Source organism: Peromyscus maniculatus, chromosome 19 (genome assembly GCF_049852395.1).
Source record: "Peromyscus maniculatus bairdii isolate BWxNUB_F1_BW_parent chromosome 19, HU_Pman_BW_mat_3.1, whole genome shotgun sequence".
NCBI lineage: Eukaryota > Metazoa > Chordata > Mammalia > Rodentia > Cricetidae > Peromyscus > Peromyscus maniculatus.
This window is the reverse complement of record NC_134870.1, coordinates 43425719-43497807: the sequence shown is the minus strand read 5'-3', so window position 1 is coordinate 43497807 and position 72089 is coordinate 43425719. Positions and strand designations below refer to the sequence as shown.

General features: G+C 39.1%; 1 protein-coding gene and 1 long non-coding RNA gene across 4 annotated transcripts in view; both read right to left on the bottom strand.

Annotated features, from left to right (window-relative positions):
• Positions 1-19060: 19060 nt before the first annotated feature.
• Srfbp1 (serum response factor binding protein 1) lies at positions 19061-45390 on the bottom strand. Of its 2 annotated transcripts, XM_042263845.2 has the most exons (9): positions 45270-45390; positions 36449-36537; positions 35430-35502; positions 27965-28036; positions 23084-23165; positions 21715-22429; positions 20555-20592; positions 19969-20079; positions 19648-19869 (listed from the first exon to the last, which is right to left on the bottom strand). In XM_042263845.2, the coding sequence occupies exons 1-9, from the start codon at positions 45333-45335 to the stop codon at positions 19796-19798; spliced, it is 1320 nt and encodes a 439-aa protein (XP_042119779.1). In that variant the 5' UTR covers positions 45336-45390; the 3' UTR covers positions 19648-19795. The 2 variants fall into 2 exon arrangements, with proteins under 2 accessions (XP_006987536.1, XP_042119779.1); XM_006987474.4 differs by having other exon boundaries at positions 19061-20079.
• Positions 45391-54717: 9327 nt separating this feature from the next.
• The window catches only part of LOC121824107 (uncharacterized), a 20254-nt gene continuing 2882 nt past the window's right edge, over positions 54718-72089 (bottom strand). Inside the window, exons 1-4 of one of the 2 annotated variants that reach the window (XR_013045913.1) lie at positions 71764-72089; positions 63017-63092; positions 58471-58534; positions 54718-55364 (exon numbers count right to left, since the gene is read on the bottom strand). The exon at positions 71764-72089 is cut by the window's right edge and continues 2882 nt beyond it. This is a non-coding gene — a long non-coding RNA (uncharacterized LOC121824107). The remainder of the gene's footprint in view (positions 55365-58470; positions 58535-63016; positions 63093-71763) is intronic. The other variant, XR_013045914.1, reaches the window with a different exon arrangement.

The following is a 72089-nucleotide window of genomic DNA, read 5'->3' as shown; positions in this document are numbered from 1 at the left end:
TCTGCATTAAACATGCCTTGCAGTCCACAGTTGGGTGTGAGGTAGCCACAAGGATATGGTGTGGTTTCTTAACCAATTTAGGCAGCTTGCTCTCCCAAGGATGGCAAACTAACTAAGGTATATCAAAGGCCCAAGCTGGCCAGAGATGCCTTTTAGTCCACAGGGAGTTACTGTTATTCTTTGGATTTTGAGAAGGCTTGCCGGCAGCTAGACTCTTATGCTCTTATTCTGTCCAACTCCCTCACAGTTTCCTCAGAGGAATACTTCTAAGGGAGGCATGGAAAAAGTACACATTCTCCTTTTCTCTCTCCTCACATACGGAGTTGCACAATGTAGCCACAGGAAATCCCATGGGCCTTTCTTTCTCAATGTCCTGGAAGCTACTGTCCAGTGGGAGTGTTTTGACCTCAAGCACTCCTGTCTTTTGAACTTGCTTAAAAAAAATCCAAGACTTAGATTTGTCCCACGAGAATATTCTGGATCTTCATTCAAAATCAATACTTTCATCTTGGCTCTACTGAAATCATTTTAGATGGTTATGGTCAACAAATAACTCCTCCTTCACTGGAATAGCCATTCTGCCTAAGTGCCTCATAGTCTCTTCGCTGAATTACACACCACTATTCTGGGGTAATTCTAAAAAAACGAAGTCATGTGCCCTTCTAGTATAAGAAGCCTGCTTTTGTCAAATAAAGTCTCACATAAGAGAGCAAAGCCTAACATTTTGAATAGCTAGCTAAAGGGGAGTGTGTTACATTCATGACAGATCAGATGTACAGTAAATATTAAATATCTAAGTGTCTTTATCACAGTCTATACAGGTAGACTGTATTACTGTATTACTGTATCACTGTATTACTGTCTTCTTACAACTATGCCGAGGAAATTAATCAGGAAATTTCTGATTACTGAAAGGTTCCAAGAGGCTAAGTCACTGCTCAGGTTCCGAAAATAGCACAAGATAAATATATAAGTTAATATACATCCAATGGGTTAACTAGATACAAGATCCAAAATACTTTGCTATGTTCATAAACCCTAGTTAAAACTTTCTTCCATGTTGTAGATTAACCTCAGCAATAGCTTGCATTACTTTCTATCTGAGTATTTCAAATATAAAAGAAACAAGAAGGAACAGTGTAATGTCTCCATCAGCACTCAAGTCAATATTAGCAGATGTTCATCAGATCACAGAGTTCCTACTATTCCTTACTTCTCAAATCTCTTACTCATTCTATTATTTTAAAATAATTCTATAATTTTATCCAATTCTTTAGTGCATGGTTTTCCATGGTTAAGAAGCTTTAAAAACACCACATTATCATTTCACCTAAAAAAAATTTAACACTTACCTAATACTATCAAATACCTAGTACACACACACACACACACACACACACACACACACACACACACACACAATTTCTTTCCTTGCCCTTTAAAACTATTACTTTAACATGTAAAGACATTTTGTTTGAATTGAAATTAAACTATGCCCACACATCAAAATTGTATGTTACATAATTACATATATTCTCCATTTCTTATATTTTCTTGCTAATAGTACCTGGGGAGATGGATAATGTTGTCTTATAGAACTCTCTGTTATATATTTTGATAATCTCATCCTGTGGTGCTCTTGAATGCAACCATCACTTCTTTATAGTTGCTTTCAAAGAGAGATCTAGAGGCTTCAACATAGTAAAGATTTGAGCTAAGAGTAGGAAGACTTGGTTAGGGACCCCCTTCTCTTCAGAACTGTATCATACAAAGACATCCGATGTATATGATGATTTCTCTGATGTTTGGACTACTTGGTTAGGGACACCCTCCTCTTCAGAACTGTATCATCTAAAGATGCCTGCTATATCTGGCTCTTTCTGTGATGGGAGGACTAGTGGGTCCATGAAAGAAGTCTGATCCTTCCGTTATAAAATTCCATATCAGGTTTTCACCTACTCATTTGGCTAGTTATTAATGACCACTGTTATATTTATTATCATAATTAGTGCTGTTTTAAAGGGCTAAAAGTGTTTCATAATGGCATATTTGCTTTTTTAATGTGAACAGAACTATTTATTCCTTTGATTAGCATAATTCATTAAATGAAATAATATTTGAAATGTAAACCTGATAATAAACTACTTTTCCCTTTGAGTAATTTGAGAGCATTTTGGAAGCTCATGAAAGACCTTCAAGGTGCTGTGTTCCTTCCTAAGAAAAGAAAAACATTGTTTTTGGAGCTGTTTTTCTCCTGAGTATGTGTATTTTTCCCCCACGACAGTCAACTGTAATTTTAACCTTCCACAAATGATCTGTTGATTTGAAATATCATGGGAAGATTTTGACCTAGAACATTTTAAGGTTGGTTACTGGAAAGGCAGGAAGGCTGAAGATGTTTGGCAAGATGGTTGTCTTACATGTTTTACATAGCATTCTTCTTCCTCAAATCTTTTATTTTAAATTTGGTGTCTGTTTCCTGTGAACCAATTTTCAAGCATTTTGAATACTGTCCAATGTCTTCTTTCATCTAGCCACACCCGCCCACTTCACTGGGCTTTCACTCATGCTCTCCATCAGCCAAAGTAGACAAGTGCTTACTTCCCCTGGACCTGCTACCTCCCCAGGAGTAAAGCACCTGCCTCTTAGAGGAGCACCCACCCCCACACCGTCTCTAAGAGCTTGTTTCTTTTGTACACATCCCCATGTACATGACTTTTCTTAGACTTACAGCTGATTTCCTGCCTAATACCTTATCTCTCTAGTTTTTAAAATAAATGAACATCTTAATCTTATTTTGGTATATATGTAATATACATATATATACATATATATATATATATATATATATATATATATATATACACACGCACATATATATATGCATCCCCACATAGAACTAAAAAATATTTTACTAATTATTTTCATGCAATATATTTTGACCCTACTCTTACCTTTCTCCCAACTCTTCCCAGATCCTCCCACCCAACTTTATGCGCTCGCTCTCGCTCGCTCTCGCTCGCTCTCTCTCTCTCTCTCTCTCTCTCTCTCCTCTTAAAAAAGAAAGAAAGAAAAAGAAAAAAGAAATAAGAAAAACAACAATAACAGAACAACAACAAAACCCCACAAAAAAATGGAAAAATCAAAACAGACAAACTACAAAAAAGATCAATAAGACCAGATAAGAGCACTGGCTGTTCTTTCTGAGGTCCTGAGTTCAATTCCCAGCAACCACGTGGTGGCTCACAACCATCCATAATGACATCTGGTGCCCTCTTCTGGCCTGCAGGTGTACACGCAGGCAGAACTTTGTATACATAATAAATAAATCTTAAAAAAAAAAACAACCCACCAAAACAAAACCAAAAGCACTCCCATAAGGATGGGAGCCCATTCTGTGCTGGGCATTGAGTCTGCCCTGGAGACCCACAGAGGTGAATAGAGGTTAAAATTAAAGAGCAAACAAATGAATTTCTTCAGAATTCATCGTGCTGTATGTGGAATTCCATTTGCAGTGGTGTCAGGGCCAGGTCCTAGTACTTGCTTTTGTTTTCTGGGTGTTTTACATCATTTTTCTCTCTTGTTCATACTTAACTCATCATTTTTCCACCCTCAAATGATAATTATTCAAGAACATGGATTCAGAGGCTGGAGAGATATTTCAGCACATTCGTGTACTTCCAGAGGATCAGAGTTCTATTCCCAGCACCCATAATCAGGAGGCTCACAACTGCCAGTGACTTCAGCTCTAGGGGATCTGATCCCTCTTCTGGGTCCATGGGCACCCACACATATGTGACATATAGTCATGTAGTACATAAAGTACATGTGATGTATAGTACACATAATTGAAAATCAACATAAATTTCTAAAAAGGACTATGAATAAAAGAAGATCTTTGAAAATCCTTATTCCTTAAGTGGCCAAACAAGTTACTGTAATCACACTTTGGGCTTTTCTCTTTTCCCTTTACTACCTTCAAAAGGACAAATAGAACTAGATCTTGGAGGAAGGGAATAGAGAAGTAGAGACAGAGAGAAGGGAAGAGAGAAAAAGAGGAGAGCATAAAGGAGAAGGAAAGAGGAAAGAAACACGAAGAGGTAGAGGTAGAAAGAGAAATGAAGGGAGGGAGGCAGAAAGGAAGGGGGGGTAGCCTGTCAGTCAACAGTCCTGAGGCGGGTTAAAGGAACAAGGGCAGCTTGTATGATGACAAAGACATAAATCAAAGTGAAATTAAACCAGTGAGAAGTGGAGTGTGGTAGACTTCATGTTAATTTTAGGTCCTCCTTTCTGGCTTTCTATCATTACCGTATGTATTTCTTCTAAGTGTACTGGCTTGAACTTTCTGAACATTGAAGTTAAGGGAAAATGGTAATGATAGCTACCCTAGGTATATTTTGAACTTCTAATATTAAGTACAGTAATAGATGGCACTTTAAGATACTTATTTTTATTTTAGGAAATCATTCCTTTCCTATAGTTTTAGATGCTTTGTTTGGAAACTGACTTTAATATCTCACATTTTTATTTTGACCAGAAAAGATTTGATTTGGTCAAAAATTGATTTTCAACCAATTTTTCTAAAGTACCCTCTGGTTAATGCTGAGCAAGTGTGTCTGTAAAAAATGTCATCTACTGCATTTGTCATTTTCTTATTGTAACAGGGCCCCAGACCTTAGTAGACCTCCAGACTTTAGCACAATTGACTCCATGATGAAAGTACCATTTGGACCATAAAACTCAGCATATAGACAGCACTATCTGCCAAAACAAAACCAAAGACCGAATCCACCAATTCCAGAGTTCTGGGAAAGTCTCTAAGTGTACTAACCTTGCTTGAAGCTTCTGTAGTTCTGCTTCTGGCTAACTGTTCTTATTAACTGAAGTATGTCAACCAGGATATGTTTTTTGGGCCTAAAAGCTCATCTTGAGAAAGTTTCCAGGCTACACTGGGATACCACACACACAATATGGTTGCAGGCTGGCTAATAAAGACTTTCTATTGGCTTAAATCTGTGTGTGAGCAGTCTTCTGTGGTGGATATTCATCAACATTATGGATATTCCTAAATGATTTGACTCTTCTCACAATCTTTGTTAATTTATTTTGTCAAAATTACTGTGGATTTAGAAAAACAGAACTACTATGGTCTAAATGTATAGCCCCAGTGCCTCTCATCCATTCATACACTGCAATCCTAGCTTCCAATGTTGTGAGGGTATGGGGATGTGATTAGATTATGGGGGCAGAACCCCTACAATGGGATTAGTGCACTTTTAGAGAACTAAAATTTTAGAGTGTCTCTCCCACCATGTAAAGACTTCACAAGGAGGCATTGCACATACCCTCAGCCTCCAGACTTTGAATCTTCTGTGCGTCTTGACTTTGGAGTCCCCAGCTTTCCCATGCTGTGAGAATATGTCTTATTATTTATATGCCATATGATACATTTTGTCATGGTTACTTAGACAAAAATTAGACAACAATAGCAAAATATGGTTATTAGTAACACAGGCTAGCCAAAGTCACATCTTAGCTTCATCACTTACAGGGTATGCTTTCTTCAGTAAGCATACCAAAGACTCAGATGACAGAACAGAATATAAAGTCTTTGAGCCTGCATAGAGCTGAAATGTCACATGAAAGGTAGGAAAAGTTGATTTTGCTATTTCTTTATAGCTCATGGCTGGAGTCAAATGCATAATTCAAGGCACATAAGTATACTGATTATGTTGGCTACTCTTATGTTAACTTAACACAAGCTAGAGTTACCTGAAAGGAGGGTATTTCAATTGAGAAAATAGGATCTGTTGTAAGAGCTTTTTGGCCCAGCCCACTGTGGATGGTGCCAATCATCAGCTGGTGGTCCTGAGTTTTATAAGAAAGCAGGCTGAGCAAGTCATGATGAGCAAGCCAATAAGCAGCACTCCTCGGTGGACTCTGCATCAGCATCAGCCTCCAGGTTACTGCCCTGTTTGAGTTCCTGGCCTGCCTTTCTTCAATGATGGACATCGATGTGGAAGTGTAAGCTGAATAAACCATTTCCTCCCCAACTTGTTTTTAGTCATAGTAATAGTAAACTTAACTACAATACCAGTATACTGATACTTAGATTAATCAATATCAAGACAAAAACTCTAGGAGAATAGTATTGACAAATTATTATGGAAGAAAGGGATTGAAGAGGAAGAAAAACTATATTAATTTCATCATTATTTAGCAAAGGCACTAAGGAGATACTGTCTAGAGAAGACCTTGATAGACACAAGCTAAAGACAAAGTCAGGCCTTCTCTTGCTTCTGTGAAGGTGATGGAAACTCATCACACTCACACCTCTATGTATTGTCTCTATCCATTTTGTGCTGTAATGCAGCATTAAGCAACTCCCAGAGACCTTTTTGTAGCAGGAAAGTTTCTCGGGTCCCGTCTGGCCCCCACAGACCTGCAGCCACTTATAAAATAATCACTCAGAAGCTTATATTAATTATAACTGCTTGGCCATTAGCTCAGGCTTATTACTGATTATCTCTTACACTTAAATTAATCTATAATCCTTATCTATGTTTAGCCACGAGGCTTGGTAAATTTTCTCAGTTCTGCCTTGACATCTTGCTTCCTCTGTGTCTGGCTGGTGACTCCTGACTCTGCCCTTCCTCTTCCCAGAATTCTCCTTGTCTGCTCACCCCACCATACTTCCTGCCTGGCTACTGGTCAATCAGTGTTTTATTAAATCAATATACAAAAGCATTATCCTACAGCACCCTCTCTTTTGGAATGGCTAGAACACTTACAGTCTCATCTCTCAAAGAAAGTCTGATGATCTTTGTTCTAAGCGACTGAGTATTAGTGTAGCATGTAAAGTCACAATTATAAACATAGTCTCTGTTAAGTGGCAAAATTACTTAATATTATGAGAAAATCTCCTGGAGATACAAAGGTTCCTAGTAGAAAGAATTACAATGCAACTGATGGAATATTTCTCTATGGAAAGAAAGGAAATCAGGGGAAAGGCATTTTCATAGTGATGAATAAGAATATTGTATGCAATATTAAAATATTGGCTATGTTCTGAGAGATCAAAATAAAAGGACTTAACACTAACAGTTTCTCGTTATGTTTAAAGCCTGAGCAATAGGGAAACTATAGAATAACAGTTGGATACAAAGAATAATTGATGGAAATTTAGCAGTTATGTGAGTCTATAGTAGTATCAACTGCATAAAGCAATAATGATAGTCTAATTTGCAGATAAAAATTTTAAAAATATTGCACATAGGAGAAAATGTGGTAAGAGATTTCTGAGGCAAATGTATTGATGGGTAGGTGTTCAGACTTACTGAACACCTGAATTTGGATTTTAAGATAACGCATATCTTAAAACTTAAAGACTCATCTCCAAAAGCAATTATGATGTAAAAGCAAAGGAACACAGAAAGACATGTAAAAAAACAATTATAAAAAGAGTATGAAATACTAGCTTAGTATATAAGTATATAAGTATAGAGTACTAGCTTAGAAATCACAATGAATCACAACTTATGATACATAGCTAAAAGGGTCTACAAAGAAAAGAATGAATATCTCACTTCAGAAAACTGTTGAATAATTAATCTAGAAAAAATGTAAAGGATATAGATAAAAAATAAGAATCAAGAACTTGAGACAAGATGGGCCATAGGCATAGAGGAAAAGCTACTATTACTAGTCTCCTAGAGGAACATAGCAACAAGATGATGCCTAATGACATATTGCTGTACCCATAGATCAAAGCATCACTCAGCCCTCATCCGAGGAGCTGTTTCTTGCAGTAAAACAGAGACTCACTACTGAACAATGTCCAAAGAGTGAGAGACTTTGGATCACTCAGCCCATCATATACCTCCCTTCAGATCTCAAGAATCTGTTCAGAAGAGAAGGCTGAAAAAATTTAAGAGCCATAGATAATGAACGACTCCCAGGAAACAGCATCTTCCGGACACAACAGGGCTGACGCACACTGGAATGCACAGAGACTGCTGACAGCATGCACAAGACCTACTCAGGTTCAAACGAGATGGAATCCCAGCACTGGGAAGGGGAGGTGGACACAAAGCTCCGCCTTAACCAAGAAGATATTTGAAACTGATGTTTACTGGGAAAGGGAAAATCAGTTTTCTTCAATGGAGTGTCACGGGGTATATCAACCACACTCCAGAGCAGGCCTCAGGCCCAGGAGAAACTGGCCTCCATAAAATGAACTCCATGTATGTTGGGTGTCTTTTATTTAGTTTGGGTGTTGTTTGTTTGGTTAATTGTTAGTTTGTTTTGATATTTTTTGAGAGAGAGAAAGAACATGAAGTTGATAGGTAGGGAGATGGGGAGGGCTTCGAGGAAGGGGAAAGATTATGATGAAAATACATTGTACAAACATTTTGTATAGCCAACAAGTACAAAAATTGTGTTTGAAAACAAATAAGAAATAAGTTAAGAAGTTGTATAGATTAAATTTTTCATTGCTTACATTTAGATAAGAAATAAAATACACACAATTGAAGAAGTGGTTATATTTAAAAAAAACAAAAATTGATTGTATATAAAAGTCTAAACATAATAGAGAAAAAATATACAGAGTGGTCCAAATGTAAAGAAAATTAGATTTCATCAGTCTTTCTACAAAATCTTAAAAAATTATATGTATTTATAGATAATTATATATTTAATAAAACTTGGATCAGGCAATGGAAAGCATTTTTAAAATTAGAATGGATCTTGTAAGATTATTAGTATTTTAGATTTTAAAAAAACAATAGTAATAGATTAGTAAATATTAAAATCTGAGAGTTGTTAAGGTAGGTGGGACAACTATCCATCTATAGAAGTTTATAGCTTGTATGTTCATCAACCAGTTCAAAACTAAAAAATTAAAATTCATTTATAACATAACAAAATCAATTTTCTTGAGGAAAAAAAAAGACCTCAGGAGTCAACAGTGATTCATGGTAAGCAAAGGGTTACTTCTTTCACCATAAAAATTCCTACAGACTGACTAACAACAGAAAAGATCAAGAACACAAAATAAATGACCCAAACCACACAGTGTACAGAAATGAGGACAAATGGTCACCCTGACTGCTTCCATTTGATTGACAGCACACTTCAAATGGTTTCGGGATGTGGGTCAGCCATCATGCTACCTTCTTTCTGTTATTGTACCGTGTGCTCCCTGCAGGACTAAACATTCCCCCTGTAACCCCTCACGTCATCACTTTCTCATTTTTATTTCCCACTGCTGTTATCTAGATCTAGATAATCCGATCCACCTTCTCTCTCAGCTGGTTATTTTAACAGCTCCTAATTCATAGCTACAGCTATTCAATCCCAACTGACTGATAGGATGAAAACACTTGTCAAAAAGAAAAAAAAAAAGCAAGTGTTTAACTGAGTACCTATCACATACACCAAACTCTGTTGAAAGGCAGGATATAGCAAAAAAGGAAACATATTCCTGGTACTCACAAAGTTTCTGCTCTGGAGGGAAGTGTTGGAAATCCTATAAACTTACACAAGCAGGTGATGAGTGGTACAGGAATAACCAATGAGCAGTTGAACAGAGAGGCCTGGAAGCCTGAGGGAGCCATAGCTACCAAGTGCAGAACATTAATTCCATTACTGAAGAAAGTAAATTCTAGGCATATTGATCACGAGATGACAGTGCTTGAGATTTTAAAAGTTAACGGGCTTGTGCTCGCTAGTTTTCTGTCAGATTGACACAGGCTAGAGTCTTTTGGGAGAGGGAACCTCCATTGAGACTATAACCTTACCAGACTGGCCTGTGGGCAAGCCTGCAGTGTGTTTCCTTGATTGATGATTGATGTGGGAGGGTGCAGCTCACTCTAGGCAGTGCTGCCCCCAAACAGGGGGTCTAGGATGCAATGAGCAAGCCATGGGGTAGAAGCCAGTGAGCAGCATTCCTCCATGGTTTTCACTTCAGTTCTTGGCTCCAGGTTCTTGCCTTGATGTCTCTGGATGATGGTCTGCAAGCTGTAAGATGAAATACACCACACCCCAACCCCAACTTGTTTGGCCATGGTATTTTATCACAGCAATAGAAACCCCAAGACAGGACTTGACTACCTTTCCTTTATTATAGGTGGCATCTGTGAAAAAATAAAAACAAACAAAAAATATCAGCTGTACCTCCTTTACCTCACTCACACTTTGGAGGTGACCTAAGTTGGTTGTTTGCTAGCATGTGTGAGGACTGTGAACTTCCGTCAATGACAGAGGGAGCTAAATTCGCTGTGAAATATTCATACCATGTTTGGTTTAAAAATAAACACAAATAACCCGCATCCCTTCATTGACCCTCTCTTTTGGCTGTCTTCACTGAAAAACATCCTTTTAATTTTATTCTGAAAACAACATGGAGAACGACTTTCTTTCAAAACAAGTTTACTCATGAAGAGAAACACATGTTCTAAGGACAAACAACATTCCAGTGTCCAGCTTAAGGCTACTAGATTTCTGCAGGATGACATCATATTCCAGCTACTGAACGTGTCTTCACACATATTTTTTCTTCCTCAATTCTATTATTTTTCAAAGAAGGCTTAGTTTTTATGCAATTAACTAGAGAACATATTTGAAATGCAGTTACTCCCCAGGTCATTAATAATGTGTAAGAATAAGAGTTATATGTCAGTGTAATTTTTAAAATAAAACTTGATAAATAGATTTTAAAATTTACTCATAAAAGGCATAACTACAATTGTGCATGTACAAAGACTTAGGTATGGCAGTTTAATTGTCTTTGCAAACTTGAATGGAAAATCCCTATGAGAGCACATATGACTGTGTCTAGGAGGGTATTTCCAGAGAGGTGTAAATGGGGAGGGAAGAACCACCCTGAACGTGGGCAGGTCTGCCCGTGGATGCAGCTGTGGATGAAATAAAAAGAGCGAAGTCAATGGAGGGCTGTGGGCCACCCTCTCCTGTCTGCAGACTGCAAAGCCATCAGCACCTCAGCTCCTGCTTCCATGGCTCCCCCTCCATGATGGATTGCTCCTTCAGTCCATGCACCACAATAAACCCTTCCTTCTTGAAGGTGCCTTCCTCAGACATTGCATCACAGTGACGAGTAACTAATATAATGGGTAAGTCTGGATACAGGTTTTCTAAATAAAACATAAAACTGTGATTACCTCAGTGTCATATTTCATGGGATAAAGAGACGATATCATGCGTGTGGACACACACACAGACACAGAGACCAACTCAGAATATTACCACATATGTGATGATACTTCAAATTAGTAATGAAAGAATGACCCAATTGCTGAACAATAGCATTAAAACAACATTCACATTTGAAACAAGTTCTAACTCACAATGAACATGGGTTAGACTGTAACTACAGTGACAGATATTCCCAGTGACTTACCACCCACTTCTTTCCTGCTCATGTGAATGAAGTTCAATAGGCAGCTGGATATGACTGGATATGGTTGGGGGGGGGGGGGGAACCTTTTCCATGTCACCATTGAGAGACCCTGGCAAATAGAACTTCACCACCTTTAAACTCTGTTTTGCAAGATTGCCCATGTTAGCAGTATCTAATGGATACAGGAAAGACTTCCTCTAACGTTCTGTGAGACAGGTAAAAGAGACATCATCCTTTTTGCCCATATTCCACTGGAATTCCATATTCCTTCAAGGAAGCTGGTAGGGAAATGCAATTTAACCAGGTGCCAAAATGGGGTGAAAAGTCAATGAACATTTAATCAATGGACACTCATATTCTACTATATTATCTCTTGTTATTAAATACCCTACCATACCTTGAATATAATGAATCCTTCCTTCCTCATGGGAGCCAATTCCAAATCCCACCCTGTTACTGCACTTGCTCTAAGGGGGAGCTCTGTGAGTCATGAGTGATTCTACCCTGGAGATGGTTCCTTGAAGTACAGTGACTCTTGCCCAAAGAACACAACTTACAGAAACCTCTCTACTGCCACTAGCCCTAACATACCACAGTGACCACAGAGAGGGGTTTTAAAAAGCAGGAACTGCCATCTAGTAAAGATAATAAGGGAGATGGAGACGGCTCGCATCTGAGGTAATCGTACCCCTTGAATGGGCATTTTGAAGTTCTCTGCTCTGAAATGAGGGCATTTCCTTGACTTCAGTTTGCTTTTTAGAAAAGAACTACCTCTCTGCTGCTCTTCATAGTCCTCTGGGGATACTTTCGGCTGTGACACTCAGGCTCTTGGGGGTTCTCCTTCGTTCATTACCATCATAGGTCACACTTGCAATCTATGACGAGGACTGTACCCTTCCTTGAGGACTACACAATCTTTGGTCACACACTTCTTCCTTAAACAACTACAGTGGTACAGACATACTCATCACAACAATTCAAAAGCTGCTAAAGTTGACTCTTAAAATGTTTCTGGAATTACAAACAATTAAGTACAGAGATAGGTGTTTGATTATTTCTCCAAGTAGTATCTTCCCAAGGTTCTTTCCTAATTCCAGCTCTGAAGTCTGCTATTTTCCCCCTTTGTTTCCATATTTCAAGGCTGACTTATTTAGGAGATAATACTATACCTTTCCTTATGTTTATACCGGAGAACGAAGTCTCAACTTAACTTGCTGTTTGGAACTAAAACTATTGAGTTTTCCTTCCTTCCTGTGCCTGTTTTATCTGCAAACTAGCAAACTGTTAATATAGCTCAGTTCTGTCTCTTTTAAAATACATTGCTGTGATAAAAAATCAAACAAAACAACATTCACTAAACATCCTATGTTCCTACCTCCACCCTGAGACTAGTGGTTAGTAGCCATGCGGTCCAATGTCTAAGTAATCACAAATGACCTCTTTAACAATTGTTGTACAGCACGAATCTCCCATTCTTCACACCTGAATAGTAAATCTCATCTTGACTGTGCTATGTATGATAAGGATGCTCCCCATCCTCCTCACATGAATACCTTACTTCCAGCACTAAATTCTGCACCAGAATAGGCTACATGCACTATCTTTTAATTGAATTTCTCTTTAGCTTAACACAATAGTATTTGAACACTCAAGTCTGGATGACTTACTTAGAAAAAAGCCCCTCTTTCAGAGGACAGTTGCTCCTTAAAGATGGTGGTGGTGGTGGTGGGGGAGATCCAATCATGGGATCAAAGAAAATAAAGAAGTTTTGTGGGCAAGAACTGAAGGTGTTAACACGATTTTCTTCCTCAGTCTGCTTATGACATATAATTCTTAAGTTACATGACTCAAACTTAATTTAAGAGAGGTTAGTTAGCAGCAAGGAGGCTGAGGCAGGTGAATTTCTATGCTTTTGAGGATAGTTTAGACTTCAGAGACCCAGTCTCAAACAAAACAAACACAACCCAATATAAACAAATGAAATTCTCTCTATCTATCCCCCCCCACATGCGCAACACAAGCATGCACACACACAGAGAGAATGAACTAAGAAATGCAGATTAGTTGAGTACTATTATAATTAGTTTGATTAAGTAGCTTGCTAACCTTCCAGAATGCAGAGGGATAAATTCCAGATGGATTAGGAGTACACATTTCAACATGAAGCTATTAAAGTACTAGAGGAATAGCAGGGTTATTTGGGGATATCATAAACTTTACATGGCATGAGAATTTTCATGGCTGAGTGGAGGAATGAGATGCTGGATCAGAACCAAGTAATTTTTATTACTCACAGTAAAAACAAGACACTCAGCATGAATATAATGCCTATGCCAGCTCCCCGGGGGATTTCAGTCCTCGAGTACCCCAAGTCTCAATGTTTCACTAGAAAGACTTGAAGGACTCAGGAAAAGCTGTTGTACCTGTTGAATGTTTTGTGATTTATCATCATCATCATCATCGTCATCATCTTCATTACAATGATAGGATACGTTTTAAAATTAGCACAGAGAAAAGGGGCATGGCTTGACATTCAAAGACAGGTGCAGGCTTCCAGGCATCTTTTCTCAGTGGAGCCATGGCCACACATTCCGTGTAATGACATCCCAAGTATGAAATGTTAGTCTGAGAAGTTCATCTGATCCCAGTGATGAGGGCTTTCTTCTCTCCTTTCTTCCTTTCTCCTTTTTCTCATTCTCTTCTCCTCTTCTCTCCCCCCCTCTCTCTCCTCCCTCCCTCCCTCCCTCCCTCCCTCCCTCCCTCCCTCCCTCCCTCCCTCCCTCCCTCCCTCCCTTCTAAATAGGGATTCTGTCACATAGGTGCACATTGCCAGCCTGACTAACCTCAGCAATTCATGCTTCAGCCTTCTAGAGAAAAACATAAATTTTTTTTCTAGCAGTAACTCATTGATCACATTGTCAATTTGTAATACAAATTTAATCTCCTAGGAAGCAGACAAGAGAGATCCAAAATAGAGGTTTTTCTCAGGTTGTGCTTCCTTCTCCTTATAATGATAGACAATGCAAGCATGCTCACCTGACCCTTGGTGTCTTAGGTTTTTATTGGGTCAGTTTTACACGCTCCCTGCCCCCTCCCCCCCAACTCAGACATTTTCATGACTGACCTTTGCTATTTAGCCTGTTTCTCCAGGGTACACAGATACTCGTAAATCATTTTGCTAAACACACTATCTGATCAAGTAAGTATTCGATGGCCCAAGTTCTTACATATACAAACAATTCTTTTCAGGCAGGAATGTTAGTTCAGAGCTTGCTTCCCAAAAGAACCAGTCTGGAAGATAGGCAAATCTTGGGAATGTGCAAAGTTTGGGTAACCCGAGCCTAATGGTGACCTTTCCTATACGCCTATATTGTCCAAAGTCCTGCAGAGGAAACACAATGAACCATTGTAGACTCTTGTACATGCAGCGGATTGTACTAGAGGATGGGAACATTTTGTGCTAGGGAGATATTGTCCATCCCTCATGATTGGTCAGCATAAATGCAGCTTGAGAAATGAACATGGTGAAAAGTTAAGTGGTCCTGGCATTCTTAGTACGCTGAACAAGCTGGTGGGGATGCTCAAGGCTTATGACAGATTTTTTTTCCCCCACACTGGGTAGGTTCTCTTAAGCAAGGCTTAAAGCAGACAGGAAGGTTGTAGTGACTTAGGAACTTGATTACATATAACAAGTTATGTTATGTCTATAACATAAATGAGGTGGTAGCAATGAAACTCGGACATGGAACCTGAGATTAGAAAAATATGAATGGGTACATTAAAAAATGAACTTTCCTTGACTCCATCAGAGAAGTGAGGTAGGTGGTGGGAGAAACAGATCTAGTGAAGTACAGCCATCTCCTAGGAGCCTCAGGCTATGATCTGGCTTGCTTCTAACAGATGTAGAAGATGGGGTTGCTCTAGAGCAGTGATAACCTGTGGGCCACGACCCCCTGGCAAACCTCTATCTCCAAAAATATTTATATTATGATTCATACCACTAGAACAATTAGTTATGAAGTAACCGAAGAGATAAGAAACAATCTCTAGACTGAATTTCAATTGAACCAATTTGTTCATGGATACTTACTCTATAAAGCACCGTACTGGTTGACAGGAAAAAGTTTCAACATGGGCAATGAAACTGACTTGGTAATACTTCTTTCCAAATTATGTGGAACTTCGTCTAGATGAAGTGCCCTGCATGACAAACTCCTTTCATGTTCTGGCCTTTTGTCTTATGACCTGGTGTTTTGACTAAGTAGGCCAAGAGGAGACATAAAATGGAAACTGGAGTATTTTGTGGCTAACCCGAGCATGTTGAAAACCAAGGAGGCTGGATGAACTATGCATCGCAAAACTGGTACCGAATGGTGGGTAGACTAGCTGCCCATCATTTCCAAAAGACTGTTTGGTGGTTATTATCTACTACACCAAAGCACGGAATGTGATATACAGGGACAGATAACTGATCCAAGAGGTTTCATTCAGTCAGCATGTTCTCACAGTTCACCCAAGCCAAGGTAACCTCATTTTTCTTTATGGCCGATTAATATCTCATTGCATGTAAGGATCACCTTTTGTTTGTTTAGATATTTCGGTTGTGTAGCTATTATTTGCACTATGAATGTTCATGTTTAAGTTTTGATGTGGATGTTTTCCTAATCTTTGGGAAATACAGCTGACTGTGAACTCTGGTTACATAAAAATCCCATTTTTTGTTTGTTTTTTAATGTGTATATAATGCATGAATGTGTGAATGAGACTGTGTGTGTCCAGTGAGATCAGAAGTGGGTGTCAGATCCCTTGGAGCTGGAGTTAGAGGTCTTTGGCAGGACGCCAAGCTTCTCTTGGGTGCTGGGATTTCTGGTCCCCATAATCACACAGCAAGTGCTCTTAACTTTTGAGCCTTCTCTTAAGCCCCTCGGTCTTTTATTCCCTATTCTTCAAACTGCATAATCTCAATTGACATAGGAACCCTTCTTAACTTAACTTGGTAATTGCACTTTCTAACTTCAGAATTTTCTGAGTTAGCTTAACCTCATTTTCAATCTTCCTACTTCAGTCCTGAGTGCTACAACACAGGCATGCACATAATACCTTTCTCTATAATTCCTAATTCATTATCTGTAGTTTTAGGCTAGACTATGCTTTCTCTTGTCTTTTTAAAGTGTCCTATAGGTAGGAATATATTTAATTTAGCTTACTCAGGGTCTTTGTTAAGTTCAACATCTGCCCTTCCTCAATTTCTGCTTATTGCCGCTTCCTGCCTCCTGGTGTACTGGACCACACCTTATGTATATCTCATTTTGTTGAAAACTTGACACAATAAAATACTTGTAAATCAGTCCCCTATGCCTGTTTAAGGCTGGTGATAGTTTCTGAATTATTCTTGTGGAGTTGAGTTCCACTGTATTTGCTGTATAAGGCCACTGCGGTCTGCTTCATGTAGCTTAGTGTTGTGCTAACTTGATATATTCCCTTAAACGCCTGAAGCAATACTTGTTGAACATCTGCCCAGACATGCTTTCATCACTTACCCACAGGGGTGTGATCTCCCCTGGTGAGAGTTGAGAGTGGTCCAGCCTGGTCCTGAGTAGGCACTCAGAATCCACACTTGTACATTATCTGACTCTTAGAAAATGTCAGAAACTTTTAAAGCCTCAACGAGCAGACATTACCTTCTTCAGATTTCCCTCTAGGCTTTGGTTAGTGTACTATTTACCTCAACAGATTTTTACTCTCTAAGGCAGCCTTAATGTCAAACTGACAGTATTTCTGAAGAGCTAGTTTAGGGGATAATGTTATCAAGCTAAGCAAGCTCTCACTTCCACCAAACAAAGGCAAGTAGGTGACTTCCAGAAAAACCATCCAGTTAGGTAATTCTTAGGAATGGCCCTGTCGATGTGCAAGCTCATTTCCAGTGGCTACCAGGCTGGTAGTCACTGATATAATGGGTTTTGTCAAGGCTACCATGCGTCTATAGTAGGGATGGGCAAATTAAGTTGTGACAACCATCACTGTCTTATCAAGACTTGGTAGTTTCTAACACAAACATTCCCCAGATTACCGCAAGCCCGATTAACTCCCGAGTTCAGAGAAAGTTGGTTGCAGGAGTTTGGACAGGAGCTTTAAGTTTTAAGACCATATGCCTGCACGTTAGAGAAAAAGAACCACACCAGCACTAAGTGGCTGACTTTGCTTTCTGCACGGGGGCCAACTAATACTGAGACCACTCTTGGGGCAAGATATTACAGAATATAGGTATGTCTCCCCACTGAACAGTCCGAGGTATGATAATGTCAAGAGAACTTGTGAGGCTAAACATTGATGAGGAAGGATCTAGAAAGATCTGCAGATGGGTTCCCTCAAGGATCTGGTAGGTCAGTCTATGCAATGTATAGGAGCTCACACAGGCCCAGGCAGTTTGTGATCCTAACAACAGGAAGACTTGAAATCAGGCTGTGGTACTGGAACAATATTATAGTAAGGTGATAAGAGCTTACATAAACCAGGGTTTTTCAACTTTTGAATCATAATATTTTAGGCTAAAAAAAAGAATTTTTACTGTTAGACAGAATTCAGCAGTGTGTCTAGACTATACCTGATAGCTGTAGTACCTTTCATGGAATAACCTCAACATCTCCAGATAGTAAGAGCAGTCATCAGTAACTGAGAAGTCCTACCCTACACCAGCAGCTGGTCTATCTGGAGTCACTGCAGCAAAGCAGGAGGAAACCAGGGTCTAAGATAATTCACTGCCACTGTAAAGTCTCCATGTAACAAACTAGCAGTAAATGTAAAGTTGGCTTCTAACTCTTAGGTGGACCATCTCTGACTCCTAGCTGGGGAAACACTCAGGCAGACTAGCAAATCTGTTAAAAGCACTCCCAACTTTAGTTTGAGTAAGTCTGAGGTACACACAAACATTTTTCTTTCAGTGTGTGTGTGCATGCGCACGTGCACACACACACATGGAATGATGTACAGACTGAAGCAAAAAACCCCCACATCTACACCAAAATCTGAATTCCACTGTTCTAGCTACTCACATTCCTAAGCTTGTAAAACAGAACCTGGACTTGGTAGCTTGGTTTGCAGGCTAAGTGGAAGGCCTTACCTTCTTCTAATAGCACTAAGCTGAAGGCAACATGGAATTCAGTAAGCGTTCTTTAACCAATGACCTTTCATGTCTTCCACAGTAGTAAAAGGGCACATGATTAAAGACCTTACAAAAAGTCCTCTTCCTTTAGAGTACTGTAGGAAGTAGACAGACGGTTCTCTAGGAGTCACAGCTCCTCTACTCAGCCAGTCCAATCCCACCTTCTTCTAGAATCTATCCTTCAAGTTAACCATTGAGGACTCTTTACAAACATTTCAATGCAAGGTGTGGTGGAACACCTGCCTTCCCAGCACTGGGGAAAGTAAAATCCAAGGCTAGCCTGAGCCACACAGCAAGTTCCTCAGTGAGAGCGCATGCAGAAGACCTAGGATGCATAGGTTCAATTCCCAGTACTGTGCCCCCCAAAAGCAACATATGGCTAAAATAACTAGACATCATGCATTTCTTTTCTTTATCACCAACATTTTGTATCTAGTACTTGCTCTTTGTTAACACAAAGTGGACAGAAGAAACTAGGATTCTAGATAACCATTCTTCATTTAATGGAAATACTTATTGCAGGGATATGCAGAACTCATTTTGATTACTATACATAAACAAGTTGCTTAAACACTACACATATAAGGTCATAAGTAACTACAAGTTTGAAAAATTAGTATTTAATTTATATTATCGCTATAACCACAATAAAAATTACCATTTGTTTTGCTTATAAAAATAACTTCTAACAAATACATCTATTTTTGAGTAGTCATGATTCATTTTTCCACTATTATTTTAAATCTTTACATTTTTTGACATTATTGTGTGAGTGTGTGCATACACACGCATGTGCCACACTGTGCACGTGCAGAGAACAATTGTTTTGAGTTGGTTCTGTCATTCCACCATGGGAACCTCAGGGGTCAGAATCAGGTCTGGAGGCTTTGCAGGAAGTGAGCCATCTCATCAGCCCTGTTTTTGCCTCATTTTCAAGGCAACAGGCAAAGTTGAACTAGTGAAATATATTTCATAATCATGGATGGCAATCTCTAAATTATCTTATAGAAGAAATAATTTGGAGCAAGCACTCTTAAGAAACAAATTCAGAGATCTGTAAAAGATTATGTAAACATATCCCAAAATCACACAAAAAAAGAAAAACAAGCAATATATTTTATAACTCTTTCAAAGAGACTTATTTAAATAATAGGTTAGTTAAAAAATAAAAATAACAAAACTTTTGACAGAAAGCTCAGGAAAGCAGTAAGCAATCAATCATCAAATGTGATTTTCTTCCCCTGAAAGACAGTGATTTTGGACTGCTGCTCTTTCCGCCTCCTGCTAGCTTCCCATGAAGGATGCAGAGGAGCTGGCTCCTGCTGCTTCCTACTCTCAAACCGTCTTCCTGCACTCTTTGTAAACTGACTCCTGATTGGAGGTTCACCTTCCCATGAAGGATGCAGAGGAGCTGGCTCCTGCTGCTTCCCACTCTCAAACCGTCTTCCTGCACTCTTTGTAAACTGACTCTTGATTGGAAGTTCATCTTCTGGAAAATCTGGGAAGAGAAAGCAAAAATTACAACTACATATCCCCCGAACAGGACAGATCTCATCTCTTTACACCAATTACTAAAGAAGAATCTCATTTTACTTAGACAAAATATGTCATAATTTAAAGCTGACACCCAACAGAAAACAGCTTCAGGGTAAAAACTTCCACAAGGAGTTATTTTGGAGCTAATCTTGAAAGCTTACTTTCTTACTGAGTCTATCTTTCTTACAGTAACATCAACAGAGTAAGCAGTTCTGCTAACAATGGGAGACAAAACAAGCCAAAAGGAACCCATTAGGAAAATGGATTATTGTAATTTAACCACTTTAAAAAGAAGAAAGAAATGATCTTGAAAATGCTACGGCACTGCATTTCCACGGTTTGGGTACAATTCAGTAATACTATTAGAAGACGACAATTTCCATCCTCTCACTGTGGCAAAGTATTGCTTGTCAGTCTGAGCAGTCATCAGTACATACCTGGAGCTTTATTCTTTGGGGCCTGTTCTCTGGAATCCCTAAAAAGGAAAGAAAGAAAGAAAAAGACAACAGCATTAGGAGCTATAAGACAAATAAAATCTTCTGTTGATGGAGTAGATGATAAAGCTCATCCTCAGGATGCATTGCATCCACCTGATCACTCCACCAACAGCCAAACACACACACACACACACACACACACACACACACACACACACACACACACACACACACACACACACACACCTTCCTTTCCACTCACACAGGGACTTCTGCTAAAATAGAAATAATCCATTTTCACTGTCTTGCTCTTGGACACTGTCTACATAAAAAAACTTCAAACATTTTCTCAAGGGGAGAATGATTTACACATAATGAAAATTAATGCCTACATTTTTGGTGCAGAACCACGAAAAATCTAGAAACCTTTTGGGTACGACTAAGTTAGACAGGTAAATATTTTAATTACTCTCAAGGTTTTAAAGTTGTTTCAAGTTCTTTTCTATGCCAGATTTAGAAAAAATATTTACATTGTATTCTTTGATTAAAGAGTACCTCTGACCAATAAGTACACAGGAAAAAAGGGTCATTATTGACAGTCACAGCCTCTACATAAAACTGCATCAGTATTCTCTACCAGATAAAAATGATTAATGAAATGAAACTTTACAGCAGACCAGCTATGAAAAGTAGCTATCAGCAGAGACGAAGAGCAGTATCCCAAAATCAATCGGTCTGGAGAAAGGCAGCCTCATGCACTGAAACATGGAAGGAGCCATGTCTGGAATGGTAGTAGGTTATCACAAATGTATCAGAAAATTTTGTTCATCAAGACAGATGTGAAACTTTTTAAAGCTTTTCATAAAAAACAATCTAAATTTTGGAACCCTGATAAGAGAAAGAACAAACCCTAAACTACCCAGCTGTGTCACTTGGCTGGAATGGACTTCTTCTCGTGAAGCTGGGCAGTGTGTCACTACGGTGTGTGTATGTCCACATGCTCCCCATTATGAAGGCGGAGAGAGAGCACCAGGCAAAACCCAGCAGGGCTGACACAAAGCAGGTTGATGAGGAGTTTCTCTCATACTGTGAAGATACGCAACCACTTCATACAGTAAACAAATGAACTAAATCAGTTCAGAATAAAAACATGGCCTTACCTTCTGGAGCTTTTAGGTCCAGATAAAGAGTGAAAAAACACGGATTCTAACTTCCTGGCTTCTGGAATCAGCTTGTGCTGATCATTTCTTACACCCCAATTGGTTTCAAGCGTATGTGTTTTAGGTGACATCTTTGGGAGGGGCCTCTGGTCCTTCGCCGAGGACCGGACACTACCATCCTTCTTTCGTGTCCGTTTCACTTTTCCGATGAAGAAGTCATCGCCGCTGTCGCTGTCCTCGGACATGGAAGACTGTTTGTAGAACCTCTCCTCAGTGCTGTCGTCGAAGTACTCCTTGTCCTCCTCACTCAACTCCTCCTCACTGTCACTGTTCCCGCCACGGGGGCCCTCACTCTCTCTCTGTGTGCTTTTGGTTGAGACTTTCTGGTTTGAGTCAGCAGGTGCCTTCTGGGGTGCAGAGGTAACCACAGCACCCTTTCCTGAAGGCATCCCTGGAGAACATGGAGTGGCCACTGCTTTGGGTCCATCTTCTCTCTTGGCCATTTTTTCTTTGGAATCACTTCCTGCTTTCTTTGCTACCGTTTTGGCATCTTTTCCTCTCTGCTCACTGACAACAGTTCTCTCACGATGCTGTAACTGCCTTGCATCATCGGTTGAACCCAGAGTATCCTTGCACTGGCTTTCTTCTGAAGTATCCTTTGATGACTCAGCCTCAGGAGCATGGTGCCTGGCATCTTTGAAGGCTTGTACGGCAGCTGCAAGGCAGAGAGTGCAAGACTTGTTTCAGCATTGGCACATACAAAGTGTCATTGTCCCCACACAGTGCCGCTTCAGCTATGTGGAAACATTCAAGAGGACAACTGCAATCTACAGGAGTCTGAGGTCACAAAGAAATCTTTTCATTACTTAAACACCAAATTCACAAGGCACATTAGGAGACAGCCATCTTAAACTGCAAAATGAAAAGAAAATTACTTTCTTCATATCTCTGAATTATAAAGAATAAAAATATCATTGAAAACAATAAAATGACAACATTAACTTTTGTGTTAATGCCACTGAATTAGTTTTCAGGCATAAAATAAAGTGGTATTTAGTCTTTGACAAAGTACTTAATTTCATAAATATATTTTATAAAAGATATATAAAAATTATATGACAGTACGAGCTGTATCAATATTTAAAACATCAAATATTCAACATAATTGTATATATATTTTATATATTTTTACATATAATACATATTAAAATTTATTTAAAAAAGTACAGATTTAATCTTTTTATATCAAACATCTTTCATACTTGCAGACACATGTCCACAGTTATATACATTAAAATAAATGAAATCATCTATCCAAAATCATACACCTAAATGCATTTAGCATACTGACTTGTCATTTAACTCATACCTTTTAGCACATCTATTTTTTTCTTCAGAAGAGGGTGAACTGCTAACCTGGCAATTGCTCTTTCAGTTGCAGTTGAATCTGGCTGCAAATGAAAGCAATAAATATAGAGCATCAATATTAACCTGGCACTACTGGAAACGATTAAACTGAAATCTATCAATCTTTTGTATGTATTAGTTAGGTCACAGAATTTGCAAATATTCTCTCTAGATAGGTTACTTATGTAATCTAAACACAAAGATCACACTGATAAAAACATAACTGATCTTGAGTAATTAAAATGTTACAATTTAAGTCTATAAAAACTTCGAATTGTGCTAGATATCATGGGTTATAAATTTGGAAAAAAAAGAATCATAGCTTCTACTATCAAAGAGCTTAGATGTCTAAGAAAATGAAGTTAATAAGAAAGACTCAACTACTGTATTAGTGCTCAGCTAAGTTAGGATGACAGCAATGTTTGAAGTCTCACTTAATGAAGACCTGGAGTAACGTTCTCTCTCTTATTTTGAATGTCTTCTATCCTTGGTGTGTGCCCAGAACGCAACAAGTACCTAGCTCATTCCCAACACTTCACAAATATTTGAGGACTAGATAGGAACATAGAATTCTGCAGCACTTACTGTGTTTACAAATGAAGATACTGACAACACATGCTACTTTTTTGCACACCCATGGGGCCAACCTCCTCCACACCCCAGCTCTAAGCTCCACCTGGGATCTGACTGATCTGTACGTCTAACAGACTTTAGAGTGCCTCTCAAGCCCGTTTTCTCCTACAGCCATTTCCATGTCCTCAGTCTAGTTTCCTTCTAGGTGCTCAAAGATTCTGCAGCTTTTCTTTCATCACACACTACAGAACACCTTACAGTTTAATTTGAATAAAAATAGTGCCAGGACAGATTATTCCTAAGAAGGTACAATTTAACAATTCAAACATTTCTTTAATTTTATTCCCAAGAAAGCAAACTTAACATCTCAAACTTCTAAAACATTTATTAAGATTTTCCTTAGACAATGCTTCACTTAAATTTTAAAATTCAAATTGAAATACTAACAAAAGACTATAGGCCAAGAGCTCCTTTCTACAATCTACACTCGATTTCAAGATCATTTAATTTAGCTGTGTAGGAACAAACTGGAACTCAAACTGAATTTGGTCTATTATGTACCCACAAGTTTTCCTCTAATTCACACATCATTTGTGACTTAACTGCAAATAATTTCTGCACTAAAAGTCTACTTTAAATCTTTTTAGAAAGAGAAGAAATAAAAACATTAGTGAAACAACCAAATCCAGGCCAAAGGCTTGTGAGCAGCAGCAGCAGGCACAGGCTTCTTCTCTTGGCTGCTCGTCTTTTGTACCGGCATGTGTTCAGTGCAGGAACTCAAAGGAACAAATACCCCCGCCGCAGGCCTGCCCTCCCTCTACTGCCTCTATACATTGACTGACTAACTGTTGTGACTCTAGTTTACAAGTGACTAATCCAGAGCAGAAGTGATAAAATTCATCTGAGAGACAATGTCACAGGGACACAAAAGGAGCAGACCCTGTGACGCATTATCCACTGTGCAGCGATGCAGGGTTTTGCAGTCTCTGAAGGGTTGATAGCTGCATGCAAAGCCTTCCCAGGGTTAGTCTGGATGAAGGAAACCACAGCTTTCCTTATTTAAAACTGACACAATGTTTGCCATGGAAAATTCTCAGGAAACTGTGGTTTTTCACACACCTCCAGTTTCTTCCATTTCAAATAAATTAAACAAAAGGTGGAAAACACCTCGATCTTTAAATGGAACAATTTTATTTTGGCATTTGGGTATTTATTATCAACACAAAGGCATTTGTGATTCAATTTTGAAAAGAATTCTTCAAATATACTCTGGATGAAAATAAGTATCTAAAAGAGAAAGCTTCCTTATGGACAGACCAACTTAAATGTTAAGTCATAAACCCAATAGGAGAGCAAGAATATGAGTATTAACACTTGTTAATAATAAACTGGGCTTAAGTTGAACTCTAAATTTTATCTAAAGAAATAAATCAACAAGTTACTATTGTCAATGCACAGCTTCCACCTTAAAGAGAGTAAGAGAGTTTATTCTGGATTTAACTGACCATGGCCCAAGAACAATGATTCAGGTTACCACAAATTCCATATTCCAACATGGAAGCAGTTTCATGACATTTTATAGTTTTACAGAACAAAGAAATTCATAAATCAAGGCAAGTTTAAAATACAATAGTGGGCACATCAGAAATGTGGTCACAGCAAGAGAGGGAAGCTTTCCTATAGCCTAAGAAGCTATCCATTCACATTCTCAGCTTTTGGTTTGTGGAAATTAGCAGTGAGCTAAGTTAATGGGTTCCAACGGTTTGTATCTGTTAGTCCCAGGATGTTAGTTCTGACACAGAGAAGGGGAAGCAATTATTCAGGGGCCATGGAACTTGCTGAGATAAAGTAATTAGTCTCTGGGTCTGTGACATTCCAAGCTCTCCAAAACACTCTAGTTTTATTCCATTACTTTCTGAAGACACAGCTTATTTCCAGGAATTCTCCTTTAAATTAATGTAAAACTTTAAGGAAGATTATGCAAAATAGTTCATTTGGCTGGTCAAATGACCTGTGGTAAAACCCTACATGATAACTGGGAGATAACAAAACATTTTAAAGTATTCAAAATAGTTTTTTTGGCTGATGAAATGAATTGTGGTAAAACCCTGCACAATACTTTGGATATAACAAAACATTTTAAGTATCAATTATATTACATCTGAACACAACTAAAATTGTTAATTTAAATCCTGAAAATAGACAAATGAAGTGTTTCCACTGGAGAGAAAAATAACAGAATGAATTTTATACACTTTGGGTGTATATAAAGAGTCGTGTAGAAATGAAATATGGGCCGGGCAGCAGTGGCGCAAGCCTTTAATCCCAGCACTCGGGAGGCAGAGCCAGGCAGATCTCTGTGAGTTCGAGGCCAGCCTGGTCTACAGAGTGAGTTCCAGGAAAGGTGCAAAGCTACAGAGAAACCCTGTCTCGAAAAACAAAACAAAACAAAACAAAAAAAGTGAAATGAGGCTTACCACGAACTACTTGACAGCACATCTATCTACTTGTGATAGATGGCTGAGCATTACATGGTAATTTTAACCATTCATGCTACTCTTCAAAAATTGTTAAAAAGTAGTAGTTTAATTTTTAGCTCGGGACATTTTTTGTCTGCTTGAAAGGGAAGAGCTCATCAGTACTCAACCTGTTAGATCTGCACTGAGGGGCTAGTGTTTACCTTCCGTTAGCTAACATTAAACCCCAGTTATATCTTCCTTAGGTCCTAATTTCAGAAGTGGACCAATCTCTACACTTACTAGTCCTATGTTGTATCTCGAATATGAAATTTCTTCCAATATCAAATGCTTGCTTGGTCCCTGTTAGTAGCTGTTTCAGGAGGCTAAGGATCCTTTGGGAAGTAAGGCCTATTGGTACCATCAAGTGAGGGCTTGGAGTTATACTTCTGCCTGTATCCACATTGTTTCTGCTTCTGCATCCATCAGAATGTAACCAAGCCTCACAGGAAGCCAGTGCCATAGATGGAGCAACCCTAGCTACCATGCCTTCTACATCATGATGGATAGATAGACATTATAACGTAATGCTCGAGTCTGGCGGCAGCAGCAGCAGCAGCAGCTGCACCCTTTTCCTGTTTAGATACTTAAATGCTACTGAGGCACTGGGTGAGACTCTGGCTAACAGACTCCTATGTACAGATCTCTTAACAGCGGAATATGTATCAAAGGAGGTGTTAGTGACCAGAGAGCCAGCTCCTCCACCTACCTGATTCTGGCCTGGGAAACATCTAAGTACCTGGCTCTAGGCTTGTGCTGTGAAATCACTCCATCCTCAGAAAAGGTAAGAGACTCCCCCTCCTGACATGTGGGCTCTGAATTCTCATAAGAGACCCTGCCATGCTATCTCTATCTGATGCCAGGGTCTGCACTCTCCTTAGAGACTGCATCATGCTGTTGTATATCTGGCTATCTATGCTATTAGACTCTCGTATTAAACTCTATACCTCCAACAATCCATCTCAGTGTACAATAGCGCCTTAATTTCTGAGCCAAAATAATTCTCTGATTCTGTAAGTATGTTCTTTAATAGAGATGAGAAAAGAAAGACACATTCCAAACACAGAATGTTTCTAGGTCCTTAGTGAACATATAATATAGCATATGAAAAACAATCATAAAAAAATAAATGGAGGGGCTGGAGAAATGGCTCAGCAGTTAACTACACTGGCTATTCTTCCAGAGGACCTGGGTTCAATTCCTAGCACCCACATGGCAGCTCACAACTGTTTGTGATTCTAATTCCGGGGACATGCAGGCAAAAGCAATAAAGCACATAAAATAAAAGTAAGTAAACAAAAAAAGTCTCTTAAAAATAAATAAATGGAAAGACAAGAAGTAGAAATTGATGTTTAATATTAGAAACTTGACATACATTTTAAGTAGGCAGAGGAGAGGACAAGTCTTTCAACAAAAGAAGAAGAACAACAAAACACTCCTTTTAACAATGCAAAGCTACTGGGCATTTGTGACAGACAAGAAGAGATGAATTCTGGGTTACCCCGGTACCAAAAAGAAAAAGAAAAAGAAAACAAAAACAAAACAAAAAACTAAATTTTTAGTAGTAATGTAAGTTATTTCTTAAAATACTTTCCACTATTTCATGTATTTAGCTATTAAAATTTGGTAGTGGAGATGGGAAAGAGGGAGCAGGCCAAAAGACTTTGGAGGTGAATGCCAGGAGCTAACTACCGAGTATTAAGAGGCAATATAAGGTGTTCCACACTGATACCTCATGTCTCCCACAGACATACCTTTTTGCAAATTTTTTCAAAATTGATATCATCATCAAGAGCGGATTTAGTTATGATATCAGGTTTCAATTCCTGTAAAAGAAAACATCAATTCTAGTTAATCTATGAGCATTGTGATTTAAATTCCTTTTGTGTCTTGATTTAAGAAACTTGATATTTAAAATGCTAACTTCTAGACAAGAAATATCTACCACAGTTAAGAAATTACCATATACTAGAAAAGCTACAACCAATGCCTTTAAGTGTCATGTCCATTCCCCTTACAGCAACACACAATACCAGGTTAGTACATTTTCAAGGACTATAATCCGCAACCCAAAGATTCACATGTAGTCAGAAAGTCTTTAAATAGCAAGTCTACAAAAGTAAATACAATCAAAAATAAATAACAGTTTTGAACTTGCAGAAACCCAAGGAACACTGTATACATGACCCGCTGTAAAAGGGTATTCTAATAGATGAACTTCAGCCTGGGAGGTTTACCTTTACTACCATTACTCGTGGGTAAGTATGAATCTGCAGTTAGGAATAACCGCAGGGATACAGAAATAAACCACAGCAGATAAACCTTATTATTTTGACTACAAAGAAAAATTGCAACTGGGAAAAGAGGGAAGTTGTAGAGATCATTATCTTATACATAAGGTAAAGTGGCAGAAGCCCAAAGGATGCCATTAAAATGGATAGACTATAAAAAGAGAGATTATCCAGAGGACCTAGGTTCAATTCCCAGCATCCCATGGCAGCTCACAATCATCTGTTATTCCAGTTCCAGGGACACAGTGCCCTCTTCTGTCCTTCAAAGGTACCAGGACAGAAGTGCACACACACATTTGTATCCCAAACACTCATATTCATCGGAGACAGCTTAGTGGTTAAGAGCACATATTCTTTTCCCTGAAGACCAGAGTTTGATTCCCAACACCTCTATCAGATCTGCCTGCACCTCCAGCTCCAGGGGAATCTGACTGGTATCTCTGGCCTCTTCAGGAAATCGAACTCATATGCACATACCACCCCATGACAGAGTCCCCAAGGAGACCAGCAGAGGCTACTGGTCAAAGTGCAGCCCAGTAGCAGCAGAAGACCCCAGCAGTGTAGGGTCACCAGTGTCCTGAGACAATTGTCAAGAACAGCAGCACAAACCTGGTGCCCTAGGTTCCTGCCTTTGAAATAAGAAAGTATTTATACTTATTTTTGATTTTACAGGAGCCCAGAGACTGGAATTTTAGAGAGACTCTGTGTGTTTTAAAGAGACTTTTGAAGACCATGGGACTTTATAAGTTATTTGAGTTTTATATCAACTTTATATCTATCTTAAGGATAAATGAGAAAGGAAAGGTTCTACTAAATAGTGATGTGTTTGTGTGTGAAGATGACAGGGGCCAACTGTACTGGGTAGTTTTACGGCGACTTCACACAGCTAGCATCATTTCAAAGGAATAATCTCAATAGATAAAATGCTCCCAGAGTGGCCTGTGGGCAGTACCACACTTGGGCTGGTGGTCCTAGGTGCAGTGAGAAGGCAGGCTGAACAATCCACAGGAACACACCGGTAAGCAATGGTCCTCTATGGCCTCTTCATCAGTTCCTTCCTATCTCCAGGCTCCTGCCCTGACTTCCTCTGATGATAGACTGTGATGTGGCTGTGAAATAACTCCTTCCAAAGATGCTTTTGGTCACGGTGTTTTACAACAGAAACCTTACTAAGCCAGTAGATACCTGAAGTAGTCATGGACCATACATGGAAAAACAATGCTTAATAAATATCTGTTCTACATAGATAGATCCATTAACCACTGTCTCTTTACACAGTATTAATCCAATCTACTCTCTTCTAGCCAGTCACTCCTCTACTCTGTTTTCAGTTCCATCATTTTAAAAAACACAATTGCTCAAAAAAGCTTCGATGTGTTTATATTTTTAAAAAAGGCTTTAAAATGGAACGCCACCTGCAATTTTAGTCACTACTTAGACCTTCACATCTCCATTCATTCCAGATCCAGCAATGAGACAATTCACTAGAGACACATTAACCGTCTGTGCTATGCTACAATCAAGGAACTGAGATGGAAACTAAACAATGAGACACAAGGACAACATCAATTCTGAAGGAAACCGAGACAAGCAAACAACAAAAACTGTGATCGCAGAGTGCGGTGTAAGGTTCAGAGCACAGAACCACAGTGCTGAAAAGCCCATGCCCACCACACGTTTACTATCCGTCTACCTGGTCTGCAGTGCACTCCACTTACAACACGGATGGATCTCCAGTAGTTCAGATTTACTTTTCTAGTTCTAAGTTAGTGTAGTGTCTTCACTCTGTGGCATCTTCCTAAAATCAAGTCAGACACTACACCAACCAATTGTTTTCCTAGATGTGAGCACCTCTTTAATTATGTTTGTTTCCAACAGAACAGTATAATATGACAGCAAAATTAGAAATCTACTCTACACACACACACACACACACACACACACACACACACACACACACACACACACACACAGTTTTAAACTAAAATGTACAAAACCTGCACATATAATACGGAATTTAAAGAACTTTCCTATTTTTTCATTTTATTTTAAAGTTATCAGTTTTATGACTAATCAGACATGATTATTAAAAACGAGGATGCTTTCTTAGACTGTGATGAGCAGAAGAGCAAATGTTTCCCAAACCTGCAAATTCTATAACATAGTTCAACAGTTTTGAGGATTTAAGAAAGCAAGTTTTGCTCCCTAATTCACCCCACATAAAAACGATAGATTAAACAGAGTTTAGCTGCTTTAGAAAGGAAAAGGGGAGCATATAAAGGAGATATCTACTACTTTACTAGAAACTGCCAAGAATAATTAAAAATTGGAGCAATTCCCCCCAAATTTTTATTTTATTCTTTTAAAGATTTATTTATTTTTATGTGTATGGGTGTTTTGCCTGCAGGCAAACTTTCTGCATTAACAGTTAAAAGTGCTTTGGGTACTTTCATGGTTATTAGGAAACATCCTGACAGAGGGAAAATTTCCCATTTTCAGAATTACAAAATTTGAAATCATGTGCATGCATGCCCATTTAGGCCAGCAGAGGGTGCCAGAGCCCCTAGAACTGGAGTTAAAGATGGCTGGATATTACTTACAGCGGCCATATGGGCGCTGGGAATTGAACCTGTAAGTTTTCATATTCAAGGAAAACATACATTAATGAGCTTCTCTTGCTATCATAAAATATTAATTTCATGTGCAAAGAACGGATGTGCTCTAACATACAGAAAAACCAGAAGCACATGGTTTTCATCATAAAAATTCAACAGTTATATGTTCAAGTTGATGCATATAAATATTTGAAATTAATTTGTCTCAATATTGCATGCTTTTTCTTACTTGTGAATCCTAAAATTCAGAGATACATAAAGTCACATATGTATTGATGACACTTGAGAGCAGAAGCAGAATTGTCTGGGGAACAAAGGTAATAAATGGAAGGGGAAAAGACGAAAAGAGGGATTTTAAGAGACTCACAGGGAATAATATGCACTAAATACATAGTGTACTTTCCTGAAAAAAAGTCTTATGCTACAATATATAATTTAAAAGATCAGTTTAGGGGAACGGAGAGAGGGCTCAGTGGTCAGCAGCACTTCCTGCTCTTGTAGAGGACATGGGCTTGGGTCCCATCGCACATCCTTTAGCTCACAAGTCAAGTCCCTAGGGCTTTGCTGCCATGTCCGAGCAGTGAGTTCTAGGCACACTTACACGCAGGCAAAACACCCCCATGCAGGAAAAATCAAAGTCAACAAAACTTAAAAAAATTAAGCTTAAAGTATACAGAAGCAATGAAAAAACCTGTTTCCATTTCATCCACAAACTGAGTTCATGCCCATTTACAGGAGTTGAACTCATTGCTGCTTTCTTGAGGGCCCTCTATATTCTACTGCTGTTTCCTACAAAATATGCTGGTAACATTTTCTTCCTTTCCAGTACCCATTATATCTTACTGGAGTTATGACAGTATTGCTTGTTCAGATTTTTTACATGAATGGTTGAAAGTGCTTTGGATACTTTCATGGTTCTTAGGAAATATCCTGACAGGGTGAAAAGTTCATGTTTCCAGAATTACAAAACTTGAAAAATTAAATAAAAACAACACCCTCCCCCTCATCCCACACCCAGCACTTTCTACTCCTAAATCTTTTGTACCTACTAAGTTGAGAGGAAGGTTTATTTGGATGGATCAATTCCAGAATCAGTTCTTTACTCCAAAACCTTGGTGTGCACTGTAACCTAATCAGTAAGAGCATTTAACGTTTACTAACTCACTCTGCAGCCTGGTCTGTTTGCCCCCCCTAGGTAGGAAGTTTCAGAAGACAGACACCACTTACATTTGAAACATCTGCTTGTATTTAGAAGAGTAAGGTAAGGCCACCATATGCTTGACATAATGTTTACAATACAGGACCTACAATGAAACAATATTAAGGGGTCAGGAATATGGCCTATTCAAAGCTCAGACTTGTAGCTAAAGAAATTACATTCCAGAAAGCAAACTGGGTACTTAAAAACTAGTTTTTAAATGGTGTTTCCTGAGTACGAGAGGGGCAGTATATACTGATCTCTGCACACACCACCAAGATTGCTTGTTCATCATCTCAAAGGTCACAAGACCTTGGGGATCTTGTTCCACTTTAGGAAGAAAAGTTCTGCATTTGAACAAAGGAAATAGGGGCTAGTGAGATGGGTCAGCAGGTCAAGACACCACCAAGTCTGAAGACTTTAGTTCCACCCCCTTGACTACATCACGGAGAAACACGAGGTCCAGTGGTCTCTGACCTCCACGCATCTGCCATGTACTCACACATGCAAGAACACACAAATAATATTGCAAAAACACAAAGTTATATATATGGCCTTAGGGTGCTGACTAAGGTGGCTTTATACAATGAAGAGCTAGCTTTTTTTATCTTTATGTTTCTGACACTTAACACTAATAAATAATAAAACAAAACTCAACTTCAAGATCCTTTTAGTAATAGTTTAGCATCATTTTACTTATGTCTAGGGATTCAGAATAATCCCAGTACTATAAATATAGTAAAAAATGCTGCGTTAGGTCACTCAACCATCCATATGCCAAACAGATCACTCCATGTTTGGAGAATTAGCTGAGTAAGCTGACTCAATAGCCTAAGACACCCTCCCTAACTATTAGTAGGAATGCCATATCACAGACCACAGTAGAAACAGAATGAGCTGTACTGAGAGGATGATCAGTTCTGGAATGAAAATGGTAGTATCAGAAAAGGTTTCTTAGAACCAATACTGTAAAGAGTAAGGTGTCAGGGATGGCGAGACAGTTTAGTAGGTGATGTTGCTGGGTAAATATGAAGATCTGAGTTCAGTCCCCAGAATCCACATAAAAAGTCAAGTCTGTTGTATTCGCTTGCTTCAGTTTTGTCTTTTTAGTCTCCAGATAAGTAACCTGGGGATCTTTAAGTTGATAAGCTGCCTCTCAATGAGAAGGAACTTGTTTCAGAAGCCAGTATGTACAGTAACACTTTAAGAGCCCGAATACCATTAGAAACAGCATCAGAGATGGGGCTTATACTTACAGTATATAAAATTAGAACCTATCATTTTATAGAATCATAAAGATCTGGTGCCTGTACCCTCCCCCATGGCCAAAAGGAAACTACTCCCATTTCTAAAAATATATGGGGTTTTCTTCATGAGGATGGCATCTTGCAACAAAATACCCTATTATCATGGCAAGCAAGTAAAGAGAGTATGTCATGAGCACATTTATAAAAGTCTAGTGGTATATGAACCAAAGAAAAAAACCCATCTGGAAAAATAGTAAGTAGAGGTTCTCCTCCAAATTTAATTGTGACTGTGAATCTACTGTTTTGTGGCTATTTCTTTGATACTCCCATATGTATGAAAAATATTTCCTTACAAAATTATGAATGATCTTTCAATTGAAAAAAATGCTAAGTATATTTACTTCTTTCAGAAAAGGCTGATTCTGTAAAAGTACCATGGATCAGAAATGAAACTAAATACTTTAGCTAAGTAAACATGTAGTTGATCTAGTATTCCTAGTCTGAATTTTTACATTAAAATATAATGCCATGTTAAAGTCAATAGAGAAAGAGATTAAAAAACAAGAGAAACAAGGTAAAAGTCAGATTAGCCAACCCAGAATACCCTAATGCCCACCAGGAATTCACATACGTATACTATAAAGTGATGAATTCAACACACAGCCAGTAAACTGTGGCTCTCTGGGCTAACAGTAAGTGCTCTCATGCAGTGGGGAAGAGAGAGGTAGTAACCTTGTAAAGGTCTCTAGCAACAGGCCTGACTTTCCTGCTGATGAAACTAAAGAACAGACAACGAGCTTCACCTATAGTACAGAGACCACTTGCTAACTAACAAAAGCGTATTATCGAGAGTTACAAGATGAAGGAGTCGATGGTTACCAAACTCCAAATCCTTACAGTGAAATCAGCAGTTATCTAGTGGTTCAAATTACAAAGACTGATCCTTAGAAGAAACCACAGGAAAAGATCTATCAAGTGGATGTTGCATATCTGACAGTCCTACAGGAGGAGTCACAAATACCAATAAATATGCTTCCCACCAAAGACCATTTCCCTCACCTGTCTCTGTACTGACTGGAATACCCTACTCAACACCTTCCTATTCCTGAAAAAGGGAGAGTGAAAAGCATTGATAATTTAACTCAATTAAAATATTGTTAAATAATTCTTTTACTCTTTTATCTAACTCAAACTTGGAAGTCATACCCAATTACAAAAGTCAAATATACACACAAAATTACCCTGCAATTAAGATAATTGCTGGTACCAAATGTTGTTTTTAAGTTCAGCAATAAAAGACTTCCAGACATTTAATGGTATGTCATTTTGTAAATGAAAGTTTCCACAAAGAAAGGGCAGTGAAAAGACCTAAAAATTATGTTAGTGAAGAGTCTGGCTTAAAAGACAACACTATGGACCATGTTGGTCCAACACGACATTTATTTTAAGTTCTACAGAACCTAATAAACTGCTGACACCACTACATAAAAATTTATTGAGTTGGCAGCAGGAGAAGCATGATGTCAACCACCAGCATCACCATCCCCATTTCCAAATAGCACAAACCCTTTAACTAGTGACCTTAGTCTAGAATACATGCCTAAGTAATGGTAAAAATAAAAGCCGTAGACATGAGGCACTATAAAACACAAATGAGTTTAGTTTGGCAGTTTCAACTCAAATGAATCTAGTACTTAAAAAACAGGGAAATATGCACACTCACACATATTGCAGTTCTGCAAACGTGACGCTCATCACCAAGCTGAGCCACATAAAAAAGCCTTGAGCAACCTAGGAATCCTTAAAGAGGCACCATGCACACAAGCAGCCAGGAGAAACAGCACACAGTGCACACTCACACACCTTACCTTCATGGCGTGGATTTCTTCAAGCAACCTTTGGGCTCGTCTTTGGTTTTTCAAGAGTGCGTCTTCAGTGCCCCTGTAAAAAGACAGTTATTACCAAGAGGAACATTAGTTTTAGAGCCAGGTCATGGTGAGCAGCATTTTAAGTTTCTGAGAAGACGTGGGTGACGAGCACTCCAGCCCACCCTGCCGTTCTCACTCACTGCATCACACCTGCGGTCACTGCGCTGGAAACGACAGGACGCACACTAGCCTGACTGGTGGGCAGCTTTTCTCTAGTCTTTCAATGGCAAGGTCTGTTATACTCTGTGATCAAAAACACTACTACCGTAATAAAAGCCTCCTAGGACACAGTTAAAGACTGGAGGCACTGTTATTAATTGAAAAATTGTTCTCTGGAATTAAAGAAAAAGATATTCAATATCTAATTAGAAGGGAGGTTATCTTCTGGGACATTTATGAACAAATAGAAAACCACAAATTTGAAGGTTTTCTAAATTCTTGTGTTTAAACCCTAAGAACTGTTAAATTGTTTTTCATTAGCACAACTGATACTGGAAATACAAATTTTTTTTTTTTACTAAAAAATATCACACAGCATATAACAAACTGACAAATACTCCCACAAGATCATGAAAATTTCAAAATACTAAGACCGAGAAAGGCTGATGAAATAAAGTCATAACTGACTCAAAGTAGGCATCTCAGACTTACTAACACCTTGAAATGACTTCTAGTTACATAAAACACATAAGGAACCTGAAGGCAACTTAATTTTGAAAAGCAGAAAGGGAGAACTTTCTTAAAAAATGGCAAAATGGAAGAAATCACTCTGCATCTTAAGCAAAAAAGGTTCAAAACCTACAAGGGCACGCTGACACAGCTCATTCTCTCCCACCTATATCCTATCTATACAGAAAACTCCAGTTCTGAACGCATCCTCATTGCTCTAGCTTATAAACATGAAAACATTTCTGACACTTTATCAGCTACAGGATGGGCGATCACTTCCCACAACTAACTTTTTGGACTTGAGTCTGCCAACACTCCGTACGAGTTTTCGGATGACCAGCACTCGGACTCGCTTCACCTCTTTCCTCATCTTCACAACCTTCGAGGAAAAAGACAAAAGGAGAAAGATCCTTAATGGAGACACAGACACTCTGAATGCTAGTACACACTTAAGCCTACAGTTTAACCATGGCTGTGCTTAACACGCTCAGATCGACGCAATTAAACTGCCTCCATGAACAGTGTAGGAATAAATACAAGGCTGAAAATGTATGTGCCAGGGATTAAAGGAACTTGGGATTCTACTTTTAAAGCCACAGCATTTCCAGCAATTAGCATTTCACTGTTATACCTGTTGGGATTGGAGCATACTAAATTATGGTTTTCTATGAGAAATCCCTTTGACCTCTAAGATCAAAGGTCATCTTTATCATTTTTGAAACCACACCTTTACATTCCTTCAAGAGTTTCAGGGCACTGTTTGGATGCTTCAGGCTTTCTCTTAGTCTTTGACCTTAGCATGCTCACATTTACCATCATAGCTTTTACTTGAGATAGGAAGGTGTCTTCCCACGAGCTTGTTAATATCCATTCTTCCTAATTGCTCAACATCATTGCTGAAGGTCACACATTTCCTATTATTACAATTAAAGGGTATCTCTACAATTTACCACAAGAATCTTAATATTTTATTTTTAATCCAATTATGTTTAATGTGTCTTCCTCCAGATAAATTCCATGAAAGTCAAGAATCTTACTTTATTCAACATTAGTTCTAAACATTCAAAATAGTACATGGCATACAGAACATGTTCAACAGATAGCTTCTAAACAACCAAAAACACAGCACACTTTTGCTCACTCACTACTTTAGATGCATACTATATTAAAAGAACACAATCACATTCTTTGCCATTAGAATGTAGCAACATCTTTGAAATTTTCTTGTTTTTCTATTAAGTTTTTCTTTGAGAAAACACACACACACACACACACACACACACACACACACACACACACACACACACACGGCCCGCTATCCATGAACATCAAGTCTCAGGAGCAGACGGTAGGCATTGTGGCTTACATCTGTAATCCCAATGTTTGGGATGCAGTGAATGGAAAACCACCACAAATCTGAGGACAGCTTGTACTGCATGCTTAGTATGAAGCAAGCCTGGGCTACAGAATGAGACAATTTCAAAAAACAACACAAACTAAAAATTGAGAAACAGAATCATAATAGGTTATGATATATTATAAAATTAAGTCATTTATCAAAAAAGTACTACCATGTGGCAATTTATAAATTAAAACATTACTAAACATTCCTAGGTGCTTAACCTTGCAGGCTTATGAAATGATAATATACCACTTATTACTGCCATAAAAGACCCTTTCATTGATCTCAACTACACGGTCTACATGTTCCAGTATAACTCTACCCATGACAAGTTCAATGGCATAGTCAAGACTCATAACAGGAAGCTTGTCATCAACAGAATGGCCATGGCCATCTTCCAGGAGCAAGATCCTGCCAACATCAAATGGGGTGATGCTGGTGCTAACTATGTTGTAGAGTCTACTGGTATCTTTACTACCATAAAGAAGGCCAGAGCCCACTTGAAGGGTAGGGACAAAAGGGTCATCATCTCTGCCCCTTCTGCTAACACTCCTGTGTTTATGATGGGTATGAACCATGAGAAGTATAACAGCTCACTTAAAATTGTCAGCAATGCTCCTTGTATCACCAACTGCTTAGCACCCCTGGCCAAGTTCATCCATAATAACTTTGGCATTGTGGAAGAACTCATGACTACAGTCCATGCCATCACATCACTGCCACCCAGAAGGCTATGGATGAACCCTCTGGTAAGCTGTTGTGTGATGACCGTAGGGCTGCCCAGAACATCATCCCTAAATCCATTGGTGCTGCCAAGGATGTGAGCAAAGTCATCCTAGAGTTGAATGGGAAGCTCATTGGCATGACGTTTCGTGTTCCTACTCTCAATGTGTCCATCGTGGAGCTGACATGCAGCCTGGAGAAAGCTGCCAAGTATGATGACCTAAGGGGTGAAGCAGGAGTCCTAGGGCCCACTCGAGGGCATCGGGGCTACAGTGAGGACTGAGTTGTCTCCTGGGACTTCAATAGTGACACCCACTCTTCCACCTTTGATGCTGGGGCTGGCACTGCTCTCAATGACAACTTTGCAAAGCTCATTTCCTAGTATGACAATGAATATGGTTATAGCAACCGAGTGGTGAACCTCATGGCCTACATGGACCACCCACCTCAGAAAGGACACAAGAGCAAGAGAGAAGCCTACAGTTGTTGATAAGTCCCTGTCCCAACTCAGGCCCTGACACTGAGCATTTCCCTCAGTTTCCATCCCAGAGTCCCCAAAGAAGGGGAGGGGCTCAGAGAGCCCCACTTTCTTGAATACCATCAATAAAGTTCACTGCAACCAAGACACACACACACACACAGAACATGAGTGAACAAACTACTCTAACCAACCCCCAATCCACACAAAGATAGTTACACTACAATGTTGTTTGGGTATGAGAGAGAAGATATTAGGTAAAATAGTGGAAACAAAATAAAAAACAAGTATAAAGAGCTTGAAGAGAGAAACTGAAGTAAAACTCTAGCTCATCATTTCTCAGACTGATGATTTCAAGCAGCAAAAGAAAGCATTCAAAATAATCCATTAAAAGATTCCAAGTTCACACTGCAGAGTACCTGTGCTGGCAGTGAGGTCCACCTGGAATTTAGGTAACCTGCACCACTTCTTGGATAATTAACAAAACAATACAATAAAGTCAAAACCTACCATTCTCACTGAAAAGGCCAACTCAAAGATGAGACATGAAGAAAAGGAACCACAAACAAGCAAAAGCTGACCATGAAAGGAAGGACATTCTGACCAAAGGGTTGTCTAGCTATACCAAGTCCTTTCTGCAGTCCAACATTCCATTGCTGGTGATGATCAGCAGACCCTTGAGCAATGTTTTACAATGTGAACATCCTCTCTGGATTCCAAACATTCCTTAATGAATCACTTTACTCATCTATACTATCTCTTGTAAGCTAGCATTTAGTGACAATTTACTTGTAAGAAAAAGAGCTATATCCTGGGATTCACAATGACAAGTTTTTGATACTATGGTCTGTAGACAAAATCCAGTGGTTTGAAGTGACTCTTGCAGACTATCTGCTATCTAGTAAATTAGCTAACACTCAAGTAATGCATTGCTTTGTTATGTACTTGAACCAGACTAACCTTTAACAAAACTGATGGTTATTAGGAAAAGCTGAGTTTATCTGTGTGTGTGTGTGTGTGTGTGTGTGTGTGTGTGTGTGTGTGTGTGTGTTTAATATATTACAACTTCTGCTTATTCACTCCTGGATATACAAAATCATAAAACATTGATCACAAGGTTATGGTAAAACAAGTATGCTCATAAACTGCTGGTAGAAAAGGCAACTTCTATAGTCCTTATGGAGGAAATTTTGGTAATCTATAATAAAAATCCTCCATCTGAGAGTCTAAAAGGCCTGTTTCAACAATAAAGGATCACACACACACAACGCTTTCCATGCTCCATACATTAGAAAATGTTTCATAAGATACAGTATGTATAAAGAGTACACAAAAAGGACATACACATTTCTACAATGTAGTATCACAGATGCAAAGCTTAAAAATATTTATCAATACTATACACTAGGTATAAAGGTGGTACAAAAGAATGAGACATATAGGTGAGAAAAACTACACTAATAATAATCACTTCCAAGCTAGAAAAAAAAAGCTGGTGTTTTAAGTCTGATGCAGCAGAACTCTTAAATAAAAGTAGGTTACAAGGACATATATTCTATCTCTTTCTGGGTACTTCAAGTATTTCACAGTTATGGATCTTATTATGCCTTTCTAAGAAAACTCTAGGTGGGTCATTTAGATTATAACTTACTGTTGAATTATTTTGGATCAACCAGAATTTCTAAAAACTGAAATGACGAGTGGCTGCCTGTCATTTGGCCACTACCAAGCTTATGCTGCCACCTAGCAAAGCTCATGGGAACAGCTAACAAGCGAACAAGCTGGTGGTCTCTTTAAGAAGAGCACATTTACCACTTCAAAAATTTCCACATACAATGCAACTATGGTATAAAATTTTGTAACTTCATATATACATACAAACATATTTTTTGATATTCTTATTATTCATAATACACAGAAGAAAAAAATGCATTGTTAGGCATTTAGCATCTATCCTTACAACAGTTCCTTCCTTCAAGGGGAATATTTTCTGATACCCAAAGTAGAGGTCTGAAACCACAGGTAACTCAAAATCCTCTAGGTATGATGACACACACACACACACACACACACACACACGTATTTTTTTTACTTGTAAAATAGATGCAAAAATTAAAAAATAAATTAAAACACATCAATAGTAACATGCCATAATGAAAATTTCTATATCATGGTCACTATTAAACATGGGTCATGTGCACTGTGGTACCCTGACGGTCAATCTGAGGACTGAGAACTCAGGGACTAATGAGTGGTAGCATGGATAATGAAGGTACCCTAGAGTAAGGGGTAAGTTAAACGTGGACAGAATAGCACATGGCTTCATATGTTGCTCTTAATAGCACTTGTGAACTCAAAACTTACAAATTACTTCTGAACGTTTTCAACTATATCTTCTAACTGCAGTTATCTCAGATAATCAAAACAATAAAAATCAAAACCACAGATGGAGGAGCTCACTTTACAGTAGTAGCTTAAAAGAAATTTAATGGACATATTATTTTATATCATATTGTAAAATTACATCACTTTTTTTTCTAGGGAGTTTCATGATGCTTCAATGGGAAGCATAAGTATTCCATCAGACAGCCATACCCCAACTGCTGTGGGATGTTCTGTATGTTAAATGTGTTGCTCTGATTGGTTAATAAATAAAACACTGATTGGCCAGTAGCCAGGCAGGAAGTATAGGCGGTACAAGGAGAGAGAATTCTGGGAAGTGGAGGGCTGAGAGAGACACTGCCAGCCGCCCCAGGACAAGCAAGATGTAGGGTACCAGTAAGCCACAAGCCACATGGCAACTTATATAGACTAATAGAAATGGGTTAATTTAAGATATAAGATCTGGATAACAAGAAGCCTGCTGTGGCCATACAGTTTGTAAGCAATATTAAGTCTCTGTGTGTTTACTCAGTTGGGTCTGAGCAGCTGCGGGACTGGCAGGTGAGAGAGATTTGTCCTGACTTGTGGGCCAGGCTGGAGAAAACTCCAGCTACACCCAACCCCAATCTCTCTCTCTCTCTCTCTCTCTCTCTCTCTCTCTCTCTCTCTCTCTCACACACACACACACACAGACACACACAGACACAGACACCCCTTCGACTGAGGAAAGAGATGAATAGAATAGTTCTACAAATTCTGTATTCACTATGTCATAGCATAGACACTTTCAACTGTGCATCCCTGCTTCTCTAGTTCTAATGAGATGGGAGGAAAAAAATGGTAAAAATTTTGGAGATTTCTTTTTTCCTCTCATTTCAACACAATTTTTGGAAGGCTTCACTTTTTACAAGACATTATTGAATATGTTGTAAAATTATATATTATAAAACTCATAAAATTAAATAAATTAATTCAATACTAGACTTTATTCATTTATTTTGGCAGTACTGGTGATTGAACCCAGGGCCCTGTGCATGCTAGGCAAGCATTCTACCACTGAGCTATATATTCAGACCACCATATACCTTAAAAAAAATCAAAATTATAAAACAAGGGTTACTAATCAAATCACAGCTATGTTTATCATTACCTCAAAGACAAAACCAGAGGTTTATAATCTTTGCAAACTTGATATAAGTGTACCAAAAAAGCAATTAATTTACCCTAGAGTCTTCACCACAACCACACACACATCAAATACAGGAAATCAAAACCATTCCCTGAACCAACTGAGGATGAGCTATTTAAGATATTGAGACTCCAAGCCTGACAATTGAGTTCCACCCCTAGGACCACAGTGGTCTGATTTCCACATGTGAACTGTGGCAGGAATGTGGCCTATCCTCCCTCCTACATAAAATAAACAAATCTTTAAAAAAAAGATGAGAGACATTTACAAAATATACACTGAGAGTATGATAAGCAAAAATATAAAGACAGGTAGAAGGGACATGAAATCTCTACACATACACTCCCATGTAAATGCTATTATAAACACTGATAAGAATTAAGGGGTGCTTCCAGAACTTACACAAAAATAAAAGCTAGCACTGGGTTTCTTAAGAAAGTTGTAAGTAGGACTACAGAGAGTAAATTCTAGATTAGAAGTATGTATGAAGGACCTATAGCAAGGCTGGAAGGAAGCCAATGCAGCTGAGTGCATGGACTGCCAGGATAGGATAAAACAGAAGGGGGACAGGCTGCCCTCATGTTGCTCAATTTTATTCAAAAGCAAGTCCCAGGATTTAAAACAAGGAAATGACCCAATTAAATCTGTGCTGAACAAAGAACTCAACAGCAACAGTAGGATGATCAAACAAGAACGACAGTGTCCACTTCAGTAGCCAGGAGAGAGCAGACCCGCTCTCTGTGGAACAGGTGTGACAGGGAGTTTGAACCTTTCAGATATGCCTCCTCTTTGGGGAAGCTGTTGCCAAATTTCTAGGAAAAAATGTCCTGTCTGACGAGCTTTTTCTAGGCAGTCATCTTTATCCCTCCTTTTCTTATGCTTCTGACTTTTATGTAGATCAATCTATATTGTCATGCGCCACATAAATTTTAAAGGGACATGCACAGGACAGTGCTCCCATAGTAATTCATCACCAAGTAATAGTGATGTCACAGTCATTTAGGTTTTTGTGGTTCAAGGACAAAATTACCTAATGCCATGTATTTTAGAACCTGTTTCCATTAAGTGATTCATGACTGCATTTGCATTCTTATTTTGACCTTAATGATAACATCAACATCTCCACTATTTGCTGTCCTCTTTATCCTCTATCTATAAGAACACATTAAATTTAAATTTGGGATATGTGTAATTTCTAATTTGATAAATTCATCCAGTCATCCAGAAAACATTTATAGCCCATGTATGTTCCAGGGGACATCCCACATGCACACATGACAGAAACAGGTGGTTACATTACGGGAAGCATTCTGGTTAAAGTCAATTAGTGAATTCTTTCTAAAGATCATATTTAGGAATTTTGAAAAGGACTGAAGTAGAAAAGCAACATTACGTGACTGATTCCCTGACATTATGACCCTTGAAATCAAAACTGGATGAAAACCTACCCTTTCTGTGAACTTCCAAGGACAATTAAGATCTTTCACAGTTCATATATACAATAAAAAACACCCCACCAACAGTTTTCTTCCACAAAATACAAGTTTAAATGAGTAAAACAAAAACAAAAACAAAAAAAAAACCCAAAACAAAACAAGTCAGTAAATTAGAAATACCTTGTTTCTCCCTCTTTGATACCTTGATACCTTGTACCCCACTGCCTACTGAATGAAGATTTAATCTGGCATAAGACAGTGACCTATTTGTTAATTCTCACCAGAGAACGTTTTCTAGCCCTTTATGATTCAGTTTCCTACCACCAACCCTTTTCTGCTTAGAAGAGTCAGTCCCTATTCCTGCAGGGCCTTCAGATACAATACAGAATTACTTCCTGTATAGGATCCTCAAAGATTAAGGACTTGCCAGGCGGTGGTGGCGCAGGCCTTTAATCCCAGTACTCTGGAGGCAGAGCCAGGTGGATCTCTGTGAGTTCAAGGCCAGCCTGGGCTACCAAGTGAGTTCCAGGAAAGGCGCAAAGCTACACAGAGAAACCCTGTCTCCAAAAACCAAAAAAATTAAGGACTGTATCACACATCTGACTTTGCCTCCTTCAAAAAAACTTCTTCACTATTATTTGGAGGGGCGAGCGAGGATCTTCGTCTATTCTCTATCATAGGTTACTGGAGAAGAAAAACACACGAGAAACATCCTACACAGCCGTGTATTTGAAAAGGTGACCTGCATATACACGACACTCAGGGTAAGGAGCTCTTTTCACGCTAGTAGCCGTGAGGTGTCCGTTGCTCTCCAAAGCTTATTTTTAGGATGCCATATAACCGTGGGGAACAGCATATACTGAAAACTCACGGTGGCCTGGCATGGCTAACACACGACAGCGGAGGTGGTTGTGTGAGACTGGAATTGAGCACGAAACCAGGGACAGAAATTGGGGACAGCGGGTACACAAACAGCTCTTGGCGTTGAGCGGTAAGGGACACGGGCACACGGGACCGGCAGTCCCAGGAGGAAAGAAACGAGGTGTCGGGCGTGCGTGCCCGGTCACCCAAGATCTGTTAACTGGTAGAGACCAACTGTGCTGCAGTTTCAAACCTCCTCCCTTCCTTTGTGACCATCAAGAAAAAGCAGGTTTTCCAAGCGCTTCCTCGGGGCCAGGCTTTACTCAAGCTCGGTCAATCGAAATCTTACAACCCTGATGAGTGAGGCAGGGACTACGGTTGATCAACGTCCCACTTGACGGAGGACAATGAAAGGGGACGGCACACCGAGGCACCTCCGGACCGTCGCCCGGACGGACGTGTGCGGAGCCTGAGACCCGGCACCCGACCCGCCGCGCGTGGCTCCCGTCTCTCCGGCCGCCGCCACGGGTCCTCGGCGGCCGCTCTCCGCCTTCCCGGAGCCCCGCACCCCCGCCGGAGGCTGAGAGGGCGCCCACCCTCCAATCCCCCACACCCCGCAGCCTCGGCCCGCGGCGCTCACCTCGTTATTGAGGTTCAGAGTTCCCGGCCGAGCCATTGCGGACGGAGGCACAGGGTCGGCCGCCATCTCCGGCACGTGAGCGCCGGCGATCACACCGCGGCTGCGTGGGCACGCCCCCCGACGGAGGCCTCTTCCGCCCAAAACTCACCGCCCACCGCGCGGACGCCTGGGGGGGGGGGGAATAATGAGTCGGGCTCTTCCGGCAGTACCGGAAGTTGGCCAACTTCCGGCTCCCCGGCGGAATTGAGCGTTTCCTTGGAAACCAGGCGAGCGAGCGAGCGCTCCAGGGGGCGTGGTATTAGCTGATGTTTGCAGAATTATTTCCACCTTCATGGTTCCGCTGTGGTCCGTTTTAGTTGGAAGGACCTTGGAGGGGCGGGGAGAGGCGAACGTTTTCCTGAACGGATCAAGTACTTGAATTGCCTTTTTTGGTTTGTTTTTGGTTTTTTCGAGACAGGGTTTCTCTGTGTAGTTTTGGTGCCTGTCCTAGATCTTGCTCTGTAGACCAGGCTGGCCTCGAACTCACAGAGATCCACCTGGCTCTGCCTCCAGAGTGCTGGGATTAAAGGCTTGGGCCAGCACCGCCCGGCATGGCTTGAATTGCCGATTTTGCCGAATTCTAAAATCTAGCGTTTGTAAAGATTTTTGCTCTTTCAAGGACATCTTTATAAAGCTCCTCAAAGCCTTTTGTTTCCTACTGGCCAAAGCGTGAATATGTGGAAAGTCTGAGTTTTGGTAAATGGGATATTTGAAATAAAAGAGGAGCAATTGTTACTGCTTGTAAGAACTGTTTTTTGAAGAACTGGATCTATAGGCATAAGAAATGTAAAAGGAGAACTCTGATTTAGATCAATTATTAATTACACATTCTAGTAGTGACCATTACAGTGGATGAATTCCTGGGCCAAACGATTTACATTAACTCCAAAATCTTACCTTCATAAAAAACTTGACATCAAAATAAACTGGCTTCTTCAAAGTCCCTAGCTAGGGCTGGCCACACACAAGATTTCAGATACTACTGCATAGATTATCGGGCCTGTTGCAAAGCAGAAATGCAAGACCTCCTCATTTAAAAACCAGGAAAATGTTTATTGCATTGTGTCTCCACTTATAATAATAATAGTAATAATAATACCCCACGAAACTGCTATGGTGCCTCCTCAGTTTTCTCCATTGCAAGGTTGCAGAGTTACCAGTGTGGACCCCCAATGGTGGCTGCAATTTCTGCTTGAGACTCAAGAGTATGTATTTGAGCAAGATGGCAACAGTTGCTGGGTGGGAATATTGGAGGAAGAAGCTAGAGAGCTCATCTGGTCAGATCTGATCAAAGACTAGTGGAACGGAGGGTCTGTGAGCACACTCAACAGGGACTCAGTTTTCCCTGTCTTAAGTTCTTTAAAGTCCCTGAACTCCCACGGTGTTGCTATGCTTGGGCTGCTCTAAGGAAACCCCACAGACTGGGAAGATTACGTGACAGAGGTCTATGTTCTCTGCCTTTGCCATCAGGGTTAGTTTCCAGGCTCTCCAGTTGCACATGTTTGACTTGTAATTTTGGCTGTATTCTCATATAGTGTTTATTCTCTGCACATGTGGAGAGCTCTCTAGTGTCTCTTTTAATGGCCACAACCCTCATGGATTAAGATCTCACAGTAATGATCTGATATAGCCTTAAAGTTATTCCTATAAATATTTTATCCCTAAGTTACACCACTTAGAGATTAGGAATTGAATATATGAATGGAGAGTAGATAAAATCAAGATTTAGTTCAGAAAGCATACTTCTAGATTGCCTCAAAGTAATCTTGACTTTAGGCCTTATTGTTGTCAATGCTATCATTTTCCTCGATTTGTAAATAGAAGTTGTGTTTGCAAATACATTTAAACCTAGATATTTAGCATCAGGAAAGAATAAAAAACTATACTCACACATATGTAGACAATTTTCTTTTTACAAGATTGTGAAGGTAATTAAGTGGGCAGAATGACAGTCTTTTAAGCAACATGTGAGTAAATAATTAAATATCTGTATGAACCACTTGTATCACACCACTCCAAAACTAACTAAAGAAACTGCAGATACCAATATGTAAAAACTCAAACTTACAGAAAATAACTTAGATTACAAGTCTTATGACCTTGTATTAGGTAATGCTTTCTTAGATATAAAAAGATCCACATGGAATAGATTGACAAATGGCACCGAATCAATGACACTACATTTGTTTCCCCCAAGCACGCCATTAGAAGAAGGGAAGCGTGTGGAGAGAAGAATTTTGTAGATTACATGATGACTTCATTCGTCATTCTCTTCCTTCAGCCATAAGCACAAGTTTTGTGGTATAAACTCTTAGCCACTAGGACTCTAGGGAGAGACGACTTCGTAGGTCACCTTTAGACCCACCTGCTTTCACTTCATAACCAAACATCTGAGTTGAAGGTAACAACTCAAAGTTAAAAACAAATTGAGGGCGGGGCGGTGGCGCATGCCTTTAATCCCAGCACTCCGAAGGCAGAGCCAGGTGGGATAAGATTTAGGCCTTCTGAAGGCCTCTCGGCTGTGGCAACAAACCGAATCAGATCGAATCAGGAAAAGCCCAGGTTTATTGGGTAAAACGCTCCAGGGCAATTCCCTGCCCCCCAGAGAGCAGACCATGAGTCTGTTTTCTGGGTTGCTTATATCTCCTCTTGTCTTGAGCCTCTCTAGGGGAGGAGCTGTGTTTGGCAGGCTTTGAAGGGGTGGGTTTGGGGAAAGAGATGGGGAAGGGAGCCGAGGTAGATCTCCCACCAGACTCCTTCCAAACAAGGCAGATCTCTGTGAGTTCGAGGCCAGCCTGGTCTACAGAGCGAGATCCAGGACAGGCACCAAAGCTACACAGAGAAACCCTGTCTTGAAAAAAAAAAAACCCAAACCCTCCCAAAACAAAAAACAAACAAAAAACCAAGGCCATCAGGGCCTGAATCGGCGGAGGACACAGATGGCACCCTCCCAGACTTTTGTCTGAGTGTGTGTGTGGGGGGGCATAGCCAGCAGCCACCTGGCCCCACCTGAGGTGGGGTGGGCAAATCAGCCAGGAGCCCGCCTGACACCAGAGGGTACCATCATACCAGGCACTGCCCTAGGTTTCTAGGCCTGGGCTCGGAAAAGAGGAAAGACAACAGCTCTGAGCCATTCCTTAGCTGGGGTGGTGGACAGTACTAAAAAAAGAGCCACTTGTGACCCAATGAAGAGCCCTGGTGCTGAGCGGTTGGGCACCACTGTGGTGAGAGAGTACCAGGTGGGGAGGTAGAAGAGAGAGAGAGAGACGGAGAGGCAGAATGGTTGGTGGGCTGGGGAGAGAGACAGATCTGGATAGGTGAGGGTGGTGAGGAACAGGCTAATGTAAATGGCCATCGGGCCACCCAAGTCCAAGGAAATGTCTGGGCCAGGTCTTGGTCCAGGGCCCCGGAGCAGCCGAGGGGGGCTCTGTGTTGATGTCTGTGGCTCCCTTTGCCACTGGCAGTTGTGCAGGAGCCTCTGGTCTACGTTACCACCTGGGGCCATGTTGGTGTCTGAGGACCATGCTGCTGCAGGGGCCATGATGGTCTTTGTGGCCCACGATGCCACCTGGGACCATGGTGACTTCCAGGCCCCAGGCTGCTTCCTAGCACCATGTCTGAGTCTGTGGTCCTACCACAGCCAGGGTCCATATTGATTTCTATGGTCCATGTTGCCACCAAACACCACATAGATGCCTGGGCTCTGGGCTGCAACCTGTGGCCATGAGGGTGTCCCAAGGACTGTGCTGCACCCGGGACCATGCTGATATGGGTGGCCAGGTCTACCACCTGGAGCCATACAGACATCCGGGCACTGGCTACTGCCTGTTTAGGTCCGTGATCCTGCTGCTGTTGGGGTCTGTGGTGATGATGTTCATGGACTGTGTTAGCACGGGAGTCAGTGAAACAATGCTGTGCTGAGCCAACCCCTCCCTTCACTGGCCCTGGGATGGCTGGCCTTGCAGCAGGGGAGCTGGCCTTACCCCTCAGGGGAAAGATGGCCCTACCTCTCACCTTAGGCATGCACCTCACCTGGGCACCACACTAGAGCTGACCCTGTGGTTGGGGACACATGTGGGAGAGCTGGCCCTGGAATCACAAGAATGGGAGAGCTAGCCCTGCCCCATACTAGTTGTAGCACACAGGAGAGCAGGCATGGCATCTTCCCTGGGCAAAACTGTAGAGCTGGCCCTGGTATGTGAATGTGGGTACCCGAATATGAGGACCTGAGAACAGGAGAACTGGCCCCATTCCTTGCTGTAGGCTGCAATGGGTGAGCTAGCCCAGATAGAGCTGGAGAACTTGCCTAGGTAGTGATGATGAGGGAAAGCTGGCAGGCTGACCAACCCAGCTACCACCCAGGCCCAGAACCTGGGCTAGGAGTTGGCCCACCCCAACATCCACCAAATCTATGAACATGTTGGAGCATGAACCCACAGATCCAAAACAGCAGGGTCTCCATGATACAGGACAACAGGATATCCAAGAGGATCCCTAAGGAGAGCCCGTAATTGGTGGTGGAGACCTTGAGTCAGACCAATGACTCGTGGCTATAACACTTGCAAGTAAAGATGAATGGACTAAAGGGTAAATTGTGTGACTCAGCAGGCCACACTATAGCTTCCAAGACAAGATTCTTCTCTTTTGTTTTGTTTTGTTTTGTTTGGTCTTTGGTTTTCCCTTTACATTTGGTTTTCATTTGGGGGTGGGGAGGGCAGATGTGAGGAGACAGATAAGTAGGATCGGAATGCATGATGTGAAATCCACAAAGAATCAATAAAAGTTAAAAACAAAACAAACAAAAAACCAAATTGAGAGGAAGAGGTCACACCAACATGTTTCAACAACTCTAAATTGTAACTATAATGGTATTTTAGTAAACTCTAATTTATAGCGCCACTAATTACACAACCTGAAGATAAATCCTTCAAGTACTGTTACATAGTTTACACCCATGAAAGGAAAGATGACCATCACATGTATGAACCACCAGCTCATGAATCCCTGTATCCAAGACTCCCCAAAAGACTCCTTCCTTGTTAAATTCTTCAAACTTCAGTTGAACTAAAAACTTTCACTTGAACTTTCAACTGACACCTAAAAAATTGAACTTTCACTTGAACTTATTGAGGTCCATTGACAGGTTTCCACAATATGCTCACGTATCCATATTTTAATTGCATACATCATAAGAGCAAAGGAATCCTGCCAGTTAGAAAGGCCTATCTCATTCAGTGACTAGAGTGTCTGCTTGGGCAAACTCTGAAAGAGATTCCACATACAAGGAATTACTGCACCAATTACTCAACAGACAGAAAATAATTTGATACAGTTGCTGTGGAGATGAGGAAATTTGTTATGAAACCTCCACAAGTCATTATAGTAAGAACCAAGAAAATTTCTTTTGTCGGTTTTACAGTAACTGTAAACTACTACATCATCAGCCCAAACATCTCCTTACACTTTTTTTATTGGCAGAATTTGGTACAAGTGGTTCTATAGATGGCAATAACCAATTTGCAATCAAAGGATGATTCCCACAGAAACAGAAATAATATGTCTTAAGAAGATGTATTAAGGAATTCTTGTTAAACATGCCAACCACCAGACCCGATCCTGCAAAATCTTGATGCTTTGTTACAGGTATAAAAACTAGCTTCCAGGCTGTCGCAGGCAAGCGAGCTCAGTTCCTTGCCAAAGTTAACTGGTTTGCTAATCCCCACTAATTTTCCCCAGTGTGTGGGCTGGATGGGTTTACCATCAGAGTGGACATACCATTGCGTTAAAAATAAGACAGAAGAGCTGCCAAGTTCTTTGGCATTGACCTGAAATCCTTGCAAGATGACAATAACCAAGTTGTTGACATACTCGTTACTTACTTTAACAATTGCCAGAGAAATATGATGGGGGACCCGGGTTGCTTTTTAAAGTTGTTTTTTACACTTCTGTAAAATGCAAGATAAATAAGTTATTATGGAGTGGTAAAACATAAGTAGGGACCCCAGGTAAGTTTTGTTGGGTCAACAGTGGGCAGAACACCTTTCTTCTGTAAGCCACTGATTTCATATTCATTGGTACTATAATGTTCCATTGTTTCACCGTTAATGAAGTGCTTGATTCTCCTTGGGACTTTCTTCTCTTTAAACCTCTGGGTCCCCAGTTCTACATTTCTCTCTTTCATTACACATCACTGAGCCTACCAGACCACATTTACAGCAAGGAGCCTCCCTCAGTTGTAAGTATTTTACTGAGAATTTTTCATTCATGCTTATCTTTTTTTTTTTTTTTTTTTTTTACTGTTAGGTCTTTGTCTTTTAATATCAAGGTAATATTGACTTTGTGAAAATTACTTGGAAATATTCCTTCATTATCTATTTCCAGTCTACTCCCAGTTAACTTTCTCTGCCTAGTGCTTGTGGATCAAGATGTAAGCTCTCCTCTGCTGAGCTTCCTGCCTGTGGGCCATGCTCTCTACCATGATGGTTATAGACTCTAACTCTGGAACTGTAAGCCCAAAACAAACTATTTCTTTATAAGTTGTCTTAGTAATGATGTCATATTAGGGCAATAGAAAAATAAATAAGACAGCTTGTAACACCACCTGTAGTCCTAGAACACAGGTTGTGGAGATTGCAAGCTCTGGATTCAGGGAGAGACCCTATCTCAAAATACAAGGTAGAGAGCAATGGAAGAAGAAACCTGACATTGACTTTGGGAGTCCACATGCACACATGTGCACACACACCTGCATACAAATGTGTACTCTGCCACAATTTTTTTATAGAGCTATATTTTACCATTCTTTGGGTACTCTGTTGCAATACTAAAATCAGGTCTCAATGCCTTTTAAATTGTATCCCCTATAATTTTATGTATAGGGACATCTGTATCACACCTGTGTGAATGTAAACTATCTTGAATCTGACTATGGTTTGTCATTCTGATCATACTTTATCAGAAATCATAGAATCTAAAAAGTACATACAGGCACATGCTACATTCATTATTTGCTCCTTAGAGAGGAAATCAAGGTTAGAGCACTGTGTAAAGTCTTTGTACAGTGTTTCCTTGTACACTTGAAAATTTTCTTTGAAGAGTGTTAACCCTTAAAATAGAATTTACAGCATTCCTTTGGTTTTGTTCCAATGTGAATAGACTCTGTTCTCACATTCCTCTTACTGAATTAATTCACATTAAAATCAAGAACAGAGTAGGCATTCCCACTATCACTGTTATTACTTAACACTGATTGGGAGTTCTCAGGAAAATAGCAATATAGTAGTTTAAAATGCCATAAAGACTGAAAAAATTAAGTAATTATCTTCCTAGTAATATGCTATGTAGAAAATTCTTCTCTCTGGAAAATACTTATAATAATGCCTGGAAAATAAATATACCAAATTTATTGTTTGTATCTACATTAGCAGTAACTAGATAAAATACCAGCACTTGATATTTCTCAAAATTTATAAATTAGCCAAATTGAAAGTTCATTTTCTAGAAGTATTTTTTTTGGTGCTGTTTATTTTTTAATGCATGAGTGTTTGTTTTGTCTGTCTGTCTGTATGTGCACCACAGAGGCTGGAAGAGGGCACTGGGCTCCTGGAGCTGGAGGCACAGACAGTTGTGAACCACCATGTGGGTGCTGGGAACTGAACTCATGTCCTCTGCAGGAGCAGCCTGTGCTCTTAATTACAGAGCCCTATTTGCAGGCCCTGCTTTGTTTTAGGTGAGGCTAGAACTGGTCGTTAGACGTTCTCATTGTTCTCTGCAGACTGCTTTGGGCAAACTTTTCTATCTAGAATATTTTCTGTGCACTTTGGAATCCCACTGTAGCTGTTAGAAAGTTAATAGACTTTTTCCAGGAAGATGGTTATATTTGTGCAGCTTTGTTTTACTTGCATCAAGAGTGAAAACACAAGCTATCAAGAGTCGTGTCATTTTTTCTTACACATGCAAATTATAGCCTTTAGTATTTGGATTATTTCAATAATTCCATAACTCACAGATCATAACACAACTGTTTTTGCAATCCGGAACCAAGCAAGTGACTTTTTCCTCCTTTTGACTGTGCATTTCAACCCTTCTTCCTCTGGGTGGCAGTATTGTTTCCTAAATTGCACACCAAAGCTGAAGTTGGAAAGCTGAGAAAAGCTATGTGAATGACTTAAAAAAAAGGAACTTATGGGTCTTCTGAGTCTATATTTGGTAAAAGATGAAGACTTTGGTTTTTATTTTGAATGAGTCACAAACTACAGTAAACTGTCAAGATTTATTGAAGATTCAATTAATAAGTATATTAAAGAAGACACCAATGGTAGGAGACAGGAAATATTCAAGTTACAAATTTAACATCTTCCAAAAGTTGGCATTTTTTGCTTAAGTTTCATTTGAATTTTAATGGAACAATTTGATTGAATTTATGACTTTATATTTGTTGCTAATCTAAAAAAATCAGATTGTTGGAGTTGTAGATCGCAATATTCTAAAAAAGCTAATTAATATTTTATAAAACTTAATTTTACAATATATAAAGTGAGGGTGCCAATACTTAGTTAGCAACTTATAGTTGTAGTAAAGGGCTTTAGCTCTGGAATCAGATTATAAAATGCCAATCTCCAGTTTTACCCATTAACAGCTATGGTATCTGCACTTCAGAATTCATGTATTATAAACCAAGGCTTTTCTGTCCTGCCCAGTCCTGCAGCCACTTTAAAAATAATTGCTCAGAGACTTAGTATTAATTACAAACTGTTTGGCCTATTGCTCAGGCTTGTTACTAACTAGCTCTTATAATTTAAATTAACCCATTTCTACTAATCTATATTTTGCCACATGGCTTCATGGCAATACCTGTTCTCTATCTAGTACATCTTGTTGTTCCAGCTCGCTGGCATCTGCTCTTGACTCTGCCCTTCTTTTTCCTGTATCTCTGCTTGGATTTCCCACCTGGCTCTATCCTGCTTTGCTATAGGCCAAAGCAGCTTTTTTATTAACCAATGGTAATAAAACATATTCACAGTAATGTATACCCAGATTTCTACTGGCAAAACATGGAAATAATAATCTGCCAGGTTGTGATGATTAAGTGGAAACCCAACATACACTTGAAGACTACTTGCTTCTCTATAGCTTAAATGGTTATTTTCACTACATTTGATCTTAACATTCCATATGAAGGATTCATGTCTCATGAATGAAAAATATGCCAAAGGTCGTGGTGGTAACAGGGGCAGTTCAAGGCTCCTCACCTGCAGTCATTGGTAACAGTTTTGTAACAGCCATGTGAGGTGAATATAAAGCATTTTAATAATTTGTGAACACCATGCTGTTCTTTTTCATTCACCTAATTACCAATTATTCAACAATTAATGAGATAATGCATTTAATAATTGTAGCTCTCTTCATATATTTGATATGCAGTGTCTATTATTTACACATTTGCTCACTATAAAGCTCAAGATTACTGAACCAAAGCCTATAGCAATTGAAAATTATGCTTAGAAAACATTTAAACCCAGTTTCAATTCATTTTCAATACAGTAGTAGGCTTTGATTCAGTTTAATAAACATTTTAAGCATTAATTTGCAAAACAATTTGTTATATTCAGTAGAATAGAAATTGACAAATATAGTGTTTAATAATTTTGTGGCAGGAAGGCAGATCTTATCATGTGTAAGAGTAGTATAAATGTCTAGTGGAGTCGTATAGTGAAGCTGCTTAGTCTGTGTTGAAACAAAGCAGTTGTGGCCACCCAAAGGGGACCTTGTAGAAACCAGTTCTATTAACATTCTCTCATCTGGAGGGAAGAGGCTCCCGTGACTCAGAAGGCCTCTGATAGCCTCACGAGGCCCTTCTTCTTCCTGATATTATGTGAAGTAAACAGTTGACTGGAGTGACACTCTTTAGTCATGCCATTGCCTGACGGTTCCCACACGTCGGGGGCGGGCCTCTTGTAGTGATGTAATTGCCTTTAAGTTTCTCATGCTTCGGTAAGTAAACCCAATGAACTGAGCTGGACTTGCAAGGCTTTCTTTGGTCTGTCTGTGCTGGTTCTGTTTGGAGTGAATAGAATACGCAATTACATTGCCCCAGGAAAAGTCACACAACAAACATGATAGGGGAAGCAAAGTAATTTGAATAGAAGGTTTCTAGAGTAGGTTGTGTTTAAGTTCAGGTTTGAAAAAAAGGGCTAGTATTTCTATAAAAAGCCTAAGTAAGAAATTCAGAGGAAATTAAATAAAGCAAGTAATAAAAGACATTGTCACATCATTAGAACAGATTTTATAAAGAATTTTTAATGAGTTTCTAAAGGTTTCCCAAACATTGTTAGATGTAGAAATTTAAAAAGTGAAAATTTCTTAAATATATTTCTCACATTTCTACTGAAATAAAAGTACTATTTTTAAAAAATTGAATTTGAAACAAAGCAAGTATTTTTGAGGAAAAAAAACTTGTGAATTTTACTAAACTAGTAGAAGCATGTTTCAAAATATCTGTGAATATGGATGTGTAAATTAATAGCCAGTTTGTAGCTGAAGTTTCTATGTGCCCCACCTAGCTCGCGGTTAGGATAATTCTCTCTCATCCATCAGTCCCACAGCTTCTTGGACCCACAGGCTAATAGTATTTTTAAACTATGGCCATGGCAGGCTTCTTGTTATCTAGTTCTTATATCTTAAATTATAACCAATTTCTATAGATCTGTACTTTGTCATGTGGCTTGTGGCTTACCAGTATTTTACATCTTGCTTTTCATGGTGGCGGCTGGCAGCGTCTCCTCGGCCTCTCCTTTTTCTTCCTATCTGTTTGGATTTCCCATCTTCCTCTAAGTTGCCTTGCCATAGGCCAACTGGCTTTATTTATCAACCAATCAGAGCAACATATATTCACAATGTACAGAATGACATTCCCATCACCAGTTTTTAGAATTTTTGATGCATTCTATTCAATTATAAAGATAGAAATTTGGGAGAGACTAAATTGAATGATATTAAAGCCTATTCAGAGAAAACATTTTAAATTTGTTATCATTAAAAAGAAAATAATTTTGTTGTAGATATGTTGGGTCACTTGTCCATCAAAACCAGGAGAGACCCCACCCCCCAGTCAGAATGTCTGTCACCAAGTAAGTAATAATAAATGTGGTGAGGATGTTGAGTTTAGGAAAAGGAGCACTTGAGCAATTTTGATGGTATTATGCATTATTCTGGACACTATGGAAGCAAGTATGGAGGCTTAAAAAAGCCCAAAAACGAACCTTAAAAGTACGGTTAACATATGAACCCATGACACTACTTCTTGTATATCCCCCAAATAATTAAAGTTGTCTTAGAGTAAAGATGCTTGCACATCCATGTTTATTATGGAACTAATCATAACAAAGTATTGACTCAGCCTAGGTACCTGCCAGTGAATGAATGTCTCAAGAACCTGAAGTTATATATTCGCAACTGAGTTTTATTTTGTCATAAACAAGAGTGAAGCTGTATTACTTTTAGGAAAACAGATGGATTCAGAGATAATTTTATGAAATAAGATAGACTTAGAAAGACAAATTATCACATTTTTCTCATGTACAGGAAAGAAAGGGAGATACAGAGAGAGACTTTTGGGAAGCAGAAATAGTGTACCATTCTTTAAAAAAATACTGCAGTAGAGGAGTATTTTTAAAATACAGTATTTTAAAAATAATACAGTACTATATTTGTACCTAACCATAGTGAGTACAAAAAAGAGTAGTGTGGTGAATATGACATATTTATGTATGAAAATGTAATAGTTAAGCTTATTATGTTGTAAAATTAATATGCACTCATAAAATAATTTTATTATTAAGAAAGATAAAGTAACTTAAAAACAAATTGTGAATAAAATGGATGGAGTCATGATGGCTAGCTGAAGGAGCTAGTGCAATTGTTACTTACCTTCCTCTCTGCCTTCTAAGGGGAGACACGGAGAGAATTGATCATTATTGATTCATTTTGTGAAGTCAACTACTATTTCTGTATCTTCTCTTTGGAAGTCATTACTGCATCAGTTACTTCCTGTGTTAATGCCATGCTAACACCCTCTAGTCATGATCACCAGTGACCTAGATACTAAACTGTGATGCAGTAGTCTAGGTAAAGATTGCCAGTCCAGTTATTTGCAAGATTAAGTCATTTTGAAAGAATGGGATGAGCCAGCGACTCTTATTTATTTATTTATTTATTTATATTATTTAAACCACAGTTTCCCTTCCCACCTCTCCTCCTGCCCCCTCCCCCTGCTTTCTATCTACCCCCTCTCCCCACTCACTCCTCCTCCATCTTCATTCAGAAAGGTGCAGGCCTCCCATGGGCTCGAACAAAACATGGCACATCAAATTGAGGCATGACTAAGCTCCTTCTCTTGCATCAAGGCTGTGCCAGGTAATCCAGCATGGGGAACAGGTTCCCCAAAGCCAGCCAAGCACCAGGACAAGTCCTGCACTCACTGCTAGGAACTTACAAAGAGATCAAGCTACACAACTGTCACATACATGCAGAGGCCCCATGGAGGCTCCCTAACTTTTGGTCCAGAAACCATGAGCTCCTGCAAGCTCAAGTCAGCTATCTCCGTGGGTTCCTCATCATGACCCCCCTGGCTTGTATAGTCCCTCCTCCCTTTGTTCAGCAAGTCTTCTGGAGCTCACCCAGTGCTTGGCTGTGGATCTCTGCACCTGTTTCCATCAGTTACTGGGTGGAGTATCTCTGATGACAATTAGGGTAGTCACCAATCTGATTACAGTAGATGGCTAGTTCAGTCACCTTCTCCACTATTGCAAGGAATCCTCACTGGAGTTATCCTTCTAGATTCCTGGGTGTTTTCCTGGCTCCAGTTTTCTCTCTAATCCTGAAATGCACCTGCATCAAGATGTCTCTTTCTTACTCTACCTCTCTGTCCCTCCCCCAGCCTGCCTCCCAAACCCAACTCCCACCCCACCCACTCTCTCAAGTTCCCATTCCTCCACTCTCCCTTTCCTGTCCCCAGTTTACCCTGGATATCTCTTCTATTTCCCCTTCCCAGGGAAATCCATGTATCCCTCTTTGGGCCCTCCTTGTTATCTAGCTTTTCTGAGACTGGATTGTAGGTTGGTTATCCTATACTTACTCCTAATATCCACTTATAAATACATACCATGTTTGTCTTTCTGGGGCTGGGTTATCTCACTCAGAATTTTTTTCTAGTTCTATCCATTTGCCTGCAAATAAAGAATTCAAGAAACTAGACATCAAAATACCCAATAATCCAATTAAAAAATGAGGTACTGATGTAAGCAGAATTCTCAACAGAAGAATCTCAAATGGTTGAAAGACATTTAAGGAATTGCTCAACATCCTCAGTCATCAGGGAAATGCAAGTCAAAATGACTTTGAGAGACCATCTTACATCTGTCAGAATGGCTAAGATCAAAAACACTAATGTTGGAGAAGATGTGGAGTAAGGAGAACACTCCTCCACTGCTGGTGGGAGTGCAAACTTGTACAGCCACTTTGGAAATCAATATGGTGGTTTCTCAGAAAATTGGGAATCAATCTACCTCAAGATCCAGCTATGTCACTCTTGGGCATATACCCAAAGGATGCTCAATCACACCACAACTATGTTCATAGCAGCATTATTCATAATAGCCAGAACCTGCAAACATCTTACATGCCCCTCAACTGAAGAATGGATAAGGAAAATGTAGAACATTTACACAATGGAGTATTTCTCAGCTGTAAAAAACAATGACCTCAGTGACTTCTTTTCCTGTCTCCCATGTGTATCATTGTCTAATTTAGAATCATTGCTGAATAGTAGAATTTTCTACAGCGGATTTTTCACATCCTTCCTTAACAACCACATGATTGTTATTGACTCCACAAAGAATTACATAACCCACCTGTCAATAGTGCTAAGGTTAAAACTTATTCATTGATCATGTCTTAAACAACAAACTGCATAGTGTAACAAAGAACCAAAGACTGAGTTATGTGGAGACTAGCTCCAGATGTGGGAACAAGGAAGGGGAAAGGCTTCTGTGGAGAATATAAAATCAACAATAATACTAAATATCAATCTGATTTTATTATTAATATGCATTATGAGCTTCTGGTGAGGGTCATTGATGAAATTCTCCTTCCTTATACACTATATAGATTGTAATAGTTTGCAAAGCCAACAGGTACTTGGCAGGCGATGCTCTAAATGGTTACTTCAATTTTCCTGCCGAATTTTAGTAATACATTTGTACACTTTAAAAATATCAGCTCTTGTCTTTGATAAACAATCTTTGTATGGAAGTAAACTCAGAGAGATGCTCACAATCAATTGACTGCTGCCTCTTAAGCACTTGGCTGCACCTGTTCAGTGGTATGTTTGTCATGGCTTGTGAATAAGTTCCTTCATTTCCAGTACCTGTCATGGGGCAACCTATCTTACGTTGGCTGCCTTCAAAAAGCAGTGAAATGTCTTTCAAATCCATTCCTTCTCTCTGTGTTATTATCTATACTCATCATATCTTGCCTGCATGGTAGAAATTGCTAGAAAACCGAGGATCTTCCTAATTCTAGTTTTATATGCCACTAGACCATTCTCTCTAAAGGAGATTATGTTGCTTATCCAATTTATAACCTTTAATATCTCCATTTATATTTCATATTGTATAAGGTCTGACATGGTAGCCTGCCATTCCAGCTCCCTGACCATTCATTACATTTTAGTATTACTATATTATGGCCTTTTTAAGCCCATAGGTCCCCATGTCTGACCTATGCTCAGTAAGTTAAAATATTTGTTAACAGTCTTTACTGTGGTTTTTATTAGACTGTGTTATTTTTCTTAAGTTTTAAAATTTTATAGCATTAATATCCATATTAAATGCTTTTACTCCCCATTAAACTCTTAGGTTCATTGTCAGCATAAATTATGTCTGATTTTACCATTTTTATTGTTGGCATCTAGCAGAATATCCTGGGTATTAACATAGACTACTGTGTGAAATTTGCTTCCTAAAGTAATATAATAGAAATTGGGACTGAGTATCTGTTAAATTGAGAATATTATGAATAGGAAATAGCAAAGTCAGAATTCAGTATTCAGGACCATAAGAGTTGAAAGATGAATAAAATTTATACCACTGTAATCATAAAGACAGCTTAAGTAGTAGGTTAGATGAACCTGTATTAAAACTCAGAAATTAGTTAATTATGAAACTTGGCCTTTTGACTTCCATGTTACCTAAACCTGAAAATAAGAATTTCGAATTTATGTACTGATAACTTTCCCAAATTGAAAAAGCTAAAATTTGATGAACAGTTAGATCCTGCCAAGAGAATTGCCATCAAGATTTAAGAGCCATATATTATGGGTCATAATGCTTCCATTTCTATCAAAAATCCTAAAAGTTATTAACCCTGAATCTCTGGGAAAGTCGCTTTATCATATAGGACCTCAGTATTGTCAACAGTCAAAAGAGGATGGTAGATATATGCTATATACTCTCTTAATTCTGCAAGATAAAGGGAGCAACAGCCCCTCCCTGCTCCAATCCCTTGAGATTTCTCTTCCACAAACCAGAGACAGTAGTCATGCAGCCTCTCTCTTTATATGAAGTAGTAGGTTTCCACCATCATTTTCCAAAAATCTAAAAGAAGCACTGGTCTGCTTAGTTAAGGCATTCCCTATCTTTGAGTTCTGCACATCTTTTCATCTTGTTTGAAAGCCAAATCTCGTTGGATGATGTAGGTCCTAGATGGTTCAACATCATAAAGTTAGCTACCGAGCCACCAAACTCTTCTTGTGTATCAAAATCTTCCTCCATCCAAGATTTCTATTGGTTTCATTTTTTGAACCTTCCAAGTAGAATTTTCTCAGTCTACAATATCCTAGAAAGATGATTCTTTAATAACTGAAGAACTGAGAGTTTCCCTCCTCACTCATTTTTTATGAGACATGTAAACAGATTATTATTATTATTATTATTTGAAAATCTCGTGTGATGGCTTTCTTGGTTGTCAACTTGACTACATCTGGTATTAACTAAAACCTAAGGGACTGGGTACACTTGTGATGGATTTTTCTTAATTAAATCATTTGAAATGGGACAATCCACCTTTAATCTGGTCACACCTTCTAGTGACAGGATATATGAAGGACATGGAAGAAGGAAGCTTTTGCTCTTTGCCTGCTTGCCCTTGTTCTCGCTAGAAAGTTTATTTCTTTACTGGCACCAGAACCTACTTGTTCAGGATTCCAGTGTATACTGAAGACCAGCTGTGATATCTAACCTTGTGGACCAAACCACTACTGGATCCTGGACTTTCCGTGGGTAGATAGCCATTGTTGGACTAGCTTGAGCACAGCCCGTAAACTACTGTAATAAAATCCTGTATATATTCATTCTATCAGTTCTGTTCTTCTAGAGAACCCTGACAAATATATCTGGGACAGCTAAAAATATATGCAGCTTCCCAAAGCAAAGACCTCTTCCTATAGGGTAGCCTGCCATACAGAAAGCTTGGCTCCCTTACTATTTAGGGAGAAGCTTCTCCATCAGTAGGTTTCCAATTTTTCCAAAAGCTCTTTCATGTTATTAATCTCTTTATCTACTCCCCCCACTACTCTACTCTCTGTTCCCTCACCTCAGTTCAATCCTTCCTATTGCCTTTTAACCCCTTATACCTTTCATTCTATCTCCCGACCCTCGAATGTACTTCCCCATGCCCTTTAATAATTTCCTGACCTTTATGGATATGGACACAAAACACACATATCTGGAGATTTAACGCTAACATCCACAGATGAGAGAAAATATGAGACATTTGTCTTTCTGGGTTTGGGTTGTCTCACTCTGAATGATTGTTTTCAGCTCCACCTATGTACCAGTGAATTTAATTTCTCTTAATAGATGAAAGAAGTATCCTTATTTTTACATGATATAATTCTATAAATAAGAAAGACTGCAAAGACTCTATCACAAAACTGAAAAAAACATTTTCAGCAAAGTGACAGTATATAAAATTAGCATACAATAGTCAACAACTTTCACATATACATCAACAGAATAGGCAAAAATACCTAGATATAAACTCACACAATGATAGACAACTGATTTTTGACAAATATGCCAAAACTGCACTTGGAGAAAAGGTAACTTCTTCAACAGTGATTCTGGTAGAACTGAGTGTCCAAATATAGCACAATGAAATGAGCCCTATTTCTCACACTGCACAAAAATCAACTTTAAATTTATCAGAGATTTTAATGAAGGTCTGAAACTAATTAGAAAAGAAATTACAGAAAACATGTCAAGCTAGAACCATAGGTAAAAGCCTTTCTGAATAAGATTTGGGTTGCTTGAGAAATGATGCCAATAATATACAAATAGGACATTATGAAATGAAAAGACTTTTGTACAACCAAGGAAACAGGTAATAGAGTGAAAAGACAGCTGAAAGAATGAGAGAAAACCTTTTTAGTTGTACATCTGTCAGGAGAGTCATTTCTAAAATATATAAGAACTCAAAAACTAAGCAATAAAAACCCCAAACTAAACAATTGAACTAAACAAACAACCCAACTAAAACAAAAAGCCAAGGAATTGATAGTCACTTCTCAAAAGGTGAAATATAAACAAACAACAAATATATGAAAAAATATACAACTATATTAGTCAACAGGGAATGCAAATCCATCTTACCCCAATCAGAATGACAGTCATTAAGAAAATGATGAATGTTGATGAAGATGTGGACCAAACTGAACCCGATACTCTGCTGGTGAAAATATAAATTAGTCCAGTCACTATGAAAGTTTCTAAAAAACTGAAAATCAATTGACAATATGGTCCACTTATACTGTTGTATTTTTTACCCTGGAGAATTACAAGTTCATCTATCTCAGAGATACTTGTGCACCATGGTTATTCCAGCATTATTCACAATTGTTAAGTTATGGAATGACCTCAAGTGTCCAGCAGCCAAGGATTGGGTAAAAAAAAAAATGCCATATACCTGTACAGTAGAATTTTTCACCATAAAAAGAACAAAGTTACATTGTTTGCAGAGAAGTGGATTTGACTGGAGATAGTGATAGCATGTTAATAAAAGCAGTATAACAGATACATACTGGGTTTCTCACATTTACAGTTCCTAGATTTTATAGATACACATAAAATCATATATTTATAACATGTCATAACATGAGAGTAGAAATGAAGCTGTCTGGGTAAAAATAGAATTAATTATAGGAGAAAAAAAGAAAGTAAGGGAGAGAAGGAAGTTATGTCTAACTCCTTTTCTCATGTATATATGTAGTGTGTGTACATACACTATTTTTAAAAAAGAAAAAAATAAGCAATTAAAAGACTTGAAAGGAAGAAATTATAAAACTATATATAAAATATATATATATATATAACTATATATATAATAAAATATATAAAACTATATAAATATAACATTTATTCCTTGGTGACCTAATTTATTTTAGATTTTGGATGTGGTATCTGATTATATATGTTTGATCATATATGTTTTATATGTCTTTATCAGAATAAAAATCAGTTTTAAGTAGGATTGGTACAGTTTTTGCTCTTAGAATGAAACAAGAGATGAAGTGTTTTTTTTTTTCTTTTTTTGGTTTTTCTGAGACAAGTTTTTATTATATAGCAGTCCTGGCTGTCCTGGAACTTGCTCTGTAGACCAGGCTGGCCTCGAACTCACAGAAATCTGCTTGGTTCTGCATTCCAAGTTCTGGGATTAAAGACGTGTGCCACCACTGTCTGGCTCAGAGATATATTTTAATGGTTCTGTAATTATGTAGTCATGAGGTTCTTGGAAGGATAAGCACTATTTTATAGCAACATAGACTCTCATGCTAGAGGGCCTCCATTGTTTTCACTATTGAGATACAAGGAGAGATAGCTCAGTGGTTAAGAGCACTGGCTATTCTTCCAGAGGTCCTGAGTTCAATTCCCAGCAACCACATGGTGGCTCACAACCATCTGTAATGAGATCTGGTGCCCTCTTCTGGTGTGCAGGCCCACATGCAGGCAGAATACTGTATGCACAATAAGTAAATAAATTTTTTTTTTTTTAAAAAAAAGAGCCTCAGTGCATGGTTACAAATGGAGTCTAAGTGAAAGAAGCTGATGGATTCTGGGTTACAGATGCTTTTTAATTCATTATTTTGTATGTGGCCAAACATAATTATGTTTTGCTTAGCATACACCCAGTCAATGATAAGAAAAACACTAATAATGAATTGAAAATCAAAATATAACAAAACTCCTCAATATTCTGTAGAGGCCAAAGGGTTAATATTGTAAGTGAATACTCTCTGAAGTAAAGATAGATGGGCACAGTTTAGCAGGTGAAATAAACTTATCTGACACTGTGAGAATGTTTCACGGAATGCTAACCATATACCGACAGAAGTAGTTTGACAAATGCCAGTTTAGGTTATGAATTTAGTAGTATTTTAATATTAAGTGATTTTATGTGCTTTCAGTGTAGATTTCTTTATCTAAACAGAAATGAGAAAAAAGTGGACTCATGAAATTAGCAGAGTAATAAACAATGGAAGCCAAAAGCTACAGTTTTATATTTTAATATTACTTTGCACTCAAGATTCTTAGTATCTTCTGCAACAGTGTGAAATTAAAGGTCCATCCACAGAAATGAATGTGACATTATTTTCTAATTTTCAAGCAGTAACTATACTTTTTAATTTCCATATTGTGTTTGACATGAGAAAGCTTCATAAGGTTAATACTTTTAATATAGTTAATAGGTTAGTAGCAGTAGTGTATCACTGCACATCCTCAGCCTCTGTAAGAAGAGTTTAATGACATAAGAGTGTTTGAATATAATACCAAATATAAATGTCCATTTATGAAACAGTTCTTTATTGTATAAAAGAATTCCCCACAGTTACAATGTATACCTTTTCTTGTATATGAGAACAAGCAGCTATGCAACCAGATAGCAACAGAATGGAGGGATAATTCTATAAAGTCTCACTTTGTGGAACAATGAGGTTATTGGGGTTACCCACAGGAGAGTGACCCAGGCACCCCGTAAAATGCAGCACATTCTCTGCAGCACCATCCTTTCCCAACTTGGCATTTTTAATGTGCTTTCAAAATATACATAAAACATAACAATGAACATTAATGGAACACCAGGTAATGCTTATGTCCTAGTTAGGGTTACTATTGTTGTGAGGAAACACTATGACCAAAAGCAACTTGGGGAGGAAAAGGTTTGTTTTACTCACAGTTCCATATAACACTTCATCATCAAAAGCAGAGAGGGCAGGAACTCAGAGTGGGAACCTGGAGGCAGGAGCTGATGCAGAGGCTGCTTACTGGCTTGCTTTCCATAGTTTGTTCAGTCTGCTTTCTTATAAAGCCCAGAAACACCACCAGCCTGGGATGGCACCACCCACAATGGGCTGTACCCTTCCATTCCAATCACTAATTAAGAAAATGCCCTACAGGATTTACTATAGCCCGATCTTGTGGAAGCATTTCTCAATTGAGACTCCCTCCTCTCTGATGACTCTCACTCAGAGGTTCTCAACCTTCCTAATGCTGCAACCCTTTAATACCGTTCCTCATGTTATGATGACCTCCAACCATAAAATTATTTTCATTGCTACTTCATAAGTATAATTTTGTTACTGTTATGAATTGTAATGTAGATATCTGTGTTTTCAATGGTCTTAGGTGACCCCTGTGGACGGGTCTTTTGACCCCCAAAGGGGTTGTGACCTACAGGCTGAGAACCACTGCCTTATTTCAAGCTGACATAAAACTAGCCAGCACAGTCTGATACAGATATATGTGCATAGTGTTTAAATCAGTTTCAATGTATTTACCTCCTCCCTCATCACGGCTATGAGCTAAGAACTTTCAATATCCCTTTTCATTGTTGAGGTTGTGTTATAGATGTCCTACATGGGACTGTTACTTACTCTCTCCTTTTTGACCCACGCTTGTTTCTATAATAGCTTCTGTCCACTGCAAAGAGGAGTGTCTCTGATGAAGTGTGAGAGCTACCCTTACTCGTGGGTATCAGGATCAGTACTTAGAAGGCAGTTGGAAATTAGCAACTTAGCAACATGGTAGTAGTTAATTCTCTTTATGAATGTGGGGAATCCCTTGCTCCAGACAGGTTTGATGACCTGGGATGGATGTGTGAAGTCAGCACCAAGAAGAGATTGTGACCATCTGTTGTTCAAACAAGTGGCCTTGGATAGCCTGGGCTGTCTTCATTTAAACAGTTTTGATGGTTTGCATGAACAATTTTACAATCGGTTTTCCTTCCTATAAGTTTCTAAAAACGTTTACAATAATTACCAGTTTATTCCTCTCCTCTTTCCTCTCCCATCCCCCAGCTTTCCCACTGGTATCCATTACCTTTTTGATCTATATCTCTTCTGTTAGAAGCATAAGCATTTTTGCATGCTACAAAGGAACTTTTCTGGCTAGGCACATGTGGGGGCCCAAATTACTCAGAGTCAGAGAGTCTGAGCTTGCTTTACCCAGCAGGGTGCATAAGGAGATGATTTTGCCATGGGCGTGGTTACCAGGTGTTTGGAAGGGTCCACACTTGGCTGTGCTTTGATCTTGCAAGGAGGAGGTCTTTTGCCTCTCCACTTGGCATATTATAAAAAAGCCATTTTGAATAAATTTTGAGGCTGTTGGATATTGACCCAGGCCCTCTCAAAGCTATCTTGTGTCTCTTTCTTTTTTCGTCTAGGTCTATCTTTCTATCTGATATTTTCTCATTTCTCTCTCCTCCACCCAAGAACTCTTCGACAGGTGGGAACAGGTCAGAGCTGGTCTCCCACAGACTCCTACAGGCACAACAGTGTGCCCAGTTGGCAGAATTTGCAGTTACAGCATCATGCAGAGTGAGAGACAGTTTTGTCTCTTATGGTTAATATTTATATCTGATAAGGTCTGAGTTCTCACAATCAACTCACCAGCCGAAGCTGGATCAATCCATTCTACATTCTGTACTATTCTATCTTCTCTTGGGGCTTACCAGGTTTTTTCTATTTATCCTATAGGCAATATAACTGTGAGACTTACTCTTAATAGTTGGCACTGTTTATCCCTTGTCCTTATGTCTATTTCTCTTAATGTCTCAGGGTATTGGCACAGCTATTAGAAATGAGGGGACTGTGGGTTTCTATGATTCTGCTTCATTCCCTGTTCCTAGACTGTTCCCATTTACTCTTGATATCATCTATTCAATAACATTTCTTTAAAACTCTTATTGTTAAAGTCATTTTTTCTACAACAGTTATGCAAATATGTAATATTAAACTTCATGACCTACTGTGACTCATTCCGGCTAGCAGTACGACCAGCATAGTGAAAGCGAGGAGAGCAGATAGCACACATGCTCTTGGGGTCATGCCCGGATTTAAGCAGCAAACTGTCCAAAAAGACAGCAAACTGTCTTTGCCAAGTGGCCTAGGATCTCCAGGGTCTTGCCATAAGAAGAGCCATTGTGCTGTTTTCAGGCCTTGTTCCTCAAAGAAGTCACATGGCTCCTGCCACATAGGGTCCCAACCCTAAATGAAAAACGATAGGCAGTCAATGACTGAGAGGAAGGGAGAATGCTTCTTCACGGACAAGTTCTACATACATGTAGATATGGCCAATACTAATATGAATTCAAGAGGGCCTGGTAGTGGAGACACAAGGGGACTTGAAGGAGGGAGGGGGAAGGGTGTCTAAAATACATTGTGCCCATGTATTCTAGTGGGAAGAAAAATAAACACAAGAAAGTGGTCATCTGTAGAGTTGCTGAAAGATAATATTTAGATAGTAAAGCTAAGTATATAGAGAAAAATTTCCCATTTCTGGTATGGGCTAGTAAAAAAAAAAATGAGTTATTTTGTCATTGTAAAAGCTCCAAGCCACAGATGCTAAGTTATCTGTGGAAAACTTGTAACTAACTTTGCTATTTTTATTAAACTATGTAATTGCCATTCTGTAGTTTGATGGGGGTGGAGGGACGGGGGTGCCAAGTTCAAGCTGTTGACTGGACTTTATGATGCTGCTGAGTTTTTGTGTTGCCAAAAGGAGACATGATCGACAAGGAAAGGAAACTTTTATCTACACAGAATTAAATATTTTCCTTTGGCCCCTAACAAAAAAACAAAAAGAAAAACCCCTTTCTTCTGGCTTTAAAAACATGTATATTGCCTCATTATTGAAGGCAAGTATAAGGATCCACTTATATTTTTCTTCCCAAGGACAATTCCAGGAACATTTGTAGGTAGTTAAGAAAAGCTAATTGAATGAATATTTTCTTCCAGTAGCACTAATCTAGCAAATTGAGATTGTAGGATTATTCCCACTAGCCCACTAAGATCTGAAATTAATTTACTTCCACAGATTAGGCAGGGAAGAGTGCCAGGTTATAAAGACACGTAAGTTTGAGTTTATTGAAAAGGAAAGCTTATGCTAGCAGTTTTACTGCATCTGAAAATAGTAAAAAAAAATAAAATTTACTGTATAAACAAAAGGCACAGCTGCCCAATTAGTTTCTTCAAAAAGGTATCCCCATTTTGATGGAGACACTTGTTTTCTATTATTGTTAAGTAAAGGCAGATGTTATTTATTATTTAGGATTCTCAGGATAATAATCTTGATTATAGTTCTTAATATAGATTTACTTCTAGATTGTCTCATACCTCAAACAACCTTGTAGTGTTTTTTTGTACAAAGAACAAAATGGCCATATGAAATCTTACTAGTTACATGGATTATAGATTTTGTAAGATGGATACATTCCAGCGTGGTTTTTAAACATCTGTGTTGCTTTTCCATCCTTGTCTGTACTGTGAGATGCACTGATGTCATCATGTCAATATGAAAATTAGGGCGATGTACACAACATTCTTTCAACAATGTAATTGGGAAATTCATCCCTCCTCCTAAGAGAATCAGTCTGCACACTTACTGAACAGATGTGAAGAAAGAAGTGTGTGAGATACTCTGACAGGAGAACTATGCTAAATGAGGAGCATGTGTCATAAATGTGAATCTTACATAATAGAATAGCACCTTTTACAACACAACTGTGATCATAAAACCATCTGCTTCATAATCAGCTTGGAAAGTGCATCTGGTATTGCTCTATCAGCTCTCTTCAGCTCTCTAAATTGTTCCTAGATGTACTTTAAAAACACAACATGAACACAGGCATTATGGGTGGAGAGTCTGAATATCCAGATGGCTTCCTTTAGTATCTTTACTAATTTCATCATTGTATTTCTTAATTAAGTGCTCTCAGTAAGCATGTAACTGTTACCACTAAAATCATATTAATTAAACAAACATTTGAAGGACCAGGTAAGTGGTGCTTTCCAAGATAGTTTTGTAAGTTGCTTATAATTTTATACCATCTCCAGTACTTCTGTCTGTTAAAGAAACTGCAACAGCATTAGAATTTTTACTTTGACTGTGGTGTGTGTAATACGACTAGTTTAAGAGAAAACGATGGCTTAAAATGATGAGTTAATGCAGAGCCAGTGGGCTCTGGGGATACAAATCAGTCTATATTGAGAAGACACTTTTAGTGTTTGATATCACTGATCTAGATTGTAGTATTGATATTGGAATTGGAAATGGCTATTTTCTGGTTGGTCACTGTACTCACTGGTCTTGTGTGTCAACTTGATGCAGGCTAGAGTCATCAGAGAGTAAGGAGACTCAGTTGAGGAAATACTGAGTGATCATTGTGGGAGGGCCCAACCCATGGGTGGGTGGTGCTATCCTTGGGCTGGTGGCCCTGGGTTCTATAAAAAAGCAGACTGAGCAAGCCGTGGGAAGCAAGGCAGTAAGCAGCTCTCCTCCTCCGTGGCCTCTGTATCAGCTCTTGACTCCAGGTTCCAGCTCTGCTTGTGCTCTTGTCCTGACTTCCTCCAATGATGGACTATGATCTGGAAGTGTAAGCTGAGTAAGCCCTTTCCTCCCCGACTTGTTCTTTGGTCATGTTGTTTCATTGCAGCAATAGACACCCTAAGACAGTCACAGTTGCTCCTCACAGTGAGGAAACGGTCCTCTTTATGTTAAGAGGCCAAAAGTACATGGAGTTTATGCATTCCAGTTTATTTTAACTACTACATGGATTACACTTCCCATTGTAACTGGAATCCATTGTGCCTGGAATTCCATGAGAATTGACACTTTTTCCCTCAGTGTCTTTTGGTACAACACAGGAGCTATGTACCTCCCCACACCCCCAGTCATCTTCCTAAACCCCTGGGACGGCTAATTTTGGTTGTCAACTCGATCACTTCTGGAATCGACTAAACCTAAGCAATTGGGCACATCTGTAAGGGATTTTTTTCTTGATTGTATTATTGGTGGTGAGAAGGCCCTCTCTAAATCTGGATCAGTTGATATCAGGAGACACACCCTAAATCTGGGCCACTTTCTGGTGTGGCAGACGAGGAAGAAGGACACTTTTGTGCCTGCATGCCCTCATTCTTACTGGCAAGTCCATCTGTCCTGCTGCTGAAGCGTCCCTTCATTGGTATGAGGACCTACTTCTTTGGGATTCCAAGAAATACTGAAGAGCAGCTGAGACAACCAACTTCATGGATTCTTGGCCTTTCCATTGAGAGACAGGCAGTGTCTATGATTTCTATCTTCTAGATATCTCTTCTATCATTTGTTCTTCTAGAGGACTATGATTAATTTATCCCCTATTGCTTCATTTTTAAGGCCAATACCCAACTCTAGTTTTAATTTTGAAAGTTGTAGGTTTAAGTTAACAACTCTAAGTTATGAGTATGTGCTTTAATCATGTGCTTATCCCCTTTGATATTAGATCCTTAATTTGCTTTTTCAGTTTGTTTTTGCCTTTCATGAGAGTCTCTCTACATAGTCCAAGCTAGTCTGTACTCAAGAACCTTCTGGCCCTTCTTCCTAAATGCTGGGTTGATAAGTGACACTCCACAATCTGGCCTTTGGCTGACTTTTCATACTGAGATTTTGACTTATACTGAATACAAATTGAACCTTATAATAGCCAGTGTGTCTGACTCCACATTCAAACTCATGATCTAGTTTGATATTATTTATTATAAAATTGGAGTTCTCATTGTATTCTTGTTCTTAAGAAATGTTTATAGGAAATAATGTCACTATCCTCAAAGAACTAATTAACTATCTAACTAAATTCTTTAATGATAATCTCAGGATGATTAGTTAAGTAAGTGACATGTGAGTTGGCTCCAAGGAATACGTAAAGATTTTTAACTGTTGGAGACGATGTAAATATAGGTCACAAAAAGACACAAAAGTGAGATTTTTTTTGAGAAGGAGGAAACAGTAACCAATTAGTATTAAGTGGGTACTCTGTGTTATCTTGCACATATGTTTTATTTAATTGTCATAGATGCTACATAAAGTACCTTAACTCTGTCCAAATGGTTCTCCCAAATCCGCTTTGTTTATCCTCATGATTTTAAATTCAAGTTCCTGGTTGGGATTACAAGGTAGTAAATGAAGCCGTAATAAGGAGTCATCAGACCTTAGAGCAAAAAGAATGGAGAAAAGTCAAACATCTTTTATCACTAGATAAGGGACTTAAATTCTAGTTTAGAGACCCGGTATCCACTAGTACTGTCATACATTGTTACCAAAGCACTAAGCAGCTGGGGTCCATAGCAGAAGAGCAACAGAAGAGGAAACACAAGAATAAAGAATCTAATTAAGGCACTAAAATATGTAGAGTAGT

Coding starts and splice junctions, on each gene's coding strand:
- Srfbp1 (XM_006987474.4), bottom strand. CDS start 45,335: ATGGCGGCCGACCCTGTGCCTCCGTCCGCAATGGCTCGGCCGGGAACT. Junction 35,503..36,448: donor GGCAGACTCAAGTCCAAAAA/GTTAGTTGTGGG, acceptor GTCTTTTTACAG/GGGCACTGAAGACGCACTCT. Junction 23,166..27,964: donor TTGAAAAAATTTGCAAAAAG/GTATGTCTGTGG, acceptor TTTCATTTGCAG/CCAGATTCAACTGCAACTGA.